Below are 70,023 nucleotides of genomic sequence, written 5' to 3'. Positions count from 1 at the left end.
TTTGTTTTTAAAATTGTTGGTACCTCAGTAGTTTTCTATTTACTAATTTTGAAATCCTTCACAAAACCCCTGAAATACATTTAGGCCAGCTGTCCTTTTTAAAGGCAACCCTATGCTATACTAGCCCACCCCAAGCATGCTGTAAATACTTGTTCTTCTAATGGAGAAACTAAAATTTAAACGCGATACAATTCTTAAATAACAATAACCAGGAATACCTGGACAGTACTACTGTAGTGTTTCAAAGTGTTCACCTAGTTTCACTTGTCGCTTTTTTATAATATACATTTTTAGGTACAGTATTGGGTTTTACAGTACAGCTGTAAAGCAGTTCACTGGATAATCAATGTAGACAGTTTACAGTAGCTGGTATGCTTGTTAGTAATGTTGAACCCTATGTGATAAATTTGATAATCTTAGAACTAAGGTGAAAAACTAAATTTATACAGTTGACCCAAACGTTCCCCAAGTCCATGCTTGGAGCAGGCCCGTATTATCCCCAGCCTCAATTTTAGCCCATCCCCCAATATAACTACTGAGGTATCAAATGGCTGTGAAATATGTCTGGTGTTGAGTGTCTCTGTACGGTGGTGTAATGGTTTGGTGCTTGACCTTTGACCTTCCCTGCAGGCTACTGACCGACCAGTAGGGATGAACGGGCTGGACGTGGCCGGACTGCGGCCATTCGACTTGGTCATTCCGTTCACCATCAAGAAGGGCGAGATCACAGGTGAGCCAGAATCTATTGCACGTTGAGGTCAACTCGCTATTCCAACCGGACGCGTTGAAAATGTGAGTGAAGGGAATGTCAATCTGGGGTTAATTGAACAAGGAGATGAGGGGGAAGGAGGTTACAACTGAAAAGCCAGCTCAGCTCCCAGCGTTCAGACAGAAGTATGCAATCGCTCAACCATGCGTGCAACACAACCAGGTAGGCGCTCCTATGAGCATGGAGAAGGCAAAATTTACTGTACCAACAAACATATCCTGACAAAGGAGAGGCAGATTTCAAAGCAAGTACGGGCAATTTTACTAGGAACATTTTTAGCTTTTAATAAAGCCATTTAATCCAATCGAGGCTGAATGACTGAGCAAACTGCACAAATGCTTTTGTTTCAAGTAATAAAAACACAATCCACATTTTGCTAGATGGTTTAAGTGTTTTAGCCAGTTACAATTAATGATTTTACATTTTTATAGCACTGTTTTTAAAGACTACAACTGTAACAAGGAGTATTGCATTACTGTGCTGTATCCCTGTATTTGTCAGATTTGAGGGTGTAGGTTGCAGACTTGAACAGCCTCCATCCAAGGTGTTCTAACTGTGAGGTTCTGCTGTTGCTGGATCGGTTTGTCTCTTCAGTCTGGGGCTAAAGGCTTGGAGTGATGAGACTTCTTTCTTTCTGCAAGGTGATGTGAGAATGCCCTCTGGAAAGGTTGCCAAGCCTGACATCACCGACAACAAGGACGGGACGGTGACAGTGAAGTTTGCCCCTACAGAGGCCGGGCTTCATGAGATGGACATCAAATACGATGGCATGCATATTCCAGGTACTGCCTGCTTCAGTAACACCCAGGCATCGCTGCAGGTCTCCCCAATCCGTCTGGAAAGAAGTTGTACTGTTTTACATTGATCGTAGCCAGCAAGTTGCTGTCATTGTAGCTATAAATGTCATAATCCTAACTTGTTGCATCCTAGTTTTTATATTGTATTGGACTTTTTGTTAACTGCTGTATTTTTAAATCTTAATCTTGCATTGTAACCCTGTACCGCCCTGTAAGTCCCCTTGGATAAAGGGGTCTGCCAAATAATATCCAACATCTGTCTACTGCCGCGTCTTAATTTCATGTGTTTTTGAAGGAGGCAAAACATCCTGTTCATTAACAAAACTAGAACCGAACAAATAAGTTATTTCACTTTAGTTTTTATGATGGTTTGTCAGTAGTTTTTTATATTTCTCCCCTCAACAGGAAGTCCTCTTCAGTTCTACGTGGACTATGTGAACAGTGGTCATGTGACTGCTTACGGACCAGGCCTGATCCACGGCACCGTGAACAAGCCGGCTGTGTTCACCGTCAACACCAAAGATGCCGTGGAAGGTAAATTACTCAACACTGCGGTGAAGCCAATGCAATTCCTGAATCTACACCCTCTGTGTAGCTGCCCAGTGTAACCATGTTCAACAAAGAAGGCAAGGGATTCATAGAATCCCCATTAAAGCTGAAGCAAGCTTTCACCGACCTCCAAAGCCAAGTGTTTTGTAAATTGCAGAATCCTTTTCAGATTCTTTTCTGTAGTGTACTTGCAGTCCCGTATCATCTTGTGTTTTTTTTAGATGCACCTGTTAATTTTATAATGCGCAGGTGTTCATGAAGCAAATGCAATGTCCTCCCTTCCTGGTTCAATATGTTTGCAGATGGACCCCAGGAAACAAATGGGATATGACCGTTCTGCTGTATTTCAAGTGCTTGTGTGTTTTTAGGTGGACTGTCCCTGGCTATTGAAGGCCCCTCCAAGGCTGATATTGGGTGCACAGACAACCAGGATGGAACCTGCACTGTTTCCTATCTACCAGTGCTGCCAGGAGACTACAACATCCTGGTCAAATACAACGACAAACACATAGCTGGCAGCCCCTTTGTATCCAAAATCACAGGTAGGGTAAAGTCACGCCTTTATAATCCTTGACTACAGCTATTGCCAAATGTTTTGCATAATCTAGAATTAAGATTGGGAACATCATTAAATATGTGAATAATTTATGTTTTAACATGTAATCCAAGAAACTGAAATATAAGTGTCATACCAGTAGCCATTATAGTATTATAATACTGTTGTTGGAAAATGTTCTTATGTTATATAAAGAAAATGTCTGTGGCAAAATGGTAGCCAGAAGCTAAATGTATTAAAGGTTTAGAAAATTGTGTGTTTTTTTTAAATGTATATATAAAATGTTAAAGGAGCTGAAATATTGCAAAGTAATTGAACTCTCTGCTAATGATTCTTGTAACTGCTCCATATTAAATTCCCTCTGTCTCCCTCCCAGGGGATGATTCCATGAGGATGTCCCAACTCAAGGTGGGCTCCACTGCAGATATCCCGCTGGACATAGGAGAGTCTGACCTCAGCCAGCTGACCGCCAGTGTGACCACACCCTCTGGCCGTGAGGAGCCCTGCCTGCTGAAGATGCTGAGGAACGGACACGTTGGTGAGAGAGACTGGTTCATTGCTCTGCAGGGAACTTCGTCACATCAACATCAAGCATATTTTAGGCGCTTCAAATGAGAGATCGAATAGCTAGTATCTTGTTTGTCCTTCGATAAACAATACGTCCAGTGATCGTCAAGGAATAGATTGATATTCTTGCCTCAATCCATTATGTCCCAGTTGTGCGTCTTGAGTTTGCCTCCACCTGCGTTTTGGCTTTGTCTAACGGGCGAGGCCAAAGACTGTCGTGTAATCTATGTATAACGAGTGTTTTAAATCTATCATGACTGGACAGTAGTGGAATAAATTTTTGGCTAACAACGATAATGATTTAAACTTCACCTGCGACTCTCTCTCTCTCTCTCTCTCTCTCTCTCTCTCTCTCTCTCTCTCTCTCTCTCTCTCCATAGTTAGTAGGCCTTTCTGTCTCGTACACTTGTCTGTTTTTTAAATTTGAAGAAAAAAAAATACTGATGCCCAGTTTATTTACATGGTACTAACCCAATTCTTTCCTCTCTAGGAATCTCGTTTGTTCCCAAGGAGACCGGGGAGCACTTGGTCAGCATCAAGAAGAATGGCCGCCACATTCCCAGCAGCCCCATCACCGTCATGATCAACCAATCAGAGATCGGAGATGCCAGCCGCGTTCGGGTCTCCGGGCCGGGCCTGACCGAAGGGCAGACCTTCGAGCCGGCAGAGTTCATCATAGACACCCGTGACGCAGGTACCACAGCGAGGGAGGGAGGGCATTGTACTGGTAGTGCCCCTTGCTGGGGTACAGACAGGGCTGACCAGCGCGTGGCTCTTGAGCCATATAGAGCTCATTGACTGCTCTTTTGCAGTCTTCAGACTCAAAGAAATTAAGTCAATCATTTGCAGTCTTGAGTAGAAGCAATTTGAGGCTGAAACCGACTCCTCTTGCATAGCAGCTGCACCCATTACATTTTTAAAATTGAAATTAGCCCCAGTGTATAGGTAACAAGCTTGGGTGTCATTTCTATCCCTGTTTCACTTATGAGTAGCAGTTTGATCCATTCCTGGTTTTACAAACTAACAATGCATTCCAATAATGGTAATATCAATAAATGAAAGAGGAAATGGATGAGAAGGTAGCGACTCTTTAATTGAGACTGACCGCATGTCCTGTTGCTAGGTTACGGTGGCCTGAGCTTGTCCATCGAGGGTCCCAGCAAAGTGGACATCAACACAGAGGACCTGGAGGACGGCACGTGTAAAGTGACCTACTGCCCAACCGAGCCAGGCAATTACATCATCAACATCAAGTTTGCTGACCAGCATGTTCCAGGTACAGCAGCCCTATCCGATCTGTGTGCTGTGCTGTCCTGCAGCTACTGCCAAAAAGTTTTACATCCCAGCCGCCTCCTCCTGTCTCGTAACTCCTCCTGTGTCTTGTCGTCTCCAGGCAGCGCTTTCACAGTCAAGGTCACTGGGGAAGGTCGAATGAAGGAAAGCATCACACGGCGTCGCAGAGCTGCTTCCGTGGCCAACGTGGGCAGCCTGTGTGACCTGAGCCTCAAAATCCCAGGTAAGAACTTCAACGCTTTAGAATTAGGAGGTGAAGTAATTGCAGTGTTTTGATAGTGGTGAAACACTATGGGCATTAAGCCAGGGCTGGCCAATCGCAGTCCTGGAGGGCAATTCCGCTCCAGGTTTTACAGGTAACATGACACAATGACCTACTGCAGGGTCTGGATGCAAGGTTAATAGTTTTAAACCATTCAGAACAGGGTTGGAACAAAGACCAGGAGTGGGACCACTTTGGCCAGCCCTTTATTATAGCACCATTTTCTCAAAGGAGGAATCCTCTACCCAGAACTACTTTTGCGATGTGTGTTTTTTTTCGGAAGCCTGACTTCTCCGTCTGTCCGTTTTAGAGATAAACATCGGCGAGATGACTGCTCAGGTAACCAGCCCCTCTGGGAAGGTGCACGATGCTCAGATCATGGAAGGAGAGAACAACACCTACTGCATCCGCTTCGTACCCTCGGAGATGGGCATCCACACTGTCAGCGTCAAGTACCAGGGCCAGCACGTGCCCGGGAGCCCCTTCCAGTTCACCGTGGGCCCGCTCGGAGAAGGGGGGGCTCACAAGGTTCGGGCAGGGGGCCCAGGACTGGAGAGAGCAGAGGCCGGACTGCCAGGTAACTCAACTAGCTGCTCTAGGGAGAGGGGATGGGTGTCAACCATTTGAATTGGCCCATGGCTTGAGTTTTTATTGTGAAGTGCTCTGGGATGCTCCGCATGAACAATGCTATATAAAAGCATATTGTGTTTTTAATCAGCCGAGTTCAGTATCTGGACCCGTGAGGCTGGGGCTGGTGGTCTGTCCATCGCGGTCGAAGGACCCAGTAAAGCTGAGATCTCCTTCGAGGATCGCAAGGATGGGTCCTCTGGGGTTTCGTACATCGTCCAGGAGCCTGGTGAGTATTGAACAAATCAGCCACAGTGGGAACCTGGCTTTTAGACTTTTAGAACAATGACAAATACAGAAACACACTATGCAGTAATAAGTATTTGCATCTATAAGCAACATCAGTAATAGACTTTTACACCCTATGATGCCCAAGCATGTTTGCAATGAGAAAAGCTACTTTTTATGTAACTAGAGTTGTTTCTTGTACAAAACATGAATAAGATTGTCTGGCAACTCAAAGTACTGCATATGAACAATTAGCCTGGGTTTGTATGACAATCATTGTAATCCACTACGTTTCAGAGCAGAGCTCGGTGTCATCTGTCAGGTTTTATTTGCTGTTCCATTGAGTAATAACAGAATGGAGTTGTACAGTTGCTTATATTGCTATAAGCACTTAATCCATAATCTGCCTTTTTATTATCACTTTCCTTTTCCATCAGATTTTTTTGAAGGCTATATTGTGTAACTTTTTTTTTTTTTTCAAAGTTTGTGTGTGAACCCCATAGACTTCACGCAAACCTGTTAAGATTTCTAAAAATGAATTGGGGGTGGGGGAGGAAAATCTGACCGACCCAGGATATAAACAGATACTCCAAACCCAGCGAGAGAACATCGTCCTTCGTCTCTGATCTCGCTGTCCTTGTCTGCCGTTTCCAGGTGACTACGAGGTGTCGATCAAGTTCAACGATGAGCACATTCCTGACAGCCCCATCGTTGTGCCAGTGGCCTCCCCCTCAGATGATGCCCGCAGGCTCACTGTTGCTAGTCTTCAGGTGAGGCATTGAGAAAGACACGCGTCCGTCACCACCCGCTCAGCAGCAGAAACTCCAGAGAGGCTGGCAGGGCTCGAACAGACCAGGGACACCATTTTATAATCAATTCACAGGGGTGGCCAATCCTGGCTCTGGAGAGATGCAGGGTTTTCTGGAGTTCTTTTAATTGAACCAATTATTTAAGTTTGTTCCACACACCCAGACAATCCTGTAGAAATGTGGTTCTCCAGGACCAGGGTTGGTTAGCGTATTGGCAGAGCAGGTGTATATTTTGACTCCAAGTTGAAATCCTTAACTTAATGGCACAGGAGCGCTTTTGAATGTTTCAAAATTAAATGAAGATTTAATGTTGGGTTAGCTGGAAGTCTAATTTATACCACGTTGCAGTAAATTGCTCTGGAATTAAATAAACCCGCTACCCTATTAAATTAAATTAGAGAGCAGTGAAATGCTTTTCTGTACAACAGATTGGGTGTATTTTGCTCTGCATCTGTTATTCTGAAATTCTAAACTTAATAAATTTAAAATACATTTTTCTATTTTAGCTTTCTAAATTTAGCATTGTTTTAATTAAGATTTTATAATTCTTGGGAGTTAACATTATTTGGCAGGTTTCATTCAACTTTATGAAGCAAAATTAGTTCATTCTATAGGGTGGGCATGGGTGTTCAGGCACTAGTGAAGAGAACCACAAGGTGAGCAGAAAGATCTAGTGTAGCAGAGGCAAGGGGTATAGGAGAAATTCTGCTACTGACTGCGTGGTTATGGCCACCCAGAGTGACGACTGATGGGCCAGTGTGTTTTTCTCGTGTCTCTTTCTAAAGGCTTTTAACAGACTCCTCTGAACTGACTGAACTCAGGTTTGAATAGACAGAGATTCCTCTAGAAGGGCTTACGGGCACATTGTCTCTGTGTGCCAATAAGTCCAGTCTCTGTTGCAGTAAAAGTAAGGGCATTGTAGTGTTAATCACTTTTTCTTCTCTTACTTGATTGATTTCTGTGACCTAACCATTGCTGTGTAATATTTAGTTCACTTAAATTCCAATTTCTGAAAGAATAGTTTTAAATATAAATTCAGTTAAATACAGCAAACGTTTGCCTGATTGATGCACTGTCTGCTACCCTGCATTCAGGAACCTGGCAGCCGGTTCAGTCTGCTTCCTTCCTGTTAATTGAACACAGAGCTGTACGATTTCTTTAAAATGCCTTCTATCTGGAATCGTGCTGTCCAGTACAAGGGGACATTTCCTGTGTGTCTACATTTTATTTACGTTTGTATTCAGTGCGATTCACTAATGGTGAAATTTTAAAATGTGGACAAACTAAACACATTTTTTCAGGTAAGCATTTATATATTTAGGAATGTTTTGTTGCATAGAGAATTAACTTTTGAATTTTACGCACTTTTTTCTGCTTTTTAAAAGTTTAATCTTACTGTGAAGTCATTTAACTAAAGTGCTATTAGTGTTTTTTTTTCTTCTGTTCAACTTTTAGCATGTATTTTGTACTTCAATTCGCAGTGCACAGACATTTCTATAGACGAGGCTTTGGATGTAAAGAGGCTACTGTTATCAGATTACTTCCTGTGCTGTTGGTCTTTAATCGGGTCATGTGACCTACAACGCAGGAAGTCACATTTTAGCAAACTTTTTTTTTGATTTGGAAAACTGCAATTTTGAATCTGGAACCTTAGTTCTTGCCAAGTTTTCTTTTGTCAACTCAATGTCTTAACATCTCCTACTTTAAACCAATAGCCGTGGTTCTCAACAGAACGTACTTCAGAAAATGCTTCTCTTTTAAAGGGACTATACATTTAAGGACTGGCCTAGTTAAGTTGAAATGCTTGTATTAATTTCTGGTGTTGTGCAACAATGTCATTTTCATGAAGGCTACAGGATAAGCAGAAGGGAAAAGCCGTATACAGAATCTGACATCGCCATGGAGAAATTACATTCATTATCTCTTAAAGGGTGTTTTTACACGAGATCATTTGTTTTAAATGACACGCAGTAAAAACAGAGGAGGCCATTCTGCCGGATTTGATCATAAAACTTTGTCAAGTTGTGTCTTAAAGGATCTCTGTGATTCAGCATCAACTTGACTAGGTAACCCATTCCATCCCCTCCACTGTGTGAAGAACTCTCTCCTTCCCTCTGTCCTAAGTCTATCTCCACTTCATTTCCAACTGTCATCTGGTCCTGGTTTCTGGGCTGCGCTTAAAGTATCAGTTTTTGGGTTTACTGCCATTCTTTCTAGATGTAAAGACTTGTCATGTCCTCCACTAATTCTTTGTTTTATTTAGCAGACACCCTTATCCAGGGCGACTTACAATTGTTACAAGATATCACATTATTTTTTACATAATTACATCATTTTTACACTTTTTTACATAGTTACCCATGTTATACAGTTGGGTTTTCACTGGAGCAATCTAGGTAAAGTACCTTGCTCAAGGGTACAGCAGCAGTGTCCCCCACCTGGGATTGAACCCACGACCCTCTGGTCAAGAGCCCTAACCCCTACTCCACACTGCTGCTTCAGGCTAAAGAGATTCAGTCCCCTATCTTCATAGCTCATTCCTTGAAGCCCTGCTGAGATTAGTCTGGTTGCTCTTTGCTGGACTCTCTCCAGGGCCACACTGTCTTTGCTGTGGTAACTTGAATTGGGCGGGGCATGGATTGAAATGACGACAATTTTGTACAATGTCATTTTGAAACTGGAAAACATGGCCAGGTCACCCTAAAATGTGTAGTCCCTTTTTAAATAGTATCGGGAGGGGAGTGTCATCGCGTACTTTCACCGGCAAATTGCTGTGCCCCGAAGTTTCAGATGTGGCGATGGCCAAGGGGGGGACCTGTAGCATTTGAGAGCTCCAATGTCTTTGTGTTCCAGGAGTCTGGCTTGAAGGTGAACCAGCCTGCCTCCTTCGCAGTCAGTCTGAACGGAGCCAAGGGAGTCATTGATGCCAAAGTGCACAGCCCATCTGGAGCTCTGGAGCAGTGCTACGTGACGGAGATTGATGAAGGTGCGTGGTTTTGGAATGGAGAGGATCCACACTGCTGACAAATTCTAAAGAATTAAGTGCCGGCAACTAGGGCCAATTTCAAAATCAATACCCAATTTTTTTTTTTTTTGTGAAGGAATTTACATTTTAGAAATGCAGCAATTGTTGCGAATTTAGAAGCTATTTTACTTGACAAACTGACTTCGGTTTAAGTAATTTTCTCTGACGCTAAACAGCAAGTCATGATAAGACAAGATCAGAGGGGGGTGTTGGCTGATGCAAAGCTTCAAGTACTGAAAACAAACCATAATCTCCTCCTCCTATTTCTTTATTCATTGTTTATTTTTCTGTGCTGGATTTCAGACAAGTACGCCGTTCGTTTCATCCCTCGTGAGAACGGACTGTACCTGATAGACGTCAAGTTCAACGGCTCTCACATCCCAGGCAGCCCCTTCAAGGTCCGGGTCGGGGAGACTGGACAGGCTGGCGACCCTGGGATGGTGTCTGCGTACGGGGCGGGGCTGGAGTCTGGAACCACCGGTGTGTATACAAGAACACGAGCAGTGTCCCGAAATGAGAGGGCACAGAACGAGCGGCAGACTATTTTCTCAGTTTGATATTTCATACGCGACGGGGTTAACAAAACAATCAGTTTTTAAAATGATCATTTTGATTGTGCATCATGCTATCGGGACCATCGCTTGCATAGTGAGGCTTATCGAATCGTCACTTGGTTCTGTGGTGTTGTTCCAACTCTTTATAACCGTGATAAATGTCAACCTGGTCCCTGATTTGCTGTGGGTGCCTTTCTTGCGCAGGATCCCCATGCGAGTTCATCGTTAACACCAGCTCTGCCGGTCCTGGCGCCCTGGCGGTCACTATCGACGGTCCCTCCAAGGTCAAGATGGACTGTCAGGAGTGTGCCGATGGCTACAAGGTGACCTACACGCCCATGGCACCGGGCAGCTACCTGATCTCCATCAAATACGGGGGACCCTACCACATCGTGGGCAGCCCTTTCAAAGCCAAGATCACTGGTAAGAGTCTACCGGAGAGGGAGGCATTTATCTGCATAGGATCAGCTCAGTGGGGAATAGTGATCTTAAGATTTTAATTTGAGGAGGGGGGGCCTTCGGTCGGCAGTGGAATAGCCTGGACTCGAACCGGCAGCCTCCAGGCTTGATTCCTATTCCAGAAATTAATTTGCAGCATTTCTAAATCCACACGAGTGCTGATAGTTCTTGATATCATTCTCTGTTCACAGGTCCACGTTTGGTGACGAGTCACAACCTCAACGAGACCTCCTCTGTCCTGGTGGACTCTGTCGCGCGCTCTCCGGCTGCTCTCCAGCAGGGGGCGCCCTCTCGAGGTGCCTCCGACGCCAGCCGCGTGGTGGCCAAGGGCCTGGGCCTCTCCAAGGCCTATGTGGGGCAGAAAAACAGCTTTAGCGTGGACTGCAGCAAAGCAGGTGAGTGTGGGGGTCAGTCCTGAGGGAGAGGTGTGTTTTGCCTCTGTTGTAAACTAGTCCAATCAACACTGACCCATGCTTGTGGATGCCTATTTGAATAATAGTAGGTTTTGTGCAGTGCTAATTGAGACTCTACCGGAACCCATGCTTGTACAGAGTTTCATGATAAATTGAACAATGTGACATTTTGAAATCTGTTTTGGGAAAACTACAGTGTTAGACCGACGCAATTTAAGATTTTTTTTATTTAGCAGACACCCTTACCTAGGGCGACTTACAATTGTTACAAGATATCACATTATTTTTACATACAATTACCCATTTATACAGTTGGGTTTTTACTGGAGCAATCTAGGTAACGTACCTTGCTCAAGGATACAGCAGCAGTGTCCCCCACCTGGGATTGAACCCACGAACCTCCGGTCAAGAGTCCAGAGCCCTAACCACTACTCCACACTGCTGCCCCAAAACACATCTCTATAGGGTGATGCAAAACTTTTGGCCATAGCTGTAGATTAAGATGTGCATGGTAATTTGATCTAGAACCATCTCACATTTCTGCACCCCTTAGTTTTGAGGAGTTCTAGTCAATGTGTCCCTGTTCCAACCTTTTGCAGTTGTGAATGACTGTCTCCTTTCTCCTTTCTCCATCGCTACAGGTAACAACATGCTGCTTGTGGGAGTTCATGGCCCCAAGGTCCCGTGCGAGGAGATCATCGTGAAGCACCAGGGGAAGCTGCTCTACAACGTCACGTACCTGCTCAAAGACAAGGGCGACTACATCCTGGTGGTGAAGTGGGGCGAGGAGCACATTCCTGGGAGCCCCTACCAAGTGTCTGTCCCCTAAAACACGCCGTCCCTTTAAAACTGCGCACCTTCACAAATCTAGACCTCCTGTTTGCTGGTACCAAACCCAGTGCCTTTCTGTTCTGAATTGCCTCTTTTACACTAAAACTAAATGCTGTTAAGTATTTTCCCTCCTAGAGTGCAGTAGAAATGCATACACATACATACAATGAGACTGATGGGGAAGGGCCTTTTACCAAATGTGCAGTATCAGTTTTTTTATATATTAAAGTGTTGTAACAATGTCTTGCAACACTTATTTAATATAAATTGAAAAGTAAAAGCTAAAAAATTGAACATACTGGCCTGTGATCAGAAAGTTTTTGGAACAGGAAGTCATTTGTTTTGTCCACTCCCAATGTGTCCAAATGTTTCAGACTTAAGTTTTAAAATGAAATAAATGTTAAGCTATTGACTGTTACACAAGTTTGAAACATAAAATGTCTTAATTTTTTACTGTTTTTGACAAACTTGAAAACTCAGTTTCCTTTGTGGTTAAAAAGAGTAGTATTCTAAACAATCTTGTTTGTGCTGTTGTCGTAGTTACAAACCAGCCTATCAGAACACTCCTTACTTTGTATAACCCCGCCCCCGGCATGGAAGCTGAGCAGAGCTTGAAAAGGGGATTCTCGGAGTGGAATAAGAATCAGTTTTTAAATTAGTGTTCAAGCTTGTACTAATACTTTTTTTTTTTTTTTTTCTTAATCGTTAATTTCATGGCTTTGAATAAGATTTCTAGCTTGCACACATACGTGTTGGTTTAATGTTAAGAAAAAATACAAGCAATTGGCCTAATTCTTTCTAACCATTTTCTCTGCCTTTTCTTTTCATGCACATTTTGTAGTTCTATCCTTTAAATATTACAAAAAAAAATGTTCTTTAATAAAGTATGCTTTACTACAAATTGTCTGTTTTTCATTTACTGTGTTCATCTGGTCACAAACGCTTCAGAAGTTGTTGGCATGTGTTTCGTCAAAATTCACGTACTTAAGCTATGATGTTGCCTTTGAAAGCTAATGCTATCATATATGTTTCAATATGAAATGCATTCAGACCCAACCTGCACCAGTTACTGTCTTGTTGCTGTTAATGTTTGGGTGTAGATTCAGAAGTGTAGAGTAGAAATCAAAGGAGGTTGTATAATGCACAGGTGAGACACTAGTTAGAATACAGTGTCCAGTTCTGGTCACCACAGCGCCAAAGAGACAGAGTGGCCCTGGAGAGTCCAGTGAAGAACAACCAGACTGATCGCAGCAGGGCTTAAAGGAATGAGCTACCAAGATAAAGGTTGTATCTTATGGTATGGCCTGGAACCTAGTATCCAAGTTTCAAGTCACACAGTGGCTTTGTTTTCAAATGTATGGTGCAAATCTAATAGTTCTAAGCAATACTTCAAGCCCTGCACAGAAACCAGGACCAGAGAATGCAGCTGGAAATAAAGTAGAGACAGACAGAGACCAGTAGCCACTTCTATCCACAAAGTATTTTATTTATTTCTTAGCAGATGCCCTTAGCCAGGGCAACTTACCATTGTTACAAGATATCGCATTATTTTTACATAGTTACATTATTTTTTTACACATTACTTTTACATACAATTACCCATTTATACAGTTGGGTTTTTACTAGAGCAATCTAGGTAAAGTACCTTGCTCAAGGGTACAGCAGCAGTGTCCCCCCACCTGGGATTGAACCCACAACCCTTCAGTCCAGAGGCCAGAGCCCTAACCACTACTCCACACTGCTGCCCTACTGCTAGAATGGGTCTAACCTTAATATCACATTGCTTACAATCACAGGTCATACCAATCCTATTTATCAGTCAACTGGTTACCAGCACATGTAATATCAACTTCCCAGTAATGTTGTTGAAGCTGACACCCTGGGATCCTTCAAGAAGCTGCTTGATGAGATTCTGGGATCAATAAGCTACTAACAATCAAATGAGCAAGATGGGCTGAATGGCCTCCACTTGCTTGTAAACATTCTTATGTTCTTATGAAAGTGAGATGGTGTGTACAGTATAGCAAACTACTGACTAAACAAACTGTTAATGACTTCTGCTTCAATAAACACACCCCTAGTCCATTTTTTTAGAAAATGGGTTACGTTTTAGGGTACTAAGCTGTGATTTACATATAATTAGACCCCACTTAGAATACTGTGGGCAGTTTTGCTCACCTCATGACAAAAAATGCATCGTTGCTCTAGAAAGGTATAGAGAAGGGCAACTAGGCTGATCCCAGGACTTCATGACATGAGCTAGGAAGACGGGTGCAAACCATTGAATCTCTTCAGTCTAGAAAAAAAAGAGTGGACTCGATTGACGTCTTTAAAATCACAGATGGAATAGATAGCGAACCCAAAACACGACTTCAAATTCAACAGAGAAAACACGAGCACAGAAATGGAAGTTGGGTAAGAGTTTAGAACAGAAGTTCGGAAGCACTTTTTTTTACACAGAGAGTTATAAATGCATGGAATAGCCTACCAGGTGACATAGCAGGAGCTAAAACACTGGGAGCATTTTAAAAAAAGACGAGATTCTGTGCTTTTAAATGAGTTTCCCCTCCCAAGTAGGGGAGAATGGTGCGCTAACAAGGGATGAGTTTGCCCTGCCAAAACTTTGACGTTGTTACAGCACTGTGGCATCTAAAATAAAAGAAAGACTTTCTTAGTCTGTTCAAGTCAAGAGCCAACGCCCTGTAGAAACTGGGAGTCAAGCTGTCCAAACCTCACCCAAACTGTAACTTGGCAGGCGCAAGTTACATTCCCATATTAGGACATATCCAATCCGCAGTTCCCATTGAGCGGGCGGCAGGGGGCGCTGTGGGATCCCTTGACAGAAGCACGGCCCTGTTCGCAAATACATTACATGAGGCCCGAAATACGCAAACTCATTGGGGCCCGTAAAGAAAAACACACACACAACAACAACGTCCGTTTGTATACGTTCATTTTAATTCGTGTTATCCTTTCAGACTTGAACTTATAGTCGAGGAGGCATCGTTTAAAGCATCGTAAAACAAGGTAAGCGTGTTTTTTTCCACCTCTCTCTGCTTCCCATAGGTTTACTGCATCGTACTTTTTCCTCTTTTACGACTGTGGACGTTATCTTTCGTTGGAAAGAGGACAGTTTTTTTTTAGACCTACATTTTACGATGTTTTGATTTATTTAATTTTTAAAATTTGTAGAAAGCTGCCAGAGCTAAAACAGGATTGTGTACACACGGCACACGGATGAAAATGCGACTCCCGAGTCCTATTGCATAGCAGTTTCGCCCATTCCAGGTTTTAATACGAGCTTGATTCGCCACAAATGCAGCTGCAAATGTTAAACTTGACCTGCACTTTACAGTATTTCGTTTTTTCATAACGTGTAGTATTCGGAATGCCGCTTTTCTATGCGTTTACAACGAGAAATGTACCCGTGCATTTATACCATTGTTTACCATATATATTTTTTTGTCATTATTAGTTTTTAAATATGTTTTACCATACCCCCTTTTATGACTATGTGTAGCCTTTTTAACTCGCACCCAATGCCATTTTTATACCTCCGGTACCTATTGACAGAATGCATTGTCCTTGTGTTCATGGAGCCTGTTATTAACGGTGTCGCCAAGTCGTCTTAAATTAAAACTTTGCAATTTTTTTACTGTGGTAAACTTTTATGAAAAGACCAACAAATAAATAGTTGTGCGAGCCCATGTAATTGCATTTACAATTTCATTTAAGCCTTGGCACACCTACGTAATTTTAATTTAAACCATGTAATCAATTCGTTATTCGGTCGTTATTCATGTATTTAAAACCACTTTTGGTGACCCCATTTGTTTAAAAAAAAAAAAAAAAAAATCAAGTGTGTTTCTGTATTTTTTTTTTCCTTTGTACCTGTGATGACTGCTTGGTAGACTTAATAAAGTAAACATGTGAATGTTTTCATTCATTGTAGTGCTAGGTTTGTTTCAGTTCTAAAAGTTATTTAAATTTGTGCTATTTTTTACTTTTGCCTCATGCTTATTACAGGCTCTTTGTAGTGGGTTACAGCTTGATGACTAAGTGCAGGAAATGGAAACTGTTAGTAGTGGAGATATGTTAACCGAAACAGAAAGCGATTGCAGTGAATTAAAATAATTCCATAGATCAGTTTTGAAAGAAACACATGTTATAGTAATTATTTTAAAATATCTGGTACTACAGTAGGTTCATGAAATCTCTGTTTGCAAGCCATGATTTCAGTTAGTGTTGCACTTGCTTGGCCACCTGGAGGGTAACATTGCCCCGCCCCTTCACTCGCTTCTTGTCTGTCCCTAACCAATCAGCTGCTTCCCCTGTTGATAGACATGCTTTTTCAATTGGTAACGTAACCCAGAAGTGAACCAACCTATGAAGTGTAAGAGGTGATCTGAGAATAAGGCTTAGAAACTGAGAACTGTCTAACCTTTGTAGCTCCAGATAGGTCTTAAATTAATTAGGTCTTAAATTAAGTGGAGCTAGACTTAGGACAGAGGGAAGGAGACACTTCTTCACACAGAGAGTGGTGGGGGGGATGGAATGGGTTACCTAGTCATGTTGTTGAAGGAGACACTTCTTCACCCAGAGAGTGGTGGGGGGGATGGAATGGGTTACCTAGTCATGTTGTTGAAGGAGACTCTTCTTCACACAGAGAGTGGTGAGGGGATGGAATGGGTTACCTAGTCATGTTGTTGAAGGAGACTCTTCTTCACACAGAGAGTGGTGAGGGGATGGAATGGGTTACCTAGTCATGTTGCTGAAGGAGACTCTTCTTCACACAGAGAGTGGTGGGGGGATGGAATGGGTTACCTAGTCATGTTGTTGAAGGAGACTCTTCTTCACACAGAGAGTGGTGAGGGGATGGAATGGGTTACCTAGTCATGTTGCTGAAGGAGACTCTTCTTCACACAGAGAGTGGTGAGGGGATGGAATGGGTTACCTAGTCATGTTGCTGAAGGAGACTCTTCTTCACACAGAGAGTGGTGGGGGGGATGGAATGGGTTACCTAGTCATGTTGTTGAAGGAGACTCTTCTTCACACAGAGAGTGGTGAGGGGATGGAATGGGTTACCTAGTCATGTTGTTGAGGCTGAATCACTGGGATCCTTCAAGACCGGACTTGACAAAGTTTTGAGATGAATCAGCTACTAGGAACCGGACGTGGCTGAACAGCCTCCTCTCGTTCGTAAACTTGATGATGTTCCAACACCCAAACAGCACAATCTCCAGCACAGAAGCAAGGCAGCTATCATTCAGTGAAACCGCCTTTATGTCCCAAGCCATCATACAGAATGATAATATAAATCCTGAAACGATGGTTGTGTGGTTATAGATGTTACTGACCAGTCTTCCTTTATTTTCAGATAGTAATCGGGCTGCACTCAACAATCCCGCTGTAACCATGTCTAACCTCAGCAGCATGTCGGACCAGGAGCTCTCCTCCCTGTTGGACCAGTATGAAATCAAACACGGTCCTGTCGTTGGTACGTTAGCAGCTTCTCTACACTACACACCTTGATCACAGGACCAGGCACTGACGCTAAGCAAGCTGAGTGTTTGGTGACCTCACCTATGCTCAAAAAATCCATTACTAAATACACAGCTCTGGCCAGATGTTTTGCATCACCCTGTAGTGTTAACTGATTTTGCTTCATAAAGTCGAATGAAACCTGCTGAATAATGTGACGTTAACATACTGAATTGCACACTGCTTTGCAGTTTTCCACATACTCAACGAAAAAACTGAGAGAAATTGAAAAATGTAGACTGATGATTGAGGGGCTGGATGGCCTCCTCCTTGTTTGTACATTTTCCTGAGGTGTGTTTCAAACCGACATGCTTTGAGGAAATGACCTAGGAGGTGCAACGCTATATTGAAAGCAAGGCACGCAAACTGAGAGCTGTCTTTCACCCCAGTGTGGTAGCAGACAAGTATTTTGGCTTGAATTTTTAAACCTGATTAACTGTCTTTTCCCTGCTGCTTTAGGAACTACCCGAAAACTTTATGAAAAGAAGATTCTTGAAGCAATGAGCAAAGAGGAGAAGCAGGGAAAGGTAAAGAAGCCATCGTCTGACAAGACCTATTACAGGGAGGAAGGTAAGCGAGACTGCCACTAACCCTTTACTCACTATCCTCTGGGCATGAAGTCCCAGCATCTGTGCCTGTTAAAAATCAAATTTTTGAGCATTCCACCGCTCTGGCCAAAAGTTTTGCACCCCCCTATAGAATTAACTAATTTCGTTTCATAAAGTCGAATGAAACCTGCTGAATAATGTCACGTTAACATGGAATTACATACTGCTTTGTAGTTTTCCACATACTTGACAAAAATTGAAAAAATTTGACATTTCAAAATCTAACATGAAATACTGTACTGCTATTATGGCTCCCGGTAGACTTTTGCGAAATCATTTTTGTATTTTTATTAAATCAGTATTTTTCAGGGATGGAAATAATTGATCCAGTCCTGGTTTGAGTTTGATAAGACACACCTGAACTTGTTACCTATAGACACTGTGGCTAATCAAGCTTGTAGTAAAACCCGGAATGGGTGAAACTGCTCTGGAATGTCATTGATGGATTATTGATAGTATTGATATATCTCGTCTCTCCTTGTTTATAGAGACAGAAACCTTCATCCCACATCCAGCTCACTACACCCCTCCAGTAAGTCTCTCCCATTCTCCCACTGTGTGTGTTCTCATAATGTCCAGTTTAACAGCTAGATTCAGAGCCGCGTGTGGATGTCCACTGTCCCTGCCTCCTGTCCTGCGTCACTGAACTGCAGTAAAATGAGACCGTCAACTATCAGTCCAAAATCACCTGCAGCTGCGTGATCATGAGATTCTGTATTAAAAAAAAAAAAAAGTGCAGCCGGATAAACGTGTGTTTTGTAAAAGGTTTTGTAGCGATTTCGGTCATAGTTTCTTTTGAGAAACCAGTGTCAGGTTCATCAAAATTTAAAAAATAAATAAAAATAAGAGATCAGTTGGATGATGCATTTTACAAAAGGTACCGGGCATTTGTGTTTTTAGTTTTGCTTTTGAACACTGAAATTAGGTGTGGTGTTTGTTGGGATGACATCTGTAGACAGGATAATACTGGATTTGAAATACTGCACTGCGATTGGTTGATTTCTGATATGGGATTTGTAATAGCAATAGGAGACAGCCTGTTAGCATACCAACTATGTCAAATTTAAACCGTTTTCTGTCTTTTCAGTTCCGCTATGAAGCTTTTTCAGATGGGTAAGTACATCTTTTTGTTTGTTGTTTTCAGCATCTGTATTTAATACCCTTTTAAAGTGATTGTAGCCATCAAAATAATTATTATAACGGTCTAAAATGTGGAGTTTTGAAACAAACACATGCTATAGTGTGCATGTATACAATTATTGTATTATGCGTTTTTTTAGATAAACGTCTTTCGCGGATTCTGTTTTCCAGGCTAGCTAACTAATGCTTGTTTCTTGGGCTTGTTTTCCAGAGCCAGTCGCTATTCTGACCCACAGACAAAGTACAGCTCTGTGACTGACACGAAAACGTCACCCCTCTCCGAATCTCTCTGGAAGAGAGGGGACTTTGGAGATGCGTAAGTTCAGGAATACTAAAAGGAATGTCATCAATTCAGTGACAAACGTTTCCACTAGAAGTCCTTCTCAATGTTTTCAATAGAAACACTGAAAGAAGCTAGATAACTAATGCTTGTTTCTTGGGCTTGTTTTCCAGAGCCAGTCGCTACTCTGACCCACAGACAAAGTACAGCTCTGTGACTGACACAAAAACGTCACCCCTCTCCGAATCTCTCTGGAAGAGAGGGGACTTTGGAGATGCGTAAGTTCAGGAATTCATATTCAGAAACACTAAATGAAATGTATTTAAATCAATGTCAAACTTTGCGACAAGAAATCTTACTCGGTGTCTTCACATCTCTAGTCTGGCACGCTCCTGTCGCTTCTTCCTCAGCAACATACGCAGAATTCGCCCCTTCCTTACCGACTACTCCACACAGCTTTGACTACTGCAACTCCCTCCTGGCCAGCCTCCCTGCTTCCACTATCCGTCCGCCCCAGCTCATCCAAAACTCTTAGCTGCTCCGCTCTCTACACTGGCTCCCTATCGCTGCTCGCATCCAATTCAAAACTCTTGTACTCGCCTATCGCTGTCTCGACCTTTTGCTCCCTCCTATCTCCAGACTATTATTCTCCCTACACCCCCTCTCGCCCCCTCTGCTCTCTCGCTTCCAGAGCCCGCTCCTTCTCCACCCTCGCCCTTCAGTGGTGGAACGACCTACCCACGGCTATCAGGACTGCTCAGTCCCTGACCACCTTCCAGCGCCTCCTCAAGACACACCTGTTCAGACAGCATCTGTAAACCTCACAACTCTTCACTATACTGGACTTTGTGGCACCCAAGTTTTATCACCACTTGCATCATCTTGTACTTGGACTGCACTACTCCACACTTTGCTGTATTCTACTACTGCTCTCAATTGTGATTATATTTTCTGTATCTCGTAGTTGATTTTACTCCTAAAGATAACCATATTTACGTTTTTTGTCATTTCTCTTACTTGAAATCGTTCTTATCAATTTATTGTACTTGCTACTTGCTCTTAGTCTAAATCGCTCTCAAACATAATTATTTACTGTATTTTCTCTTATATAATTTTGCTCCTATTTACTACTGACTTTATTGTATTTTATAACTGCTCTTATTTGTAATGTGATATTTTGTAACAACTGTAAGTCGCCCTGGATAAGGGCGTCTGCTAAGAAATTAATAATAATAACATGACAATAACAAGCATTTAGACTAGAAGTCTTTCTCAATGTTTTTTCAATAGAAACAGCAAAAGAAACTTGCTTTCTGACGCCTATTTCTTGGGCTTGTTTTCCAGAGCCAATCGCTACTCCGACCCACAGACAAAGTACAGCGCTGTGACCGACACGAAAACGTCTCCCTGGAAAAGAGAGGGCTTTGGAAACGCGTAAGTTCAGGAATTCAAATTCAGAAACACTAAAAGAAATGTCATCAATTCAGTGACAAACGTTTCCGCGAGAAGTCCTTCTCAATGTTTTCAATAGAAACACTGAAAGAAGCAAGATAACTAATACTTGTTTCTTGGGTTTGTTTTGCAGAGCCAGTCGCTATTCTGACCCACAGACAAAGTACAGCTCTGTGACCGACACGAAAACGTCACCCCTTTCTGAATCTCTCTGGAAGAGAGGGGACTTTGGAGATGCGTAAGTTCAGGAATACTAAAAGAAATGTCACCAATTCAATGACAAATGTTTCCGCGAGAAGTCCTTCTCAATGTTTTCAATAGAAACACTGAAAGAAGCTAGATAACTAATGCTTGTTTCTTGGGTTTGTTTTCCAGAGCCAGTCGCTATTCTGACCCACAGACAAAGTACAGCTCTGTGACCGACACGAAAACGTCACCCCTTTCCGAATCTCTCTGGAAGAGAGGGGACTTTGGAGATGCGTAAGTTCAGGAATTCAGATTCAGAAACACCAAAAGAAGTGTCATCAGTTCAATGGCAAGCATTGGGTTGCTGACAGCGATGTGTCCATTAAACACCAAAGTCTTTCTACTGGTTTCTTTTCCAGATCCAGGCAGATCTACAGCACAGAGGCCACGTACCGAAACGTGTCACACTCTAACCCGCCCCTGCTGACATCTTCCACCGCGTCAGCATCCAGGGCAGTTCCAGCCAGCTCCGCCCAGGAAAAGGCTCCGGAGGGAACACGCTCCGTCCCACTCTGGTTCCAGTTCCTGGTTTTCTTGATGTTTGCTTTGTTTCTGTACTATGTTTTCATTAGCATGGAAACTCCACCCAAAAACCCCTTTGAGAAGATCAATTAAGCATGACCAGACTTTCGTTCCGAGGGCACCATTCCCAGCATTCCAAGTTGCAGGTCCTCCACAGCTAAACGGCCCAAGTTTTAGGGTTCTTTTTGGGTTTGGGGGTCCTGTACGCGACTGAAACTCAAACGCATGTAAGACTGACTTCTGTCAATGTCCAACTGTGTCTTCTGGTCCTGGTCTCTGTGCTGTCTATGAAATGGTGACCAGGGTTAAGCACTATATAGCATACTAAAAGAAACTTAAATTCAACGACAAACGTTTCGACTAGAAGTCTTTTTCAGTGTCTTCTGAAGTCTTCCGTAGTGGAAACGTTTGCCGTGGAATGTTAGTTTTCCTGACTTCAGCATCTACGGAGTGTTTAATAGCTGTGGATGAGTTGTATGGATTGTATAAGCTTCCTAAATATGGAGAACTGTGATTCGGATGTTAATCTCAGTTGCCTACATTTTAAAATGATTTCTAGCATTTAATTCACTTCAGTGGCCCCTGTAGTGGTTAATTTAAGTTTTCTTAACTTTGGTACAGCACTATTAGCAGTCCTCCATGATGGTCCGCAGGTTTTAAAGTCCCCACGTATAGTGCGCTGGACAGACTACCATTTTTTTGTTCCACAGTTTCATTGGAGTTCTGGAAAGGTCTCTTGTTTAGCACGGAAAGCATGGGGGTACCTTTATTTGGTGCGGACCAATAGTTTTAATCTTGACAATTTTTATTGATCAATTAGTCGCACCTGTTTGCTAGTGATATGAAATTGTATTGAAAGGTAATTCCAAGTTTTACAAAGTATTAACATGCTGCAAATGTTTCATAATGCCAGCTAGTGTTTCATATATATATATATATAAATATAATTAAAAATAAATGAGGATGAGTCACACAGCTTGGACGGCACCAGTTTGAACTTTGCTGGGGACTCAGAGGGGTACGTCACATTGGCTCTGACGGTCCTGGTGTGGGAGATGGGGAAACCAGCAGAACCCTACTGGCCTGACACATTCAGAGTGGATAAAAAGCAGGGCTGGTCTCTGTTCTCCAGGATCGGTAGCCCGTCCACCTCTGCTCTGGATTTCTCGATGTAAAAGCGATTCTGGCTTTAGGCTTGTGAGATGGGAGGACGCTCACACACCGTCAGAACGTCTATGCTGTGCGGGGACTCGCTGCGGTGAGGAGAACAAATTGGGGAGGGTGAAATAAACCAAAATAATAATTGGTAACTATAAATTAAACAAAAAAAAAACTAGTGCGGACCAACATGGCGTAGCAGGCTTCTGAGTAGCGTACCTTTTCATATTTTCTAAAAGGATAGGCGCGTTTTCAAAATGAAAAGGCGGGCAGTGACAATGCTGCTATATCTATAAAAGGTTAAAGCAATGGATTTCATTAGCATGAAACGAGTGACAGTTCTACGTTCTGCAATCTTCGGTTTGCAAATGAGGAACCGTATTAAAAAAAAAAAAAAAAAAAAAAAAAAGAAATCTGTACATAACAAAACAAAAACGCTTTCCTGTTCCACGAATTGAATGACAAAAGTGTTCTAGAACGATATATTTTAGGAAGCGTCTTTACCAGCTGAATTGATGGATCTCCCCCCTAGCCCTGCTGGTAACAGATCTCATTATTCCCTTATAAAAGTGTACTATGGTAAATCTGCAGTTTCCCTGTGGTTATACTATACATTTAAAACCTCTCTGTGCTTTACATTGCTTCCCTATGCTTTACCATACCTCTCTGTGCTTTACAATGCTTCCCCATACCTCTCTGTGCTTTACAATGCTTCCCTATTCTTTACCAGACCTCTCTGTGCTTTACAATGCTTCCCTATTCTTTACCACTCCTCTCTGTGCTTTACAATGCTTCCCTATGCTTTACCACTCCTCTCTGTGCTTTACAATGCTTCCCTATGCTTTACCACACCTCTCTGTGCTTTACAATGCTTCCCTATGCTTTACCATACCTCTCTGTGCTTTACAATGCTTCCCTATGCTTTACCAGACCTCTCTGTGCTTTACAATGCTTCCCTATGCTTTACCACACCTCTCTGTGCTTTACAATGCTTCTCTATGCTTTACCACACCTCTCTGTGCTTTACAATGCTTCTCTATGCTTTACCACACCTCTCTGTGCTTTACAATGCTTCCCTATGCTTTACCACACCTCTCTGTGCTTTACAATGCTTCCCTATGCTTTACCATACCTCTCTGTGCTTTACAATGCTTCCCTATGCTTTACCATACCTCTCTGTGCTTTACAATGCTTCCCCATACCTCTCTGTGCTTTACAATGCTTCCCTATTCTTTACCAGACCTCTCTGTGCTTTACAATGCTTCCCTATTCTTTACCACTCCTCTCTGTGCTTTACAATGCTTCCCTATGCTTTACCACTCCTCTCTGTGCTTTACAATGCTTCCCTATGCTTTACCACACCTCTCTGTGCTTTACAATGCTTCCCTATGCTTTACCATACCTCTCTGTGCTTTACAATGCTTCCCTATGCTTTACCAGACCTCTCTGTGCTTTACAATGCTTCCCTATGCTTTACCACACCTCTCTGTGCTTTACAATGCTTCTCTATGCTTTACCACACCTCTCTGTGCTTTACAATGCTTCTCTATGCTTTACCACACCTCTCTGTGCTTTACAATGCTTCCCTATGCTTTACCACACCTCTCTGTGCTTTACAATGCTTCCCTATGCTTTACCACACCTCTCTGTGCTTTACAATGCTTCCCTATGCTTTACCAGACCTCTCTGTGCTTTACAATGCTTCCCTATGCTTTACCACACCTCTCTGTGCTTTACAATGCTTCCCTATGCTTTACCACACCTCTCTGTGCTTTACAATGCTTCCCTATGCTTTACCACACCTCTCTGTGCTTTACAATGCTTCCCTATGCTTTACCAGACCTCTCTGTGCTTTACAATGCTTCCCTATGCTCTACCATGCTTTCACTGTGCTTTATTACACATTGCTATGCTTTTATTATGGGAAACTTTTATAAGGGGTAGCCTTAAAGGGAATTTCAAAGGAATGTGTTTGTTTTTTTTTGGGTCACATCTACTCTGCAGTGGGGGGAATAATCTGCTATATCTACAAGTATAAGAAATTCTATTTTCTGAACCAAAATCAAGAGATGTAGAATATTTTTGGGAAGAGCCACCTTAGCCACCTTATGCTTGTGTGCTTTTTTATTTCTATATTTTTGTAATCGTCTGGGTGTCTTCATTTTAACCCTTTTAAAAGAATAAACAGATTGGCATTTTACCAATAATTGTATATGCTTTTTTTTTTGCTCCTAATGCATTTATCATTTTGTTCAAGCATCTGTTTAAATAAAAAACCACAGTAAAATATAATCTCGGTTCGACCCGTCGTTTTCTACCCAAATATGTCTACATTTGTGTCCTCACGTTTCTTGCAGTCAAAGAAAGACATACGCAGGTATTCTTAAACACGCACTGAAGTGCATTTGAGGGATCAGTTTACTGTTCACCTGACTGAACTGTTATCAGTTACAACGGAAGTCCTCGATAGGAAACAGATGTGATAAAGAACCAAATAAAAATAGAAACGCTTTTCAAACAACGGAGGCCTTTCAGAATAATTGCTTTATTGCAGATTGATAACCCTGTCATGCCCAAGCATATTTGCAATGAGAAAACCTTTATTTATGCAACTAGATTCCGTTTCTTGTACAAAACCACACTTTTTTTTTCTTGTCTGGCAACACTTAACTGTGTATGAAAGATTATGGCTTGTGAGGCTGGATTTAATAATAATATACAGAGTGATGGCTAAACACAGAAATGGACGTTGCAGGGCTGAATAAAATACACTTCTAAATACGCATTGTGTTTCTGATTCCAAAACCTGAACAGGATATATGAAAGCTGTTCGTAGAGCCTGTGACTCAGCCAGGACACAAAACCACTGCGGTTACAGACCTCAAAGTCATTTTTCCTTTCAAGAACCGCCCTGACAGGAGAGCTGTTTCAGATTAGTACTTGTGGATGCGCCGTTACAATATATATTTAGGGCTTTAGTTTTAGGTTTAATTAATAGTTGTTAAGCCTTAACTGCATACCAGATTGTTTAAATTAGTGACGCGCTGCTTGAAACGTAACGCAGTGGAAATTAAGAAGATGAATTCGGCGATTAGAGCCAGAACAAAATGCAGGGTCACATAGAATCAGGTGAGATATCAAGGCGCGTCGTTTGTGAACTCAATCAAGATATGAGGGTAAAAAGAAACCACTTCCTTTGGTAATTAGTGTTTCATTAAGAAAGCGAAACGGCCCAAAATGTTTTAAGGGACATCACGTTTCTTTTGGTGTGAATCAGGTGACCAGGGAGCTTCTCATCGAAAGAGAATCGGAGGACTTTTTTCAGCGGTTCAGATACATCAAACCGTACTTTTTTATTTTTCATGCTTTCTCCAATAGTATAGGCCACATAGGCATGCTATGACTACATCTCCTTGCAACAGCCGAACCTTAGAGTTACTAACACCTTGGGAAGAGAGGTGGTTCGTAAGTCTGAGATGTCTGTAACTGATGGTTTTACTAAATGGAGTGTTGGCAGAAAACCTATATACTAGGTTGGCACCCAACTGTCCTGTATAGAAAAATATGCTATTTGCATCATGTTTGGCATTATAAATATTATTGTTATTACTGTGTTATTACTGCCGACAGCCTTCATGGGCCCGTGGAATTGTTTGGTATGTGGCTCCTCTATTGTGACGTGTGTATATTGCGATCACTTGGTGATCAAACGAAATGGCAGCTTCTGTGATAAAGACAGTAAATGGAATCATACACTTAAAGCACGACAGATTGCAATATGTATTTATTTTATTACAATTACATATTGCCTTACCCAGGTAGTGTAGTGTAATGCAACCTTGAAAAAAAAAAAAAAAAAGTATAGGAGATAGAGATAGAGAGAATTATTTTTTGGCACAAACCCAAATGGTCCTGTGCAGGAGGGGCGGGCCCTGGGATAATTTCCCCTGCCTCCCCACCCTCTCGGTGGGCCTGGGCGTCAGTATCGCAGGGACAGTTAAATCTCAATCACGGAGTGGAAGGGCCGACTTTGGACAACCCTGCTCTTGACAGGTTAGCTCTGGGCCTGTCCTCTGTTCACGAAGCCTGGGGCTTTCCTAGGAGGCCATCCAGCAGTCTCTCACACATGTACAGGCAGCGGGGGACGTGGAAGAACCCTGGAAGAACAGTACACATTACATAGTTTATAGATTTACTAATAAAAATAGATTATAAATTTACAGGTGGATTAGGGGGGACTTGATTGAAGTCTATAAAATCTTAAAAGGACTTGACATAGTTTAACCCTAAACAATACTTAAGTGGAACCAGGACCAGAGGACATAATTAGAAATTAAGTGGAGATAGACAGGACAGAGGGAAGGAGACATGTCTTCACACAGAGAGTGGTGAGGGGATGGAATGGGTTACCTAGTCATGTTGCTGAAGGAGACACTTCTTCACACAGAGTGGTGAGGGGATGGAATGGGTTACCTAGTCATGTTGCTGAAGGAGACACTTCTTCACACAGAGTGGTGAGGGGATGGAATGGGTTACCTAGTCATGTTGCTGAAGGAGACACTTCTTCACACAGAGAGTGGTGAGGGGATGGAATGGGTTACCTAGTCATGTTGCTGAAGGAGACACTTCTTCACACAGAGAGTGGTGAGGGGATGGAATGGGTTACCTAGTCATGTTGTTGAAGGAGACTCTTCTTCACACAGAGTGGTGAGGGGATGGAATGGGTTACCTAGTCATGTTGCTGAAGGAGACACTTTTTCACACAGAGAGTGGTGAGGGGATGGAATGGGTTACCTAGTCATGTTGTTGAAGGAGACAGTGAGGGGATGGAATGGGTTACCTAGTCATGTTGTTGAAGGAGACTCTTCACACAGAGAGTGGTGAGGGGATGGAATGGGTTACCTAGTCATGTTTTTGAAGGAGTCTCTTCTTCACACAAAGAGTGGTGAGGGGATGGAATGGGTTACCTAGTCATGTTGCTGAAGGAGACACTTCTTCACACAGAGAGTGGTGAGGGGATGGAATGGGTTACCTAGTCATGTTGATGCTGAATCACTGGGATCCTAAAAGACCCGACTTGACAAAGTTCTGACATCAATCAGCTTCCAGGAACCGGACGATCACTGATGGGCCGAATTAAATCCTCTCACGTACTTATCAAAGATCATGAAAATATTTAGCCATTTTTCTCTTTGACACGATGTAGCCTAAATCAACCAAAGTCTCTTTCTAGAAGTACATTTTCTGAATTAGTCCTCCATCTTCCTCCATAACTGCTTTTTCAGAAAGTGACCTGGTGCGCTTTCCAGTTTCTTTACATTCCCCAACGGTAGTTCCATCTTTTGGCACACAAGGTTCCTAGAAACTGATTGAGCTCAAAAGGATCCCAGTGATTCAGCAGCAACAACATGGCTAGGTAACCCATTCCATTCAACTTGTGTTGTATTCGACTCACCTTTGAAAGGTCCTCCTTTGAAATCCAGCTCCACTTTGCCTTCCCGGTTCAAGTAGCCAAACCACTCCCCATGCTCGCTGTCGGGAAACTAGGAAACACGCAGCAGAGCTCGGTTTAGAAATACTGAAAGAAACGTTTTCATCGAACTGACACTGAGACAGACCTTCTAGTGGAAACGCTTGTCATTGAAATTATGAAGTTTCTTTCAGTGTTTCTATTGAAGACCCTGAGAAAGACTTCTAGTGGAAACGTTTGCCATTGAATTTATGAAGTTTCTTTCAGTGTTTCTATTGAAGACGCTGAGAAAGACTTCTAGTGGAAACGCTTGTCATTGAATTTATGAAGTTTCTTTCAGTGTTTCTATTGAAGACGCTGAGAAAGACTTCTAGTGGAAACGCTTGTCATTGAATTTATGAAATTTCTTTCAGTGTTTCTATTGAAGACGCTGAGAAAGACTTCCAGTGGAAACGCTTGCCGTTGAATTTATGAAGTTTCTTTCAGTGTTTCTATTGAAGACGCTGAGAAAGACTTCTAGTGGAAACGCTTGTCATTGAATTTATGAAGTTTCTTTCAGTGTTTCTATTGAAGACGCTGAGAAACACTTCCAGTGGAAACGCTTGTCATTGAATTTATGAAGTTTCTTTCAGTGTTTCTGTTGAAGACGCTGAGAAAGACTTCTAGTGGAAACGCTTGCCATTGAATTTATGAAGTTTCTTTTAGTGTTTTTATACTCTCATGTTTAGCGTTGCGCTGTGTATGCAGTGGATATTGCTAGTGTGTTTGCATTAGGCTCCGGTGCTAGCGGATTCTTGAGGTCCAGTGACGAGGTGACTCACGTGAGTGAAGGTATAGCTGTAGACCTGGGAGAATCTCTCCAGCAGCCTGGGGTCCGAGGTCTCGGTGTATCCCATCAGGAACGCAATGAGAGCCTCGCAGTGTGGCCACCACAGCTTCATGCTCCACTCCAGCTGCACACACAGACACACACATTATAGAAATTCCGATCGCTCACCCTCCCCACCTCACTGGCTTTGATTTACTTTGTGTAGTTCTTTACTCTTAGCATGTACTTTGACTAGCTTAATGCATTGAACACAAGAAAATGTATTAACATTTAATTTATTATATTCTTACAGCCATAGGTATGACCTATGTCTTTGATTATAAAATAACAATATTATGCTCATATAGTTTAGATTTTTTTATATCTCAATCCTAAAATTCGAGGTGATGCAAAACCTTTGGCCTTAGCTGTATGCTCTCCTGCTTCTTAGTAGCTGATTGATCTAAGAGGCATCGCACAACACTGCTGTCATACTGGGCAGTGTGTACCTGTGTGGGACAGTGTCCGTCCACGTCCAGGAAGTAGAACAGTCCCCCCTGCTGCTGGTCCCAGCCCGTGTGGAAGGGAAGAATCATGAACTTCTCAATGGCTGTCCTCTTGAGCCCCTCGTCCCCGTGTCTGACTGCGTACTGCAACAAGAACCAGCCTGCCTCCAGAGCGTGACCTGAGAGACAGAGAGACACGCGTTAATACACAGAGGGAGGGAGAGAGAGAGAGAGAGAGAGAGAGACACGCGTTAATACACAGAGGGGGAGAGAGAGAGAGAGAGACAGACAGGCATTAACACAGAGAGAGAGAGACACACATTCACACACAGAGACATTTTGCTCAGCTTCACTTTGCAGCCCTAAGAGACACCCAACACACGACAGATTCACTTTAATAAAAGTGACAGACAGACAGACAGACAGACCTGGGTTCTGATGTCTCCCCTGACAGCCAGACAGCTCCTTGCCGTCTTTCGATACATTTTCTAAAATTGCGGTCCCGTCTCTCTGCACACAAAAACGCCCGTTACAAAGCAAGCAGATTCAAAAAGTCACGGCCTCACTGTTTTACTACTGTTCAGCCAAAGTGTCTAATATTAATTCTTCAAGATCAAAATTCAAAGTTTATAGTCGATTTTTGTACAGTGGTCTATAATTCTTCAATAGATACGTTCTGTCGTTTGGTAGAGAGAGATGTTGATAATGTAAATAACTCAATTTTCCAGTAAAACGCCTCTCACCTGATCCAACCTTTTATAAACTGCTGGGTTTCAACAACAGCCAGGCTACACTAACCATGCTTGCCAACATTTGGAAACTTGGGTGTAAGGGGGGGGGGGTTATAAGCATCATACACTCATTATCATTTAATAGACCTATCCCCCCTGAACTCAACACAGCCATCATGACAGTAAAAATAGACAATGAAGCGTTCTTCCCTTTGTATAAGTTAGTGATCAGCAGATGTGTCGGCCGCATGAAGAGCACAGTGTGTGGTTTTCACTAACTCTACTGTGCAGAATAAATTATTTTTTTGTATGTGTAAATATCGCGACTTTCTTCCTATGCATCGGGACGTGGGACATTTGCAAGGAAATCGGGACTGTCCCAACCATATAGGGACTGTTGGCATGTATGCCCTAACCTGGTTTCACCACTGCAATCTACACCCTGTAAAGTGATCCAAAGTGGCCGATCACAAGATGCCTCAATAAAGACAGTTGGGCTGATCTAGAACCAAGGCAGGCAACTTTGTCAGTTTTTTGTTAAGTATGTTTTCGGATAAGCATCTCATTAATGTAAGCAAGGCCAGAGACAGCCTTGAATGTCATTAATACAATTTTAAAAATGACTCTGTACTTCACCAACGCAAGTGGAATTCTATATGTTAAGGTAACATTATTCAGCAGGTTTCATTCGACTTTATGAAGCAAAGTTAATTCTATAGAGTGATGCTAAACCTTTGGCTGTAGCGTTAGCTGCTGCTCAGTGTAAGGTCCTAGTCAGTACCTGCACATGCTGCAGTATCTGCTGAACACACCACTGTCCAAGCTCACTGTATTTCTCAGCCAGCTCTCCTCTGCCCTCCTCTAACTGGTCCACCAGGCACAGGAGCATCATGGGAACAGCCATGGCGTTGAGGGGCACGGCCCCGGGCATCTCTGGCCGTCCCAAACCAGAGGGGTCGACCCGAACCCAGTGTACGATCTGATCCATCACTCGAACTGCCTCACTCTGAGCGGAGGAAGAGCAGATTCATCTCAGTAACTCAAAACAGGGTGAACATAAGGGGAAGGGGTTAATGGATGTTGTTCAATTCTGGTCACCACAGACCTAAGAGACATTGTGGTCCTGGAGAGAGTCCAATGAACAGCAACCAGACTAATACCAGAGGGCTTAAAGGAATGATCCCATATGTAACAATTTACATGTATGAACATGTCATTTATTACATACCAACAACCACTACTTAAAGAAAGTTTATGAGCTGAGCCATAGGAGACCATTCAGCCCATCTATGCTCATCCGGAGCAGCTGATTGATCTCAGAACTTTGTCAAGTCGGGTCTTAAAGGATCCCAGTGATTCAGCCTCAACAACATGGCTAGGTAACCCATTCCATCCCCTCACCACTCTCTATGTGAAGAAGAGTCTCCTTCAACAACATGACTAGGTAACCCATTCCATCTCCTCACCACTCTCTGTGTGAAGAAGTGTCTCCTTCAACAACATGACTAGGTAACCCATTCCATCCCCTCACCACTCTCTGTGTGAAGAAGAGTCTCCTTCAACAACATGACTAGGTAACCCATTCCATCCCCTCACCACTCTCTGTGTGAAGAAGAGTCTCCTTCAACAACATGACTAGGTAACCCATTCCATCCCCTCACCACTCTCTGTGTGAAGAAGTGTCTCCTTCTCCCTGTCCTAAGTCTATCTCCACTTAATTTCCAACTATGTCCTCTGGTCCTGGTTTCTGTGCTGTGCTTCTTCTTTGTTCCAGGCTGAATAGCTTCAGTTGTTTCAGCCTCTCTTCGTAGCTCATTCCTTTAAGCCCTGCTGGGATCAGTCTGGTTGCTCTTTGCTGGACTCTCTCCAGGGCCACACTGTCTCTTTGGCGCTGTGGTGACCACAGCTGGACATGGTACTCTAAGTACAGTCTCATTAGTGCATTACACAACCTCATCATAACCTCCTTTGATTTGTACACTTTTGACTCTATACCCAAGCATTGCCTTTTTAAATGCTTCTCTACACTGTCTGTTTATTCTGTTGAAACTTATTTGTTCTAAATAGATTTTGTTCCCTCAGTTAGCCTGGTTGCTCTTCAACAAATCCGAAATGTCCTTTTTGTAAAGCACAGCGTTGTAAACTCCATGAAGTCTATACAGTTTTATACAGAGGAGTGCACAGTAACCTGGTATTGCGACTCTCCTGTGACTCTGGCCAGCTCGTCCATAGCCAGCACATAGAAACACTCGCTGAACACACTTCTCTGGACTTTCACAGCCTCCCCACGGCGGGTCACACAGAAGGCGCACTTCCGCGAGCCGGCCACAGGGGGCGCCCAGGCGTGAGAGAGCAGGAACTCGCCACCTAGAAGGAAAATCGCACAGTTTAATACAAAAAAAACCCCAGCATACTACTCCAGTAATGGGATACCTAATCATGTTGTTGAAGGAGACACTTCTTCACACAGAGAGTGGTGAGGGGTTGGAATGGGATACCTAGTCATGTTGTTGAAGGAGACTCTTCTTCACACAGAGAGTGGTGAGGGGATGGAATGGGTTACCTAGTCATGTTGTTGAAGGAGACACTTCTTCACACAGAGAGTGGTGAGGGGATGGAATGGGTTACCTAGTCATGTTGCTGAAGGAGACACTTCTTCACACAGAGAGTGGTGAGGGGATGGAATGGGTTACCTAGTCATGTTGCTGAAGGAGACTCTTCTTCACACAGAGAGTGGTGAGGGGATGGAATGGGTCACCTAGTCATGTTGTTGAAGGAGACTCTTCTTCACACAGAGAGTGGGGAGGGGATGGAATGGGTTACCTAATCATGTTGCTGAAGGAGACACTTCTTCACACAGTCAGTGGTGAGGGGATGGAATGGGTTACCTAGTCATGTTGCTGAAGGAGACACTTCTTCACACAGAGAGTGGGGAGGGGATGGAATGGATTACCTAGTCATGTTGTTGAAGGAGACACTTCTCACACAGAGAGTGGTGAGGGGATGGAATGGGTTACCTAGCCATGTTGTTGAAGGAGACTCTTCTTCACACAGAGAGTGGTGAGGGGATGGAATGGGTTACCTAGTCATGTTGTTGAAGGAGACTCTGCTTCACACAGAGAGTGGTGAGGGGATGGAATGGGTTACCTAGTCATGTTGTTGAGGCTGAATCACTGGGATCCTTCAAGACCCGACCTGACAAACTTTTGAGATCAATCAGCTACTAAGAACCAGATGAGCACTGATGGGCTGAATACTTCAACGAGGAACCTTGTGGGCCAAAAGATGGAACTACCTTTCGGGAATATAAATTACAATGGAATAATGGTTTGAGCTTTTTTTTTTTTACCTGCTTTGGCTGCCTGCAGTATCTCCGGTGTGCGAAATCTGTCCACGGTCCTGTACAGCCGGCAATACATCCACACCTGTAGGGGGCGCACTGTATAATTACACACCCTTAACAGGGACAGTCTGAGAGGAATGTGGTTTTAAAACTGGTACCCTCTCACCTGTCTTCCTTGCAGCCACACGTACTTCAGATCGTCGTAAGGTGTACCGTCCTTCCCCAGACAGGTGAAGAAACCCCTGGAATCGGATTCATAGGGTGAAGAACATTACCTTTTTTCGCATGCAGTTTGTTCATAACACAGCTTGTGTTTGAACTAAAACCAGGGCTGACCTGGGGTAAATTCTGATTACAATTGTGTAACTCCTTATTAATTGTAGTTGAATCTTGGCACATCTGGGTAATTATCATAAACTATATGAACATAATTATTTTATTTAGCATCATGTAATCAAAGAAACTACAAAATGACATCGCCAAAGTCTACCGGAAGCCATAATAGTAGTACAGTATTTCATGATAGCTTTCGTAATGTCACATTTTTCAATTTGTGTCTGTTTTTTGTTAAGTATGTGGAAAACTACAAAGCTCATATACATTAACGCTGTACTGTAAACCGAACAGCCCTGTCTGGCAGGATTACCCATATTCCTGGTCATGCGAGTGTTTGACCCAGAAGTCCACGGTCCGGTCCAGTTCTGCCCGGATCTTGTTCCGGAACCCTTCTAACTCCGTCTTTGACATGGTCTTGTCAGAAATCACACCTGTGTTGCACTTCTGGAATGTGCAGTTTTGAAACAAACATTTCATCTCAAACTTGAAAACGCGCTCTTCGGTACTGCTGAAGGATAAAGGAAGTTCTCAGTTTCTATGCCTTATTCTCTGGTTATCTGTTATCTGTATTATTGATTTCTATAATTTGGGGTACACCGTTTGCTGGTGATTTATTGATTTCTATAATTTGGGGTACACCGTTTGCTGGTGATTTATTGATTTCTATAATTTGGGGTACACCGTTTGCTGGTGATTTATTGATTTCTATAATTTGGGGTACACCGTTTGCTGGTGATTTATTGATTTCTATAATTTGGGGTACACCGTTTGCTGGTGATTTATTGATTTCTATAATTTGGGGTACACCGTTTGCTGGTGATTTATTGATTTCTATAATTTGGGGTACACCGTTTGCTGGTGATTTATTGATTTCTATAATTTGGGGTACACCGTTTGCTGGTGATTTACTGATTTCTATAATTTGGGGTACACCGTTTGCTGGTGATTTATTGATTTTGGGGGCCATATTGCCATAACAGGAAATTAATTTGTCTTATAAATCAAATATGTTTAAATACTAAAATAAACTTGGAATTAATAAACGTTTTCACAAGAAGCCTTTTTCGAAATTAATTTTCAATGAAGACATGGGTTTCATTAAGTTTCTTTTAGTGTTTCTATTGAATACACTGAGAAATACTTCTAGTGGAAACGTTTGTCATTGAATGTATTGAGTTTCAGTTAATATTTCTAAGTTTTACACTTGAGTGTTTAATAGTTCTGGATAAACTGAATATGCAGCAAATCTATTATTATACGTTACTCTACAGTAGAATACAGAAGCCTACATTTTGGGGTGCAGCCTCAAACACACCATTTATTGCCCTGGGACAGCCCCCCAAAAAAACCAATTTAAATAAGTAAATAAATAAATAAATAAATAAATAAAGCATAATTTGTGATACACCACTTTTCCACTTTAACGTGGCCGTGATATTGTTGAACATTATGAAAACGTCCTGTCTTGTGACTCCTCTCAAATCGACTCCTCCCTTACTGTTTTTCAACTCCGAGACCAGGTGAATGGCGACTTCAGCGAAATACATTTTAAAAAAGTGTATCATTTAACAGTGCGACCAAAACAATTTTTTTAAAAAATCTCAAAATCAGTCAACCGTGAATATTTTACAAAGTATTAACTGTGCAAAACTTAAACTGCAAGTATTTTTTTTTTATTGTTGTTTAAATCTAATACCACTTTTAATTAGTAAATTCTAAATAGTTTAAAATGTGTGCATTATTATTATTATTATTATTATTATTATTATTATTATTATTATTATTATTAATAATCTTAACGGTATGCTTATAAAATACAATGCACAGATATCTTCTATGTAAGTAATGCATGACATTCGCTTAAAGAACATTGTCATCAAAACATGACGTTGAGCTATTGTGCAGCGTTATGCAGTACACAAATATTCAGTTATTCATATGGTATAATAATTATACCTAAATATAATGTTCTGCTACCTGAAGTTCGGTTTGATGCAGTCATACGCCCAGTATTTCATTAATGTTAAACCTATTGAATAAAGCAGGTCTATTTATTTTACAGTGTAATTTACGTGTAAAATACTTACCTTACCTGCCAAGTGACGATCCGTATTTAATGTAAAATTTAAGTTTTCGTTGCTTGCAGGAATCGGTCATATGACCGGTCAGCAGCGGATCACGTGTTGAGGAAGCGTGGGGGAGGGGAGGGGAAGGGATGGCTGTGTTGATCACATGACTGTGCTTCCTGTTTTCAGTGCCTACACGTATTTTATTAATTTTTTTAAAATTAGCGTTATAATTTACGTTTTATAATAAAATGTTTTTTTTTTTTCTATACTGCACCGTTCCAACGGCTTATTCAAGACTGTACACGGTTATATATTTTGAGATATATGGAAAACATCGCCTCACTAGGTGCTAGTGCAGTTATATTAATCGAAACATGACATTTATATGAAGTTGTTGCTAGTGACTTCATTTTTAGTGAAACAACCTACGCCACCCAAGTGAGCCGCATTCAGCAATTTCCACTCTCTCTCTCTGTGTGTGACATGCCAGACCTCTAGAATTACAAGTGAACACACCTCTGTGATCTCAGACGACTTTGACGCTTGCTTAGAGTTACTGGATTCCCAGAGTGAAAACCAGGAATGCATTGAAGCAGTTAAAATAAGTATATAACACCACAATCGTATTTATTTTATTTTTTTTTAAATTATATATCGCTATTTTAAATCAGTTATAAAAATTGTTTTGTTTAATCAAAACACAAAAACTTAAAAAGCTAACTTGGCTGGTGGTCCAAATATAAAAATTAAATGGCCGTGGTTGAGGAAGCGAAACAGAATATTAATCATTAAACACACAATCAGAATTAAGCAAGTAACATTTCATATCACAGTGAAAGCATACTCCACCCCGCTTACACAAACACACATTACTGTATCATTTTCATTATTTTTTAATTCAAAATCACAAATTGCATATACATCAGATAAGCTACATGACTTAATATAACATTTACATAGACAGGCTATTTGGCTCACCTGAGCTCGTCTGGCTCCGAGCAGCATGGACATCTCAGAACTACATTTCCCATCATCCTCCTGCTCACTGGTAAATCCATCTTGGTTACAAATGTGAGTGGGAGGATGATGGGAAATGTAGTTCTGAGAGGTCCATGCGGGTACATGTGAAGCCATCTTGAGGCAGGGAATGCAATTTAAAAGTTTGAAAAAAGTGGTCAAAATGTAAAGAAAATAAAATAAACAAAACAATACACACACCTCACGCAAACAGTTGTAGCAACACATGGGAACACGTAACACAATAAAACAAACAGGTCCTTATGTACCCTTTAAGAGGGTTGATCTGGGGGAAAATGATTATTTGTTAAATAAAGGTTTGTGGGGGTTCCAGAGTGGCTCACCTGGTAAAGACACTAAAGACACGGCCGCACGGTGTGCAGGGTGAGTCATACAGTCATGGGAGCACATAGGGTTTGGGAGGCAAAACCAGGAGAGACTTTCTCCTCATCACACTGCAGCAGACTCTACTGGCCAGCCACCAAGCTCGGAGCAGAAACCTGCAGGGCTTGTCCTCCAGGGGGCGGTAGCTCGCTGACATCCGCTCTCGAGTTCCTGGGTGTGGAAGAGGAAGCTGGCTCGGCCGTGGGATCGGAGGACACTCGCTGAACCTTCAGCTCTCCTGAGCAGCTGTGTGGGGGAATGCTATGGTGAAGGGGGAACAAATAATTGGACACTCTAAATTCGTGGAGAAATTCAGGGGTAAAATAATTGGGTATTCTACATTTAAAAAAAAAACAAAAACATTGAAAATAATAAAAGTTTATGTGATTCTGGAGTTTGAACCGAGTCCTGCCTGTCGGTGATACCTCCTCCCCTGTCTGAGTGTCACAATGCTGGGGCAAAGGGACCCTGCTCTCCCCTACTGGTCTTTCTCAGGTTCTCCTTCACCACCACAAACTCGTAGTGGTTCTCCGTGCCCCCCTTAGCTTGTACGCTCTCCAGCTGTCAAGCAATGAGAAGAGGTGGGTTAGAGCTCCCCTTGTGGCCATGGGCATGTAGAACCACGGTATAGCGGGCATCTTTGGAATTCATTGACTTGAAAACATAAAGGCAGTGTTTTTGTTGGTAACTCAAACAATATTACCTGTAACAGACTATGCTGATTCAGTATAGATGAGCGCTTCTCAGTTCTAAGAGCTGTAATAGGGCAGCAGTGTGGAGTAGTGGTCAGGGCTCTGGACTCTTAAGCGGAGGGTCATGGGTTCAATTCCTGGTAGGGGACACTGCTGTTGTACCTTTGAGCAAGGTACTTTACTTAGATTGCTCCAGTAAAAACCCAACTGTATAAATGGGTAATTGTATGTAAAAATAATGTGATATCTTGTAAGTCGCCCTGGATAAGGGCGTCTGCTAAGAAATAAATAATAATAATAATAATAATAATAATAATAGTGTTGCAGGATTTATACTGAATGCAGATTACAACCAGCAGCATTGTAATCTCTATGAAACTTTAGGGTGGATCAGACTGCAGAATAGAAGGCGCTCTCATTGTTTTGTTTTTTTAATATGGACCAACGTGCCTGCTTTGCATATCAAGCATCTCATCTTTGGAACGCACTGCCTTCGGACATAAAAATGGCCTCTTTGTAATACTCAAATATTTATTTGAAATCTAACCAGGGTTTCAAATCCTATGACCAGGATCATGTAACTTGGAATTTTAATACACTAACATTTTTTCAGAAGATATTCGTTTTCTTTAGGTAAAACGGTGTCGATTTGTTTCACCAAATATTTGTTACGTTTTACGAGAGACAGTTTTTCATTACAGCATTTTATATTATCAATCATTGTCAAATTAACTAGACTGTACCACTTTAAAGTGACATGCAGTACTACAGCTATGGCCAAAAGTTTTGCATCGCCTATAATTTTAGGATTGAGACTTTATGACCATAATTTAAATATTTTATTTGACATGTAATCAAATAAACAACAAAATGATATTACAAAAGTCTACTGGAAGCCATATTAGCACATTAACAATAATATATATCTATATATATCTATCTATATAGATTGCAAACGCCAAAGCCTTCTGTGCTAAACTGTGGGCCAGTCTGTGTGGAATGAAGGGCACAGTGTAAGTGCTTTCATTTTCATTCCCCACCTGCTGGTGTCTCTGTTGCCTCTTCAGCATCTCCTTCTCCAGGGGGCTCCTGCCCAGCTCCCCCTCCTCTCTCTGGGTCTGCTCCTTCTTTCTCCTCTCCAACACCAGCTGCAGCTCCGACTTGCTCGTCACACACAGCCCTCTGAGATGAGAAGGAAACATTGGTCTCTATTCAGAAAACTTTGAGCAGGGCGAGTCATAGAGCACAGGTTCGTGTCCTGGCTGGGGGGAGGGTGAAGGGATATAATTGGACACACTAAATAATAAAAAAGAACATTTTGATTATTGGCATTGTGATTAATAATCTGTTTGCGCTGTGAGCTTGTCTCCTCTGCTCTAATGTGGTTAGATTATACCCAGCCAGCTACCTGGCTGACCTGTGCTATCAATATCTCTGTCAGCGCGACAGGTGTTGGGTTGCTGCAGGCTGGTTAATGGAGACAAAAAAGGCTCTTATCTTCACATCAATAGCAGACAGCGCTGGGCTGGTACCCGTGACTGCGATGCAGGCGGACAGCCACGGGCTCACAGAGATGAACATATACTTTTAATACCCTGGAGATGCAGTTTTCTGTGCCCGAAGGGCAGGAAACTCATTTGACTACCACAGCCAGCTGATTGAACTGAAGTGTGTCTGATTGTTACTGAAGCACATTAGACACATCTATGACAGGTGCAGTGCCCTGTAGAGTTATACAGTTACAGTCATGCCTTATATAGGATTACCACTTACATAATTTTGCAGTTTTCTCATGGTTATACTAAGCAAGTTTACCATGTTTTTAAAATTCACTTTACCATACCTGTCTGCGGTTTACAATGCTTCCCTATGCTTTACCATACCTCTCTGTGCTTTACAATGCTTCCCTATGCTTTACCAGACCTCTCTGTGCTTTACAATGCTTCCCTATGCTTTACCAGACCTCTCTGTGCTTTACAATGCTTCCCTATGCTTTACCAGACCTCTCTGTGCTTTACAATGCTTCCCTATGCTTTACCACACCTATATATGCTTTACAATGCTTCCCTATGCTTTACCAGACCTCTCTGTGCTTTACAATGCTTCCCTATTCTTTACCATACCTCTCTGTGCTTTACAATGCTTCCCTATGCTTTACCAGACCTCTCTGTGCTTTACAATGCTTACCCATGCTTTACCAGACCTCTCTGTGCTTTACAATGCTTCCCTATGTTTTACCATACCTCTCTGTGCTTTACAATGCTTCCCTATGCTTTACCATCCCTCTCTGTGCTTTACAATGCTTGCCTATGCTTTACCAGACCTCTCTGTGCTTTACAATGCTTCCCTATGCTTTACCAGACCTCTCTGTGCTTTACAATGCTTCCCTATGCTTTACCAGACCTCTCTGTGCTTTACAATGCTTGCCTATGCTTTACCATACCTCTCTGTGCTTTACAATGCTTCCCTATGCTTTACCAGACCTCTCTGTGCTTTACAATGCTTTCCTATGCTTTACCAGACCTCTCTGTGCTTTACAATGCTTCCCTATGCTTTACCAGACCTCTCTGTGCTTTACAATGCTTCCCTATGCTTTACCAGACCTCTCTGTGCTTTACAATGCTTCCCTATGCTTTACCAGACCTCTCTGTGCTTTACAATGCTTCCCTATGCTTTATCATCCCTCTCTGTGCTTTACATGGCTTCCCTATGCTTTACCATACATTTTCTAACAAGTTTCAGGTATTTTTGTGAAAATGCTACTGTGGTACCATTGCCAGTGTTAATGGCAAACAGGTGGCACGTAACGCTATGAATAATGGCCATAATTATTATAAAAACTGCACATAAAGGCATGTTCAATGTACTCCTACTGGCTTAGTCTCCTTTTGCATTGAAGCAGAACTACATTACCCACAATGCCCTTACTTCTTGTGCGCAAGGAGCAGCTCCTTGTGCAGGTCCTGGTGGGCCCGAGACACCCTGACGGGATTGGCCAGTTTGGAGGGCGGGATCGCAGCAGGCGTTTTGATTGGTGTAAAGTTTCTGGTGCCGTCTTCTTGGGTCGCTCTGGCTGAAAGAAAGCAAGAGGAATTTGATGCTAAACTAAACCAAACAGCTCCAACGTATACACTGTGTTGAGGTGCTGGTGCAATTTGCTAAGTGTTTAGTGGCCACCTCTAATCAAGTTGAGTGTATTTCTCGCTCACTCTTAGGCTGGTGAGTGACGCGAGAGATCGGGTCTGTCATACAAACAGTGCAAGAGAAAAAGCACACACTCTCAAATGGTTTGGAGGTAGTCAACTTTACAGGGATATAAATGTGTCAACCCAAACGCATTTTCAACACTGAAGACACTGAGAAAGGCTTCTAGTGAAACGCTTGTCACTGAATTTATGAAGTTTCTTTCAGTGTTTCTATTGAAGACGCTGAGAAAGACTTCTAGTGGAAACGCTTGTCATTGAATTTATTAAGTTTCTTTTTAGTGTTTCTCATGAGAGGGCTCCAGTTGCCACATGCATCCCTGCCCCTCTCCAGAGCGGACTCACTTTCTTTGGAGGCAGTCTGTTCAGAGGTACCACAGCCAGCTTTCATTGTGCGGACTAGCTTCAGTGACACCAGGATGTGAGTCTTAGTTTGCAGCCACTGCTCCTGTGGCATCCTGGGAAACAAAAAAAACACATGTAACATTTATTAACCAGGAAAGTGACACACACACGTTTGCAATCCTATATTTCTGGGGGACTTCTCATTGACTCTCACTGTATTTTAATTTACTATTTCCAATTCCAGGCAGACAAAACTCCACACAGGGTGAAAGTCGACTATTTTTTTTTTAAAGGTATATTTAGTTCTTAAAAACGTGTTTTATAAAGTGCGGTTTTTTCAGGAGTTACTATCTTTGTGAGGATATTTTCTCAACTTTTGACCGCACATTGATAGTAATACCTGCCCACAGACACACACACACACACACACACACACACACCAACATGTTGACCAAATTACAAGAGGCAATTTTTGTTTTAACTCATTTAAAAGTATCAAGGCAGAAGTTTCAGTTCTTCCTGAAGTTTATTCCAAGACCATGGGACTAGAAAACTGACATCAAAACATGGCAACGTTCTGCAGTTTTCCCATAGTTACAATATTCCATAGTTTACCATAGCTCGATTTTTTAATATGCTTTATCATACCTCTCTGTGCTTTACAGTGCTTAACTAGCAAAAAAAAAGTCGAAAATTAGCGGTACATGGCCTACAATATCATTAAAAAATAACTTATTTTGAAAATGCAGTAAAAACAAAACAAACATTTTGTATTTGTTTAGAGAATTTTTATTTAAAAAAATAACAATAAAACACAGCCCACAGTTTGTTTTAATGTACGTAATATTTGTTTTATTTTTGTTGCTGTGTAGTATTTTCCTTCAAGGTTTTTTTTCACACTAAAAACGACAGCAAAATATAATATTTGACGTTTGCTAATAAACATTGTTTCCATGAAATTCATCAGAATGGAAAAAAACTGACATGGAGTGAACGGTCTTCATAACAGATACAAGAATTATTGCAAAATAACTTTTTTTTAAATTTATTATTTTTGAAAATAACACACTGAAGGTTACAAGATAAGCCTCACGTACCTTGAACTGACTCTCGTCTTTCGTTCACGCTGACTGTGTTGTCATGTATTTTTGTACTCGAGAGGAGTCAGCCGACACCTGAGACAGGTAAAACATCCCTCGCTATTCGAAGCCAGCCTCCGGGTGATTATTTAATTATAACGTGTGTTTTTTTTTTTTTTTTTTCTCACAATGATTTTACTAACCTGCGGCACAGTGCTGCACATTCAGTCGACGTAAGTTGTATCTATACACTAGAGTATCTGCAAACCACATGTCAAATCATAGGGCTGGCTAGCTAAAAAAAAACACCACAAAACGAATGATTGATTCCCTTCCTGATTCCATGCTTTAATAACATTGGTTTAAATTGAGCTACATATTACACACATGCACGTTATTTCTTCTTTGCACGTACCCATATCACACTTTTTTGTATATCCCTGGATAACTATTTATCCAATGGTCATGGAACTTGATGTTCACATTATTTAGCAAAAGTCGCTGAGAATATCACATTCTGGGGACGTCTGTGTCCATCTCTATGCCTGGAGAATTACTTACCAAATTCACTTAGAAATTTAACACTGCAGGCCTACTCCTGTTGTTCATAAAAATCGTCTTGAATCAACTGCACCCAGATCTTTTTGCTTTGTATGCCCCTAGTTTGTAGAACCGTGGATTGCCCTGCCTACCTAAGCCTTCCCTACCCGGGCGCCGCCCCCTAGGAACCCACGGTCACGGTCACGGCCGGCTGTGACATGAATTCGAACCTGCGATCTCCAGGCTGCAGGGCGCATCCTGCACTCCACGCAGAGCGCCTTTACTGGATGCGCCACTCGGGAGCCCTCTTGTTTTGTAACTAACTTTGTACAGCGCTCTGGGGTGCCGTGGCGTGAAGGGAAGGCGCTGTATAAAATACATTTGCATTGTATAGAATTATTTTTTGTGTGTTATTTGTCAAGGTGCATTCAGTCCAGGAGCTAGACATTAAAAACAGAAGTTGGAGCATTTTTTAAAAGCACACATTTAAAAATAAAGATGCAGCAATTGTTACCCATTTTTTTTTTTTTTTTTTTATTAAAATCCCCACAGTTCACACATATACAAAAATGTAGATCACACACGAATACGGGCAGATTCCTGTAAAATGCTGACTCAGGAAGGGATGAAAATACACAGAAAATACACTAATGCACGCAGGTTGTTTTGCTTTGTGAAAAGAACTTCAACAACTTTGGAACAAAAATGAAACAAATGTACGCACAACTTTCTGGTAGTTCGATAAACAGAGTAACACTAATTTTCAAATCCAATCCCACAGTTGCTATATTGGACTCTCTCTCTCTCTCTCTGGAGGCAACAGAGATGACCAACAAGTTGATACCTACTTTCGTTATTTGAAGAGGTGAATGAAAGCATAACTGGTTTTCTGTATGCAAAAATAATTTTAGCTTCCCTTATAAAACACACATTTTTGTTTTTTAGGAGTGTATCTTAAGATCATAGCTAGCTTAATAATGGGCCTATAACAATGGAAATAAGACTCCTATTGCATAGCAGTTTCACCCATTCCAGGTTTTACAACAAGCTTGATTCGCCACAGTGTAAAACCCACCCCCTCTTGTGAATTATCCAAAGTCGTTGATCTGCAATGTCTAATTCTAACTGTGTACTTCTGTACCATCTAAAAAATGAACAAAACCATGTTTCAGATCATCTTAAACACCCCCCCCAACACACACACTAAAATCTCATTTGTACCACAGTGCCACCTACTGACTGAAAATCACTGTGACGCTGTATACTTTTTTTTAAATCAACCCCCCCACCCCAAGAGAGAGCCAAAACCCACATGCAAAACTACATTCCACCTATTTTCAATATCACCTTCCAAAAATAAGAATGAGCCCCAAAACGGTTTCTTCCTCAAATACATTTGAGAGTGACTCAAACATTACAAGGAGGAAACGGACAATGTGGATGACCAGATCCAGGAAATTTGAAACCTTGTGTTTTCGTGCGCCTCATTGCATTAATGGTAGGTATTTATAACCCTGCTACAGTTTTGCCAGCAACGCAGGCAGACATTTGATGAATGATGCTGCTGAAAAGTGAACCAGTTACAAAACACTTGGTATTTCAATAGTCTTTGCATGCATTTATATTAATTTGCAAATACATGGACAATTTTTATACTAATGGAAGATATTGTATAAAACTCCAGAACGCATTTCTAGAGGTTGCTAAACCGCTGCAAGATCTGACACCTTCTCTATAATGTCAGCCTACCTGGTCTAGTTTAACATTAAAATAAATGTAAAAGCTGCATTGTGCGTCTAGCGGTTTTTCAGGAATGATATTTCTAAAGCTACGTACATGATAGGTAGTATAATACAGAATCACCACTTACAAACCTGGGGTTCAGCGTTTCCAGGTTTCGTTCGAGTAAAACACATGCAAGATCATGTTGAAAAGTCATCATGTTTGTTTTCTCGATGTGTTTTTTCAGAGTAAAATTTAGCAAGACAACAGTCAAGAGGACCAGGGTCTATAGGGTGGCAAATCTGCCTACAAGCGACAGCCAAAAACATTTCCTATGGAAGTTGTTTCATAGTTCTAATGGAACAGCTGTATCAGATATTGTCACGCTGTTATATTTTCAATGCAAATTCTATGCAGGCCCAAGTTTGCCGATAAGGAAATGTTCCTCTTTATCTGTTGTTTTATGCCTCTAAAAATATCAGTTCATATTTATCACGTGTCATTCTGCTAAACCACATACTGAAGACAGCGTTCCTGTTAAAGCAGGGGTCTCCAATCCTGGTCCTGGAGGGCCGGTGTCCCTCCTCGTTTTCGGTCTGTCCCCTAAATTACTTAATTGGATCAACAAAGTGCTTATTAGAAACTTAATTGGTCCAAGTAATTAATTTAGGGTACAGCTGGAACAAAAAACGAGTTGAAGCGCTGTTGCAGAAGTGGGCCTGCGAAGGATTTGATACACTGGTGCAGAATGTGGCAAGAGAAACAGTCGTTTTATGTAGTTTTGACCGGCTGGTCCTCTTGATAAATACCATACAAGTTATATTGAAGATAGGCATCTTCTAGAGTTATACAAAGTGTAAATTAAGTAGCTTATTGGTACGGTTGCTTCCAGTATTGAATTCTACATTTTCCAGCGTATCAGTATGAAGCTGGTATTACCCAGGTCTATAGAATCCTAGTTGCAAGCTCTAACAAATTAAAACTGAGTTTCAGTTGAACACAGGTCAGTGAATCGTGTGAAACTAGGACTCTGCAGGCAGATTCAAATTCAATACCGGAGCAAGAGGACTCCATCAGAATATCCAGGGAAAGGAGAGAACTCACTGCAATTTTAAGCGACTTGGAAATTGAAGAAACTTGTGAGCTACATTTCTTTGGACCATGAAGACACCACTGTCCATTCACGAATGCCTTGCTAGCATTATTTTATTTTAGCACCTTTATCAAATTTTTTACCATTCAAATGTCAGACATTCCCCTACAAAAGTAAGTCACTATCCGTTTTTTCAATCCTTTGTTTTTCCTTGACATGACAGGAAGAAAGCACTGGATGCTCCGAGTTCAGAGTTCAAAGTTCGTCCCTCACCCCATTTTGTGGGCGGACAAGGAACACAGGTTTGTGAGGGGGGCGTTTATTATTATGTTTAAGCTATGCAAACCCTATACGGCACAGACAGGTCAACCCCCCGACAGGACACATTCTGCTTACTTCAACTTATAAAAGAAATTAAAATCAAACTCAAAAACTGGGAGGTTTGGGTGCTGTGGGCAAGAAACTTTTTTTTTTTTTTTTTTTTTTTTTTTATTTTTTTTTTGAATGACATTCATAAAACAAAAAAAAAAAGATTCTTAAAACTTGTTTTAAATGAAAATAAAACCAACTGTTGCCAGTACTCATTCCCACCTCAATACAAAACCCTGTGGATGAGATTAGGGTTGGTCAATTGCATTTCTTTTAAAAGTCTGGTATAAAAATTGCAATTCCCAACAGCTTGCGTTTCACCACTTTGAAACTTTTTTTTTTTTTTTCACACATCCGGTTTTGTTTCTTAGTATAAATCCTCCAAAAAAAAGTTTCGAGTTCTCTTACCCCTACCCCTCAACTGATGAAGGATTTCTCTTCTAATCTTGTAAACCTCAAATCCAGTCCTGTGTCTGCTGGTTTTCATTCCAACTGGGCTCTCAATTACTTAACTAAACCCTTAATTTAACTAAATGCTCTTAAATTAGGCCTTTAATCGTTTTTAGCTCAACAAAAGGTTAAATTAAGCTATTTCAATTCAGGGTTTAGTTAAGTAACAGAGTTCAGCTGGAAGGGAGACCAGAAGCCCTGTCCTAATGTGTTAGTTTCTTGCAGTTAGAGATGTCCCCAGCAGGGCGGCGCTGTTCCGCTGGAGCTTCAGTCTCAGTCTGTGTGCCCAGCTCCCTCTTAGCGGATGTGAGCCATCTCCTCCAGGAAGGGAGTTTTCATGCAGCCAGTGCACAGCTGGTCCATCCAGAGGGGGGCCTCGTGCTGCAGGGGGGTGCGTCGTGGGTAGAAGGTATAGCGGAGGTCGTAGTTCAGCAGGCAGCTGATGGAGGCCATGTAGAGGTCAGAGAACCTGCAGAGACGTCTGGAAAAGTAGGTGGGGTTGTGGCAGGTCCGGAAGATGCTGCCAAACTGGGGGTTGAACAGGTTCTTGGTCACAGCCCTGTGGGGAAGGAGAAAAAAGGTTTAGGTCCAAATCTGTGGGAAAATATGCATAAAAAACTCGAGGATTTTAATTAAGTATCTGAGGAGTTTTCATGCAGAGCATCGTGTGATCCATATTTGTATTAATGGCTTATGAAAATGTAAGTCAAGGAAATGATCGTATCAAACAATGCATGGGTTAGGTCAAGTATGTCAGCAAAACCTTTGCCAACTGCCAACCAAAAGACTTCACACAAGACTTTATTTTCATGTTACATAATTAACTACGTAGGAAATGACATCAAACACATTAATAGATTTAAGTAGAATTAAGTGAGTAATTACCATGGCATTAAAATCTTCCATTTGTTTTCAAACACTCCCTTGACAACGGTGTGTGTGTGTATGTATGTAAACAGACAATTAGAAGTCATTCTAATTGCTAAAACCTGTTGCCTTTAAAAAACGCTCCAGGCGTTTCGTACCTGAGCTCCTCTCTCTCCTTCAGCCAGTCCTGGAGAACCTTCTGAGACTCCACATCCCGATGCACCTGAGAGGAGAGAGGAGGGAGAAAGCGGGTCAGGGATACAGTGTCAGTGCTGACAGCGTGTCACTGGGAGGCACACACACACACACACACACCTGCATGCGCTCCAGCAGCCCTGTGAGTGCCTGCAGCCAGGTGAGGCTCTGGGCGTACTGCTCCGTATTCACCACCTTGGTCTCCACTTCCAGCTCGGGCACGATGGCGCCCGTCCTCCAGCCATGACGCAGCATAAGGTCCTGGAAGGAAGAGTCATGAAGACGGCAAAAATCACTGAACCAACAAATGTATCCAGACAGAAGGGGAGGCAGGTTTCAAAGCAAGTACGGGCAATTTTACTGGGAGCTTTTTAGAGTTTTAGGGGTTGAATGAGTGAGCAAGCAAGCTGCGTGAATCACTACATTAAGACAGGTTTTCCGGATGTTAAAAATCTGGGTTTCTGCTACAGTTACAATTTCAATGGTAACTTCAAAATGCAGCCATTTATAGAAGTCTTTAGATCCATAACAATGTGAGTATTGCATTGCTGTGCTGTATCCTTGCATTAAGACTGAGGGTGTATTTAGCAGGGGACACTTCCGAACACCCTCCATTCCCCAGGCGTTCCTAACTTAAGTTCGGCAGTAACACTTCTCTGAAAAGGGACTCACGGCTAGATCGCTGTACAGGTGATCTCCAAAGTACAGCACTTTGGATCCTCTCCATCCAGTCAGCCTTAGAAAGTCAACGAGGTTCCCCTGCAAAGCAAAAAAAACACATTAGAATCCCAAGTTCAGTCGGTCTGGAAGGCCATGGCTGCAGAGGCTTGTGTCATCAATACATAAGACAAGCGAAATGCTGAATACAGGGAGGGTGCACTAAGATGCATCTAACAGGACACTTTACTGGGGAGTTGAGGACTTGAAGTACCAAAGAAGCAAGACTTTAAAATAGAGGATATTAAATGTGCACAAAACTAAATCCCAGGGTTTAAGAGAATGAGCTACACAGGCTGAAAGAACTGAATCCATTTAGTCTGGAATAAAGAATTAGGGGGAATTGAAGTCTTTAAAATCTTAAAAGGCAGTTGATAGTTAACCTAGCCAGTATTTTAAGCACAGCACAGAAACCAGGACCAGAGGACACAGATTTAGGAGAGAGGGCAGGAGACATGTTAATAGGTTTAGAATATCTCCTTTAAGACCACAAGGGGGAGCTCTCCCTGCATTTTATGCTTCTTTTCAACCCCTGCTTGGGCCGTAGCAACAGCCAGCTGATTGGCTCCCTGTCCAAAAACTGAAGCACCAATCAGGGGTGATTATCACACACCAGCTCAGGCAGAGTGGGCCTCTCATGAACAAGGACTTGATATCCTGCCGTCGCTATGGTAACCAAGCTGATGCCCCCCACTTGGCAGTGGAAGTTCAAACAAAAATTAGGCCGTCTTTGAAACTGCCAGACTTGTTAAAGCAGTTTTTTTTTTCTTCCCTCTTTAAATAAAGCATCTCTCAGGAGAACAAAAAAAAAAAAAAAAGCTTAATATTTATCACGTGATTGATGAAAAACCTCAGCAATTAACATTTTTAGCCGAGTCACTCAAAAACAAAAGCGGAACACATTTGATTCTACAGCTGAACTAAAAACTGGACTGCTGAAAAAAAAAAACAACAAAGCCACATAGTCACATGAAACCTGCTGAATAATGTTATGCTCAACAAAAAACTGACAAATTAAAAATGTGACATTTTGAAATCCAACATGAAATACTACTGTACTACTATTATGGATTCCGGTAGACTTTCTTTGCAATATCTTATTTCTCAATCCTAAAAAAATTCTAGGTGATGCTAAACTTTTGTCCAGAATTGTACTTCGTGAAAAGATTTCAATGTACTGTGTCTTAAACAATGGTGTCCAACAACTAGTAGCAGATTAGCAATAGTTCATCAAATCAGACATGCACTAGATCTGCACGCTGAACACTTAATCAGAAATGGAGGAATATCAACTATATGCAAAACGAAACGGTAGTGGCATTGCTTTGACGGAACATTGGAGAATTGCAGAATAACTAAATTCCCAATTTAGCAGGAAAGACGAAAATATTTGTCAGTTGTTAGCAATTCTGTGGATGCTGAAAAAAGCATTTCTTCATATTCACAAATTTAACGTCAATCCATGAAAGACGGGGTTAACCAACTGAAGGTTAATAGCAAAATATATAAAAAGCACAAGAACGGAGGTGTTTTTTGTCTTTCAGGTAAACATAAGAAATTTAGGGGCTTCTATTTATTTTTTTTACATTATATTCAAAAGAACAAAACCACTAAAAAACACTATTTAGGTAGCAGTGCCAGAAAATCGAGAATTTAAAAAAAAAAAAAAAAGTTCCATTGCCGAAATACATATTTGTGCCTGTCGAGATCCACACAAAGGAAATTTATAATTTTTTTTTACAAAATGATTTGCATAAAAGTGGCAAATTAAAACCTACACATATAATTTACACTCTGAAATATTGAAAAAAAAAAAATGTCCTTTTAAAATCCTGCCATCGGTATTCACAGGGATGAGAGGGGTTATAAATGTCAGTAGCCATGTACGTTCTGTTTATTAATCTTCCGATACGTTTTCAAATGGTTACAGAAACATAATGGGACACTTTGTTTAATGATTTCTCATTACGAGGCTTTCTCTGGAAGCCATATCGACATCTTGTGTCTAAGAGAAAATTACAGGTTAAAAAACAAGTGAAAAACACAGGGCCCTATTTATGACCAATGGACAGTTTTTATCCAAATCACCAAAGCCATTCCTCAGCCTTCATGAAAAGCCTCGCTCAGCTATGACCTCACAGGAAGCAGACAGGGAGACTTCCTGAATGAAAGCGCTGAAGCGTGCCGCAGTTTTACGGCTTGACAGGAAGTGTGATGTACAACCACAGCTCTTCCTATTGCGGCTATAAACTACACCTGACATTAACATGTGTTTGATAATAAAGGACTTGTTTTAGTCACGCCACTCTGCTTCCCTCCCTCAGCTCTAACCACTATACTAGACCACACTACTCCCCTCCCTCCCAGTCCCTCAGCTCTAACCACTAGACTAGGCCACACTGCTTCCCTCTCTCCCATCCCTCAGCTCTAACCACTAGACTAGGCCACACTGCCTCCCTCCCAGTCCCTCAGCTCTAAACACTAGACCACACTGCTTCCCTCCCTCCCTCCCAGTCCCTCAGCTCTAACCACTAGACTAGACCACACTGCTCCCCTCCCTCCCAGTCCCTCAGCTCTAACCACTATACTAGACCACACTGCCTCCCTCCCAGTCCCTCAGCTCTAACCACTAGACTAGACCACACTGCTCCCCTCCCTCCCAGTCCCTCAGCTCTAACCACTAGACTAGACCACACTGCCTCCCTCCCAGTCCCTCAGCTCTAACCACTAGACTAGACCACACTGCTTCCCTCCCTCCCAGTCCCTCAGCTCTAACCACTAGACTAGGCCACACTGCTTCCCTCCCTCCCAGTCCCTCAGCTCTAACCACTAGACTAGGCCACACTGCTTCCCTCCCTCCCAGTCCCTCAGCTCTAACCACTAGACTAGGCCACACTGCTTCCCTCCCTCCCAGTCCCTCAGCTCTAACCACTAGACTAGGCCACACTGCTTCCCTCCCAGTCCCTCAGCTCTAACCACTAGACTAGGCCACACTGCTTCCCTCCCTCCCAGTCCCTCAGCTCTAACCACTAGACTAGACCACACTGCTTCCCTCCCTCCCAGTCCCTCAGCTCTAACCACTAGACTAGACCACACTGCTTCCCTCCCTCCCAGTCCCTCAGCTCTAACCACTAGACTAGACCACACTGCTTCCCTCCCTCCCAGTCCCTCAGCTCTAACCACTAGACTAGACCACACTGCTTCCCTCCCTCCCAGTCCCTCAGCTCTAACCACTAGACTAGACCACACTGCTTCCCTCCCTCCCAGTCCCTCAGCTCTAACCACTAGAGTAGGCCACACTGCTTCCCTCCCTCCCAGTCCCTCAGCTCTAACCACTAGACTAGGCCACACTGCAGGACTGGGGGAGGGAGGGAAGCAGTGTGGCTCAGCAGTTTGAGCTGTAATTCTATTTGGAAGGAATGCTGAAGGTCAATGAATTCCTTCACCCATCCACAGGGCACCTCATCTAATCTGCTCAGTCTAATCGGGTTAGCAGAGACACCAGATCCCTGTGGTTTATCAGCACCTCCCCTCCCCCCTCTCTCTCTCCAGCTTACTCTGACTATCAGTCAATACTTTGAACTCTTGTCTCCACATATTTATCAACAAGCTGACCAGATGACCAGAAAACTGTCAACAGCCAACCAGAAATGATCTTGTTTTGGGAATTCAAGGATTTTCCTTCAAATCTAGCTGAATGGCTAATTTAAGACAGTCTAATCCTTTATAAACTAAAATACTACTAAAAGCAACATAATGAATTCAAACGGCAAACATTTCCACTAGCAGACTCGGTGTCTTCAACAGAAATACTAAAAAAGAAAAGTTTAGTCTAGAAGTATTTTATCTTGAACACATCAATAACGAAATAGTCAAAACGTTGGTCACTGACCAAGTATCTTTTAGTATTGATCTTTAGCGCTTCTATGTTTCATGCAAACTAAATTATACAATCCTAAAAAAACTAAAAAGGCAAATTCTAGTTTCTTCTCCCATTTCTAGAAGGCAACAATTCCTGTTCCAAGTAGAATTTTATCAAAGTCTAGAAAGTGTGTCAAAAGACTTAAATACTCAACTAAGCTTAATGACTCTTGAATCTGAATGGTGCCTCATAAAGAAGTCAAAAGGCAAAGCACTACTAACACCACAGTAGGCTTGGTAGTTATCTTCAGTAATGCAGGGGGTCAAGAAGGGCCACTTTGATCCGGCCCTTCAGCACAAGAAGCGGATAAGAGGGGTTCCTGTTTGCAGTACAATAAAAAAGCCTCTTCAAATCTGACTTATGTGGAGTCCAGCTGCATATGTACAGGAAACCTGTGTCGCCGATAAAGGGATTGGCCCCAAACATCTGTCTGCTTGACTTATGGCTTTACGTCATCACAGCCCCTCTCGAACAGATATATTTGCAGATAAGTGTGTTGAGCAGACTGTCTGTGACTGAACTGTAGGGGTAGAATGATTCGTTGTGTATCGAACTGTGATGCTTTCTTTACATGATGAATCGTCTTGTGATCAGTGCAGTTCGAAGCCACTGTGATGATTGTGTTACGATGTTTTGAGAGAGCGATCAGTGTCAATGGAGGACATATGGTTTTGTTGCCCCTTTATGTTTAGGATGCAGAGACAGTGTGCCCAACGCCTCTGTGTGTATAGGATTGATGCTTTTACAGAAGGGAGTTGCGTAGAACTCATGAGATTCAATAAAAGTTTGACGCTGGATTCCCTGAACTTAAGTTTCCTTTAGTATTTCTAAATTCAGCACGATCGCGTGTTTAACCCTTTGCAGTCCTATGTCGGACCAGGTCCGACATTACAATTTTTCCTTTCCGGTCCGATGAGGCGGATCTGAGCAATAAACATAGTCCCTTCACCACAGACATAACATGGACATAAACAAACAAGATAGCTGCTTCCGCATCCAGCGCTCAAAGGATATCACGGACATTTGCAGAGCTTTTTGAGATGTTATAGTAATAAAATAATGACTTGGATCGCATTATTGAGGAGCTTGGTGATAAAACGAGTGATCAGGAGATGATTTATCGGTATGCACGACTATGAAGAGGTATGTGATAAATACAGCGAACAAGGAGAGGGGCTGGAGATGCAGCACTGAGTGTCCTGTTGATATGCAGAGCCTTTTAAACCTGTTTTACTATGAATAAAATTACTTTTTAAACTTTGAAAATAAAATGGACCAGACGTGCCTGAGAGGCGCTGAATAAATGGACCACGAAGGGTTAACAGTTACAGGCGCTCGCTCGCTCGCTCTTCAGGTTAGATTGTCAGTGTGTGGCGATTTCAGGTAGAAGCAGAAACACAAACGCGCCACACTGCCTTGTGAGTGACCTGACCTGTTTGTAGATCTGACCCTTTTCCAGAGAGCTGATTTTGTCCCACTGCAGGTCACCATTGTTGTCCAGACGGCGGAAAGGTCTGGAATAAAAATGAAAAAAAAATAAATAAATAAATAGTTGCAGCTTTAAGATTTAAATGTGAATGAAAATTGGAAAGAAACTGGGTTGTTACTCAATCCCAGTCCTGGAGGTCTATTCCACTCCAGGTTTAACAGGTAACATGACACCATGAACTACTGCAGGGTCTGGATGGAAGGTTAATAGTTTTAAACCATTCAGAACAGGGTTGGAACAAAGACCAGGAGTGGACTACCAACTTTGGCCATCCCTGCTTTACCTGATACATCACATTCTAAGAGGTCTTGTTTGGGACAGAAATTTGAATACTCTAAATACACTGCTTGAAATGTATTCACTGGCAAAAACGACTAAATGAACCCTTAGAAATGTTTCCCATACTAAAATAGCAAAGTGTAACAGAGCACAGTGAAAGCATGGCAAAGCACAGAGAGGTCTGGTAAAGCATAGGGAAGCATTGTAAAGCACAGAGAGGCATGGTAAAGAATAGGGAAGCATTGTAAAGCACAGAGAGGTCTGGTAAAGCATAGGGAAGCATTGTAAAGCACAGAGAGGTCTGGTAAAGCATAGGGAAGCATTGTAAAGCACAGAGAGGTCTGGTAAAGCATAGGGAAGCATTGTAAAGCACAGAGAGGTGTGGTAAAGCATAGGGAAGCATTGTAAAGCACAGAGAAGCATTGTAAAGCACAGAGAATATGCTTTTCAGCTTTAGGGCTTTAGAGCTTAAGTTTATAGCATTGAAGACTTTCCAAAACATGCCTACACAGCTTTTATCGGTTTGGGATTTCTTATTGTTGTTGGTATTAGTCATTGCTATCTGATTCATGCTTGCAGGAAATGTCGACGTTAATGTTGTTGTGAAACTGCGAAAGTGTGTGGCAAACTTCCTTCGAACTTCTTAAGCAACGCTGTGAAGTTGAGGATTGGGCTCTCGAACCCTGTGCCGAGACTCTGCAGCAGAAGCAACCCTGCGCTACTCACTTGACACAGTCGTTGAAGAAGTGGGGTTTGTCAGCCTGCACTATGACAACATCGAAGAATTCCCTCCACTCCTTCCCAACCATGTATGTCATGCCTTTGTCACTGAAATACAAGAAGAGAGTGTTGTTAGAACCTCCCTCAGTTATTTTTTTTTTGTTAAGCGTCCTGGGACGGTTGCACACGAATCGGTTCGCTATGTAATGGGCCCAGAGCTGCACTCACACGAAGCTGAAGGGACTGTTTGTGATGAGGAAGAGTTTCTTCCCCTGGCTGACCAGCCGCTGCAGCACAGCGTACGTCTCGTCTCCTCTTAGAATGTATTTCTCTGGGGGAAGAAAATAAAAAAAAAGACAGGGAGAGAGCGTGAGCTCACGTGTCACAAATCAATTTTCTTTTTGTTTTTTATTCCGAGTCAAAAAAGCCAGATGATTCGGGCAACATTCATGGACATGTGCAACTGCAAAATGAATATAGGAGGCTCTTATACTCTTTGAACAGAAAGAGAGAGCCGAATCTAATTTTCAACAGCAATATATAAAAAAAAATCATGTAAATAAACTATTTATAACAAACTTCAATTTTTCTGTAGCAAAGGACAGAAAGCTCACTGGCTGTCTGTATACCTGTATGTGAACAAAGTCCCTAAGAAAACACAGACACTTAACATTACAGCTACCGCATTAAATCAGGGCTGTGCAGAACCCCACAATTCATGGAGGAATTGGGGGCAGGGGTTAACCCCTCAGCTCTGTAAAGTAAACACTGTTTATTTAAATCTCCCGCAGATTGACAAAAACAATGTTGTTTGACTCCAGACCCAGACTCTCTCTCTCTCTCTCTCTCTGTATGTCTGTCACACCTTGCTTGGTCCAGCGAGCGAGCACACACGCTTTCACAAAGCAACCCCTTGTGCATGTGAATCACTCAGACCCCATGTGAGCAGACTTTATTTATTCAGCTGCTTAAAAAAACAACAGTCCAGGCTCCAAATGTGTGAAGCTTCAAGGGTAAAATTACTGCAATTGTGATGTATGAAAACACGGTACTGATTGGGGCAGGACAGTCACAAGATGAACTGGTCTACAGGATTACTAGGAACGTGGTTCTGACATCTAAAATTAAAAAAAAATCTCGGCCCATCAGCGCTCGCACCTGTTTCTATCTCAGAACTTTGTCATAACCCATTCCATCCCCTCACCACTCTCTGTGTGAAGAAGAGTCTCCTTCAACAACATGACTAGGAAACCCATTCCATCCCCTCACCACTCTCTGTGTGAAGAAGAGTCTCCTTCAACAACATGACTAGGTAACCCATTCCATCCCCTCACCACTCTCTGTGTGAAGAAGTGTCTCCTTCAACAACATGACTAGGTAACCCATTCCATCCCCCTCACCACTCTCTGTGTGAAGAAGAGTTTCCTTCAACAACATGACTAGGAAACCCATTCCATCCCCTCACCGCTCTCTGTGTGAAGAAGAGTCTCCTTCAGCAACATGACTAGGTAACCCATTCCATCCCCTCACCACTCTCTGTGTGAAGAAGAGTCTCCTTCAACAACATGACTAGGTAACCCACTCCATCCCCTCACCACTCTCTGTGTGAAGAAGAGTCTCCTTCAGCAACATGACTAGGTAACCCATTCCATCCCCTCACCACTCTCTGTGTGAAGAAGTGTCTCCTTCAACAACATGACTAGGAAACCCATTCCATCCCCTCCCCACTCTCTGTGTGAAGAAGAGTCTCCTTCAACAACATGACTAGGAAACCCATTCCATCCCCTCACCACTCTCTGTGTGAAGAAGAGTCTCCTTCAGCAACATGACTAGGTAACCCATTCCATCCCCTCACCACTCTCTGTGTGAAGAAGTGTCTCCTTCAACAACATGACTAGGTAACCCATTCCATCCCCTCACCACTCTCTGTGTGAAGAAGTGTCTCCTTCAACAACATGACTAGGTAACCCATTCCATCCCCTCACCACTGACTGTGTGAAGAAGTGTTTCCTTCATTTCCAACTATGTCCTCTGGTCCTGGTTTCTGAGCTGTGCTTAAAGTATCGGTTCGGGTTAAAGGCTTCAAATCAAAGTTCCCTCAAAGTGCTAGCAAGTCTTGGTTCACTTACCGAGATCCTGCATGATCCACTTGTACATGTAGCCCTTGATGTGCACGTTCCCAATGGCGTCCTTAAGAGACAGAGAGAGAATGAATCAGTAATACAGGCGATATGACCGGTTAGGTGATAGGACTAGTTTGGGTGAATAAAAAAAAATATGAACCACCTGCGATATTACAATTGAATGCCTAACGAATTTGCACTACATCAATTTTGCTGCACAGCTTGACTGAAGCGCCAACTTAACCAGCATGTGTGTTCTGATCTGTAAACTCCATTTGTAGTTAAAACCAGGATTACATTTAACAAAGATATGGGACCACACAAGTGGTTGAAAACACAAGATTGATCTTATGACAAATGCATAATTGAACTGTGACTTGATCAATTACCTGGCTTAAATACAATTACGCAAACGTGCCAAGATTCAACTACAATTCATTAAGAATTGCAAAGGTCTGCCTTTTTACAAAGTTGTCTTCTTTCTCCCTCCCCCACAAATGCTTTCCATCAAAGGGCGAGTTCAGACTCTCAGTAAACACCTTCAGCAAAGTGACAGGATGAGGAGTAAGGGTGTGAGGATGAAATATTCAAGCTTCTACCAGAGTTGAAATTCCTGCTTTTGTGTGTGTGTGTGTGTGTGTGATTACACTGCAAGCTTGCTAATGAGGTCAGTCCAAAAAAACAAAAAACAACTGGCCTTAATACTGAAGCATGCCACACTTACATTTTTCCACAGCTGTATAAAATACTTAAACTACCATTAACAGATCTCTTTGCCCTATACTGTTCTGTTATTATTATTTATTATTATTATTTATTATTTTTTATTTCTTAGCAGACGCCCTTATCCAGGGCGACTTACAATTGTTACAAGATATCACATTATACATTATTTCACATTATACAGATATCACATTATTTTTACATACAATTACCCATTTATACAGTTGGGTTTTTACTGGAGCAATCTAGGTAAAGTACCTTGCTCAAGGGTACAACAGCAGTGTCCCCCACTGGGGATTGAACCCACAACCCTCCGGTCAAGAGTCAAGAGCCCTAACCACTACTCCACACTGCTGCCCTGTTGAAACTTGATCATACCGATGGCTCTAATCAAACCTTTTAAAATGTCTAAATTTAAAAAAAAAGGGGGGACCGAAGGGGATATATTATTATTTTTTTTTAAACCTGAATATTAGTTCATTCTAAAAGACCATTTAAAACCAGACACGACAAACCAAAAATACAAATATGGCATTCGCTTTCGGTTTGTCTGCAACGCTGGAAATAAATTTCACAAACCGTGGCCCACAGCAAATCAAGCTGTTGCATTTCAGAGTCAGAAAATATCATCCATAACCATTAAAAACACTCCACAAACAGTTCTGAATTCAGAAATACTAAAAGAAACTTCATGAAGTCAATGACAAACGTTTCCACTGGAAGCCTCTCACCGTCTTTCAATAGAAACAAATTCAATGCCAAACGTTTCAGCTACAAGCCTTTAGAAACCTTGAATAAAACTTCAAGTCGAAAAGTTTTGTATTAAAAAAAAATTATCACGCTTCTTTCAGTGCAGTCAAAATGGAGCTCGTAGCTTTCGTTTGTTTTTCTGGTTGACAACACTGAGGTCATGCCACTGTATCTGGATTTGCCAGGCAGTCTGTGCTGTTTGTAAATACAAGACGACCTCACTTTCTTCCTGGGTACACCACAGATGGCGTAAGCCAAGCTCTGATAAGAACGATGACGAGGGGACGTCCCTCTGTCAGCGCAACACAGGGCTGTACTACAACAGTGCGGTATTTAGTAACACTAAAAGAAATGTAACCAAGTCAATGGCGAGCATTTCCACTAGAAGTCGCTCAAAGTCTTCAATAGAAATATTAAAAGAAACGTATTACCAAGTTGAAAGAAGTTTTTTTTTTGGTGGTTAATTCTTTTTCTGGTTATCTTGTGTTTGATTTCTGTAAAAGCACCAAATACTACAGCAGATATCTGTCTGCAAAATATCTTTCATAGCTTTTATGAAAAAAAAATAGGGGCAGCAGTGTGGAGTAGTGGTTAGGGATCTGGACTCTTGACCGGAGGGTCGTGGGTTCAATCCCAGGTGGGGGGACACTGCTGCTGTACCCTTGAGCAAGGTACTTTACCTAGATTGCTCCAGTAAAAAAACCCAACTGTATAAATGGGTAATTGTATGTAAAAATAATGTGATATCTTGTAACAATTCTAAGTCGCCCTGAATAAGGGCGTCTGCTAAGAAATAAATAATAATGAAGAAAGTCTAAACTTAACACACAGAAACTGTTTAAACTTAAAATCCTCGATGGATATCCCCTTAACTAAGCTCAATGCAAATGCATTCAAGTTAAGACAACTAAAGCAATGGGAAAATTAATTCAACCAGTGATACATTTAAAAAAAATAATAATAATAATAATAATAATAATAATAATAATAATAATAATAATAATAATAATTCAGGTTGAAACTTTACTAATTGAATTTATTTTGTTTTACACTCAAAATAGACACACCGGAATCCACTTCTTGTGTTGGTTCAGCTTCAAACAACGAGCCAGCTTCCTCATGCGACATCACACTGCTTAAGCAAAATACAGGCTGCCCTTTCACCCAGATACAAAGAAACAAGGCTGACTTGTGCTTTTCTGTCTCAGGACTGCTGGAATTCTTAAGGACAAGTTTGATTGAAAGCTACAGCCACTGTGTTGACAGGGGATTTGCAGATGCAAAACAAAGATTAAAGTTGTCTATCAGGATTGTTTCACAGCTCCTCGGTCAGGAATGGCTGTGAAAGAACAGCATTTTGTGAAGCATCTAAGCATGTCCAGTTCCGAATAACCAACTGATCTCAGAACTTTGTCAAGCCGGGTCTTAAAGGATCCTAGTGATTCAGCATCAACAACATGACTAGGTAACCCATTCCATCCCCTCACCACTCTCTGTGTGAAGCGTCTCCTTCAGCAACATATCTAGGTAACCCATTCCATCCCCTCCCCACTCTCTGTGTGAAGAAGAGTCTCCTTCAGCAACATGACTAGGTAACCCATTCCATCCCCTCACCACTCTCTGTGTGAAGAAGTGTCTCCTTCAACAACATGACTAGGTAACCCATTCCATCCCCTCACCACTCTCTGTGTGAAGAAGAGTCTCCTTCAACAACATGACTAGGTAACCCCCAAATTAGTCTTTGTCCTACAGATCACTAAACTATATTTGGGTGATGTAAATAAACAAGACAGTCAATAAGGTCTCTGATAATGGGGCAACAGTGTGGAGTAGTGGCTATGGCTCTGGACTCTTGACCGGAGGGTCGTGGGTTCAATCCCTGGTAGGGGACACTGCTGCTGTACCCTTGAGCAAGGTACTTTACCTAGATTGCTCCAGTAAAAAAACCCAACTGTATAAATGGGTAACTATGTAAAAATAATGTGATATCTTGTAACAATTGTAAGTCGCCCTGGATAAGGGCGTCTGCTAAGAAATAAATAATAATAATAATAATAATAATAAAGGACGTACAGCTGTGAACACAAACAGTTTCAAACTCATTTCCGGACACCGCAATTCTGTGTTGTACGTTACAGCTACGGCCAGAAGTGTTGCATCACCCTTTAAAATGAACTCATTTTGTTTCGTAAAGTCAAATGAAACCTACTGAATGTTACGTTAACATATTGAATTACACACCACTTTGGGGTTTTCCTCCCTATATACTTAACAGAAAAGTGACGATTGGAAAAACGTGACATTTCGAAATCCAACATGAAATACTGTACTACTATTACAGCTAGTCTCTTACAATATCATTTTGCATATGTTTTTTTTTTAATGTCTCAATCCTAAAATTCTAGGTGATGCAAAACTTGGCCACAGCTGTAGCTGCAGTGTGGCTGTCAGAATACTCACTGAAACGTCTTTGTAAAGATGCACAGGATCATAGTCTATGTTGTTGCTGATGAAGAAGTCGTTGGCGGAAGCCAGCAGAGTCATTTCGGGAATTGAGAAGATATCCATGAACTGTTTCATTTTGGGACCCTTAAAATCAGCAAAATATACAGTGGTGGGCAAATCAAATCAGTGAAACAACAGGCACTCGTGTGTGAAAATGTTAGACCACTTTGTGCTTTAATTAAGGAAACAATTTCTAAAAAGTCTCATGCATTTTACCATTTGTGGCTCTGGGTTCCTTTTCTCTTACTGTTTTAAATTAACTGCATGTGGGAGTCATCAAATCACCAATTGCACTATATTGACAATTTTCCAAAGTTCACTTCCAAGAATGGAGTGTTCCAAAAAAGCAAAATTACTCAATTTCAGGTTTATAGACAGTAGATGGATCGTTCACATGTCCATAGTGAGAGAGCTGCAAAATGAAGCTGGCGCAGATATCGCCTGTCACAGTATTTCAGCTTAATTCACTTGATCTACGATGGCAGGGACTAGTTTGAGTAACAAGAAAGGTAGGGGCCCCCAACTCAGCTGAATAATCACTGGAACGAAGCAGATCAGAATCACCCAGTCGAATTCATCACATGACTCTCAGCTACAGCTCTGAAGTTGCGCCCCAACCCCACCCCTTTGCTTACCTTGCCATAGAAGCCACTGACTTGGTGCAGAGGGATATGGTGCGTCCCACCATACAGCTCGATGACTTCATCATCTGGAACCGGCTTCAGCCCCCTGTGTGAGGAAGAGGAGAACAAGGCATCAGAACAGAGGGAAGCAGTGTGGTCTAGTCTAGTGGTTAGAGCTGAGGGACTGGGAGGGTGGGGGGCAGTGTGGCCTAGTCTAATGGTTAGAGCTGAGGGACTGGGAGGGAGGGAAGCACTGTGGTCTAGTCTAGTGGTTAGAGCTGAGGGACTGGGAGGGAGGGAAGCAGTGTGGTCTAGTCTAGTGGTTAGAGCTGAGGGACTGGGAGGGAGGGAAGCAGTGTGGTTTAGTCTAGTGGTTAGAGCTGAGGGACTGGGAGGGAGGGAAGCAGTGTGGTCTAGTCTAGTGGTTAGAGCTGAGGGACTGGGAGGGAGGGGGGCAGTGTGGCCTAGTCTAGTGGTTAGAGCTGAGGGACTGGGAGGGAGGGAAGCAGTGTGGTCTAGTCTAGTGGTTAGAGCTGAGGGACGGAGGGAGGGAAGCAGTGTGGTCCAGTCTAGTGGTTAGAGCTGAGGGACTGGGAGGAAGGGGAGCAGTGTGGTTAGAGCTGAGGCACTGGGAGAGCCTAGTCTGGTCACCTCCTTTCCAGCCTCTTGCACACCCAGAACACCACATACCTGTAAACTGTCCCCAACTGGATGTAATGAAAGGCATCAATTTTCATCAACAAACCCTAAAAGAAAAAAAAAAAAAAACAAGCTTACATTTTTCACATTCCTACCAAAACTATGAAAAAGGAACCTCTACTGAATCTAACAGCAGTCTTCTGTGTAAATAAGCATTTGTAGTGAAGTGCCCCTTCCAGATAAACCAGCTGGCTGCCGGTCAGAGTCCCATCTTTACAGCTTGGGTGTTCATTTTTCAAAAAGGCGAGAGTCCAAACAGGGTTACCTTTTGGATATCGTAGTGCAGGCCCCTGGCAGCAAAATTGGGCACGTAGTCATATTCCCGGAGGCCCTTGGGGTACTGTGAAGAAGTCAGATAAATACAATAAATACAAGAAGCACTTTCCTGACCATCATTCCATGGGCTCAAGAAAAGAGAGGCGCGATGGCGTGAAATTAAAGAGGATTGAGATCCAAGATCTGCAGGTTATTTCCTGCAAGACTGGGTAATGCAAACAGGTACAGCAGTTTGCAAATTACAACACCCCATTGCTCCTGTGGTATTGATTTGTTGTGCGTATGAATTTAATTCCTGACTTTAACAGGGTACATGTGCAATTCATTTAAAATAAGCAAGTCATGTTAGAATTCTGCTAGGTTCCGAATTGGAAGCTCCCACTGTAAGGGTCGTGACCTGGTGAAAGTCACTGGAAGGTGGTGTGAGAACCTGTGGTCTGTCATTGTGAGGTGTTTACGAAAGGGGCCCCTGCCACTAAAGAAAGTGAACTATCCAGTTTGCCTCTCCCATCAGACAACACAGCAGTGAGGTTAAGAACACCACATGTCTTCAGGCATCTTGCACTGTTAAGATAAGACAACTCCTTGACAAACACCCACAGGCCCAACCTAATGGACCTAAAGTAGGAAAATTATGCTAGCCACAAACATTTATGGCTTTTGTTGAAGTAAGAGGAGTAAGACATGCAGTTAAAATCATGGCTGAGGGCTTCTTACACGACCTTAGTCTCATCCACTGTGTTAGTCTCATCAAGGAAAATAAACGGGTGTATTATTTACCAGTTAGTCAACCTGCACAACATTCAAAATATCAAAACGTGTCTTTGAACTTGCAGAAATTGCATTCAACTGATAACGGAGAATTGAATTCTAGGGGTCCTCGAACCCTGGTCCTGGAGAGCTACTGGGGCTTCTGGTTTTCATTTCAACTGAGCTCTCCATTAATTGCACCAATCGGTAGCTTAATTAGTCAAGATTAACAGGTGTTCCAGATCTTTAGCCATTGATGATGTAAAGACACCTAAAAAACATGCAGGATTGGGGCTCTCCAGGACCAGAGTTGGAGACCCCTGGGGTACAGAGTTGATCTTACGAGCAACTTCTGTATAGTAATATGGTACAAGTTATATATTTGCACAGCTAACTCAAAATGAAGGAAGGTGGGTTAGACAGAACTTGGATTACGGATGTCAGAACTCTTTAGGATTAAATACATTCAGATATTTTAAAACTTAACTCGTTGGGGAATTTTTGAAGCCATCAATTTTTAGGGTATACTACAACAGGTAGACGAGACTACAGGTGTGCAACACATTTGTTGAAATGGGATCTATCGCCCATAACTACCCAACACTCAACAGTGCTGAATTTAGAAATACCAAAAGGTTCAATAAATCCAATGACAAATGTAACCATTAAATTGAAGACATTGAAAAAAGACTTCTAGCCGAAAATCGCTTGTCGTTGAAGTTTCCAAAACGCTCCACCCGATACTGGGACAAGCATAACAGCGGTCCAATGTTTAGGGGGAGCACACTCCGCGTTTACGCTGCCCTACCTTGAAGCTCTCTATGAGGAAGTCTCTGGCCGTGTCATAGATCATGGAGTGCAGGGCGTTGGAGTACAGAGCCAGGGTGTAGTCGTAGTCGAAGCCGTAGATGTCCACTTCATGCAGGCTGACTTCGTTGTTGGCGTAGATCGTGGAGGGATTGAGCAGGTTGCATACGCCCGGGGGAAGCAGGTCTGAAACAGAGACACACACACCTCAGTACAGCCACAGCGGCACAGCGAGGCTGCAATTGAGGATTCGCTTCGATTCGTTAGTGCTCGATCGGAAGATTGCAGTCCAACGGTAAAACAAACCCAATGACTTGCTTTTGAAACTCAATTGAAGAGCTGTTTTTTTTTTTTCTGCAACGTTTTCAGGTGGTTTTCATTCGTTCCTAGTAGCTGATTGATCTCAAAAATCAGCAAACGATCCTTGTGATTCTGTATTAATATCATGACTCGGCAATCCATTCCTCAGCTCTCTTCATTTCCAGCTGCGTCCTCTGGTCCTGGTTTCTGTGTATAACTCGGTCAAGATTTTAAACACTGGAGAGAAATACACGTGACACCCGTGCCAACACACACACACACACAGATTACACTGGATTTTCCATTTCAAGAATTAATTGAAGTGATCTGTTTCATTCTAATTTAAAAAGGGTTAGTAAGCATTGCAATGCTAGTGATCTGTAATGAGGGTAAACTGCTTTGAAAGGGGACGCTTCTTGACTCATTCTTGCAGGACAAGGTAGATGTTTTGGGGGGGGTGGGGAAATGCTTATTCATCTTCCCAGCAGGGAGCATGTTCTGGCCTTGGAGGTGGGGGTGTGCAGCCCCATGTCCTTCAGCGACTTGACTAATGCAAGGCATGTGTTCAGGAAACTTGAAAAGGACAGCCAAGAACAGGAAGCTGATCAAGTTACCCTGAGTACTTCTCTTTGGCGTTACTTTTCTGATGTTTAGAAATGTAACACTGAACATGTTCAAAACATTTTTAACCAAATCAGAAATATCAAATGGAAGTCATACCTCATCATGGCATTCGTGTGCTTTACTGCAACACTTATTTGTGCACAAGACTGTATTTCATTTAATTGTACATGCAAAAGACTTAAATGATGACCATATGAAAACTTGGTTTGCACTTAATGCTATATAATACCTAGATTTGCCCTTTCTATTTGACAAAAGTTAGCCTACATATTTAGGGGGAAAAAATGGCTAATGTTAGCTTTAAAACTAACAACCCTAACCACAACAAATATATTAAATAATAAAAAATAAAATGTATTATTTTTTTTAAATCATGATAATTAGTTCTGGCTCTCTGTAGTTACCATTCAACATTGCAATATCTGTTAATCACAACTATTTAGTTAAGAACATAAAAGTTTTGGGAATGAGAAAAGGCCATCTGGCCCATCAAGGCTCATCCCTGGTTAGCGCACCATTCTCCCCTACTGGGGGGAACTAATTTAAAAGCAGATTCTCGTCTTTTTTGATGTTCCCAGTGTTTCAGATCCTACCTCTTCACCTGGTAGGCTATTCATTGCATTTATAACTCTCTGTGTAAAGAAACTGCTTCCTGCCTTCTGTTCTAAACTCCACCCAGCTTCCATTTCTGCCCTCCTGTTCTCTCTGCTAAATTTGAATAGTGTGTTGGGTTAACCATGTACATATTAAAATTGGTTTTCCGCATTGTAGAATACATAGCAAGCAATTGAAGTTCAGTTGCTGTCTACAGTAGGCTCGGTGGTCCAGTGGTTCAAGAAAGGGGCTTGTTACCAGGAGGTTCAAATCCGGGCTCAACCACTTCACTGTGTGTGACCCTGAGCAAGTCGCTTAACCTCCTAATGCTCCGTCCTTCGGATGAGATGTAAAACAAACAAGGTCCTATTGGAAGTGACTCTGCAGCAGCAGTTGTGATGTATAGTTCACCCCTAGTGAGTCTCTAAGTCTGCTAAAACGACTTATTAATAATAATAATAATAATAATAATAATAATAATAATAATAATAATAATAATAATAATAATAATATGTACTTGCTACCAGTTTATATATAAACTGCTCTGTGCGTGTATCAGATCATTGCGTTGGTAGTGAAATTTTCCACATCTCAAAAGGCTTGAGGCATGGAGACTGAACTGCTCCCTCCCTCCCTCACCCCCTAAGAGAAATGGTGCTCTCTCCAGTCCAGGGCAGGCTGAGGCTTGTAGACTGAACTGCTCCCTCCCTCAGGCAGAGGCATGCTTGCCACAATAAGGTCACCTCTCCACATCACAAGCTGCAATCATGTTTGTGTTTTGCTCGGAGTACACGTGCCTCTGAGTTAGTTACTCAGTCACAGGCTCTAGTCTGATGTCGAGTAGCTTGATGACACAGCACTTCTCTGAAGAGATGCTATTTTGTGAGACACTCCCTGCGTACAGCGCAGAGATCCTGAGAGATGCAACACGTTTTGACAATTGTGCGCAACTTGCATTGCAAAAACTTTTAACCTCAAACGTGTTTGTATTTTGAAATGTTCGTAGCAAAAACAGGAAATCCAATACAGGAATGTGTTCAATTAGGATGTTCCCCTTTTAACTACTGTAACTTACAACTATCACTGTATCATGAAAATATTTGCACAATTTTCAACTGGTTTACTTTCATTTGCTTCTTAAGTATAATCGGTTTCTGCTTCCTCTGTTAGTACTGTCGTCTGGTGAAGACAGACTTGGGTGATTAATACACAGTATTACCTAACGCAGTTCGCCAAATTAATTATCCACAAGTGTACACTGGGAAATGTGAAATAGTATTGTTTTAATAATAATAATAATAATAATAATAATAATAATAATAATAATAATAATATTTAACACAGAAACAAGGACTAGAGGACAGTTGGAAATTAAGTGGAGACCGACTTAAGACAGAGGGAAGGAGACACTTCCTCACACAGAGTGGTGAGGGGATGGAATGGGTTACCTAGTCATGTTGCTGAAGGAGACACTTCTTCACACAGAGAGTGGCGAGGGGATGGAATGGGTTACCTAGTCATGTTGTTGAAGGAGACACTTCTTCACACAGAGAGTGGTGAGGGGATGGAATGGGTTACCTAGTCATGTTGTTGAAGGAGACACTTCTTCACACAGAGAGTGGTGAGGGGATGGAATGGGTTACCTAGTCATGTTGCTGAAGTAGACACTTCTTCACACAGAGAGTGGTGAGGGGATGGAATGGGTTACCTAGTCATGTTGCTGAAGGAGACACTTCTTCACACAGAGAGTGGTGAGGGGATGGAATGGGTTACCTAGTCATGTTGTTGAAGGAGACACTTCTTCACACAGAGAGTGGTGAGGGGATGGAATGGGTTACCTAGTCATGTTGTTGAAGGTGACACTTCTTCACACAGAGAGTGGTGAGGGGATGGAATGGGTTACCTAGTCATGTTGTTGAAGGTGACACTTCTTCACACAGAGAGTGGTGAGGGGATGGAATGGGTTACCTAGTCATGTTGTTGAAGGAGACACTTCTTCACACAGAGGGTGGTGAGGGGATGGAATGGGTTACCTAGTCATGTTGTTGAAGGAGACACTTCTTCACACAGAGTGGTGAGGGGATGGAATGGGTTACCTAGTCATGTTGTTGAAGGAGACACTTCTTCACACAGAGAGTGGTGAGGGGATGGAATGGGTTACCTAGTCATGTTGTTGAGGCAGAATCACTGGGATCCTTTGCCAACCTGACCACGTTTTGCAATTAAAGCAGCTACTAGGAACAGAACGAGCTTGGGTCAAATACAGCCTCTTCTCATTCGTAAAAGTCATTTTCTTAACTTACTTTCTTATGGTAAATTACACACTGTGCTCGAAATGTGTTACACTGGATCAAGCTATACCTGCTTATCTAGTAAAAAGATAAACACAAACTATCTGTGTTGTAGCACGGTACTGTATATGTATTGTATTTCTGTAGAGGGTACTGTCAAAGATACAACTTTTTAAACATTATAACACATGTTTACATTTCCCCGATATTTTCTTAGCTTGACAGATTTTCGCATTGCAGAACAAAAAAAAACACGGGACAACTTTCTCTCAGATATTCCAGCCTGGAAAATAAAAAAAGCATATTAAAAGTATTAAAACCTATTCCAAACTGAAGTAAACACGTTTGCGGGTAACCTTTCGCTTTGGGTACCGAGATTTTAAAAATGAATGACCCGACAGACGCTTCGCCATCGTTCCTGGCGAAAATAAATAAATAATTAAAACACAAGGACGGCATGTATTAAAATCAATGCCCAACAACCGAGTACCCGATAGCTCTGCGGTACAGAAATCAATACGCAACAGTATTAATAATCACGCGAATATTAAAGCATCTCTCGCCCACAGCAGACCTAGCTTGACGAATCTTAAAACTTGTTTGGACACAGAAAAAAAGTCAGGGCGTGTTGACACGTGAAACAACAGCCAGCGCTGTTAATTTATTTAAAAGCGAGGGGGTGGGGGGTGCATCGTGTACCACTGACAATGTTTAGTGGCATGGTGCATTTTGACCAAACAACTTGTTTTAAAAATACAAAAACAACTTAGTGAATATAATGCACGCGAAGTTTACACGTATTCCAAGCCATTGGTGTATCAAGCCAATTTTGAACGCACACGACATTTAAATCAGGATTAAACCAAACTCGAGGTAGCGCGTTCTGGAGAGAGGTCGGTGGCTGTCTATATCGTTTTATTGCAGGAAATAAAACATTAAAACCTTCTCTCAACACACTGACGCCAACGTTTCGTATGCAACATACCTCTGTCAAGGTGTATATATAAAAGCAATATTTTAGAAATTGTGTTTGCACCTGGGTGAACAAACAACGTGCGAAACGGTACATCATGCTACTGTACTAATAGAATCGTGCAAATAATACAATTAACCAAACAATAGAATTTAAAACAGATAATAATAATAATAATAATAATAATAATAATAATAATACGTTAAAGTCACGTACCGTGCACAAGCCGTTTCATTTCATTATAGCGTGCCCACAAGAACGTTTTGGAGTCCACTTTGGCAGCGGCGGATGAATATGACCTTCCCGGCACCGGGACCGAATCTTTCCCCCCTAGTTGGTGTCTGTGGGTCTGGGGAGCCGGAGGGGCCGTACCGGAGACTGCAGCTGGGTTCGGTACCGTGGTGCCAGCAGTTTTCTTGCAGCACTTTTTGCCTGTCTCGTCCAACCCGTTTGAGTTTGCAGCGACTGAACCGCATGCAAAAGCCTGCAATTTTGCAGACTTCCAAAGCGGCCGCTTCTGCCACATTAGGCTGCTCAGTTTTTTGCAAGCCATTTTTTTCTTTCTTTCTTTATTTGCAAAAAAAATGCCTTTGCACTGAGACTTAATTTTGAAAGTGCTGTGTTTATAAACTCGAGCACATGCAATCCGACCGCTCCCCAACGAGAATAACGCTTTGATGCTGCAGCTTGGAAAACAACATTTTAACACGAGATTCACAAAATAAAGGGACCGGCGCTCTCTGATCGACAGCTCCCTAGACCAATCAGATTCGCGGATCAGTTGATCGATGTACCGAACTTCCAATAATTACCACGCAACCAGACAGAAAATTTTCAGGGCGGGGTTCTAAAGGAACCGGTTTATCAGCTCCTCTGTCCAATAGCCAGTTGTTATGTAAATAGCTCTATCCTTCTTGGATTCTGATTGGGTATTTGAACTTTGGTTCATTTGC

At 42.1% G+C, this 70,023-nt stretch overlaps 5 protein-coding genes across 17 annotated transcripts in view; 2 read left to right on the top strand and 3 right to left on the bottom strand.

Annotated features, from left to right (window-relative positions):
- Positions 1-12,640, top strand: part of LOC117404347 (filamin-A) — a 68,056-nt gene extending 55,416 nt beyond the window's left edge. Inside the window, 16 exon segments of the mRNA XM_059017302.1 lie at positions 631-730; positions 1,411-1,551; positions 1,972-2,100; positions 2,484-2,657; positions 3,048-3,209; positions 3,729-3,932; positions 4,362-4,514; positions 4,632-4,754; positions 5,104-5,370; positions 5,512-5,649; positions 6,303-6,418; positions 9,311-9,443; positions 9,786-9,962; positions 10,241-10,459; positions 10,687-10,890; positions 11,550-12,640. Of these exon segments, the coding sequence (XP_058873285.1) occupies positions 631-730; positions 1,411-1,551; positions 1,972-2,100; positions 2,484-2,657; positions 3,048-3,209; positions 3,729-3,932; positions 4,362-4,514; positions 4,632-4,754; positions 5,104-5,370; positions 5,512-5,649; positions 6,303-6,418; positions 9,311-9,443; positions 9,786-9,962; positions 10,241-10,459; positions 10,687-10,890; positions 11,550-11,737 (2,628 nt within the window). The 3' untranslated portion in view covers positions 11,738-12,640.
- Positions 12,641-14,540: 1,900 nt separating this feature from the next.
- Positions 14,541-23,099, top strand: LOC117404260 (emerin-like). Of its 5 annotated transcripts, none has more exons than XM_059017298.1 (11): positions 14,544-14,766; positions 17,121-17,236; positions 17,740-17,850; positions 18,377-18,420; positions 18,976-19,001; positions 19,240-19,344; positions 19,482-19,586; positions 20,653-20,742; positions 20,894-20,998; positions 21,136-21,240; positions 21,366-23,099. In XM_059017298.1, the coding sequence occupies exons 2-11, from the start codon at positions 17,155-17,157 to the stop codon at positions 21,619-21,621; spliced, it is 1,029 nt and encodes a 342-aa protein (XP_058873281.1). In that variant the 5' UTR covers positions 14,544-14,766; positions 17,121-17,154; the 3' UTR covers positions 21,622-23,099. The 5 variants fall into 5 exon arrangements, with proteins under 5 accessions (XP_058873283.1, XP_058873284.1, XP_058873281.1 ...); XM_059017297.1 differs by having other exon boundaries at positions 14,545-14,766; positions 17,117-17,236; XM_059017300.1 differs by lacking the exon at positions 21,136-21,240 and having other exon boundaries at positions 14,541-14,766; positions 17,117-17,236.
- A 3,370-nt stretch (positions 23,100-26,469) lies between these two features.
- On the bottom strand, positions 26,470-36,062 carry renbp (renin binding protein). Of its 5 annotated transcripts, none has more exons than XM_059017296.1 (11): positions 35,973-36,062; positions 34,191-34,388; positions 33,711-33,786; positions 33,551-33,626; positions 32,390-32,568; positions 30,983-31,207; positions 29,899-29,980; positions 29,474-29,649; positions 28,978-29,109; positions 28,142-28,229; positions 26,470-26,843 (listed from the first exon to the last, which is right to left on the bottom strand). In XM_059017296.1, exons 1-11 carry the CDS (start codon positions 36,035-36,037, stop codon positions 26,764-26,766), a joined length of 1,377 nt encoding a protein of 458 aa, XP_058873279.1. In that variant the 5' UTR covers positions 36,038-36,062; the 3' UTR covers positions 26,470-26,763. The 5 variants fall into 5 exon arrangements, with proteins under 5 accessions (XP_058873279.1, XP_034770839.2, XP_034770840.2 ...); XM_034914948.2 differs by having other exon boundaries at positions 26,474-26,843; positions 34,191-34,324; positions 35,968-36,061; XM_034914949.2 differs by having other exon boundaries at positions 26,474-26,843; positions 34,191-34,324; positions 35,973-36,058.
- A 767-nt stretch (positions 36,063-36,829) lies between these two features.
- Positions 36,830-44,896, bottom strand: LOC117404163 (protein FAM107B). 5 transcript variants are annotated; one of them, XM_034006932.3, is made up of 6 exons: positions 43,085-44,896; positions 41,591-41,703; positions 40,971-41,115; positions 39,083-39,224; positions 37,776-37,911; positions 37,507-37,611 (listed from the first exon to the last, which is right to left on the bottom strand). In XM_034006932.3, the coding sequence occupies exons 2-5, from the start codon at positions 41,700-41,702 to the stop codon at positions 37,795-37,797; spliced, it is 516 nt and encodes a 171-aa protein (XP_033862823.2). In that variant the 5' UTR covers position 41,703; positions 43,085-44,896; the 3' UTR covers positions 37,507-37,611; positions 37,776-37,794. The 5 variants fall into 5 exon arrangements, with proteins under 5 accessions (XP_033862818.3, XP_033862819.3, XP_033862821.3 ...); XM_034006927.3 differs by lacking the exon at positions 37,776-37,911 and having other exon boundaries at positions 36,830-37,611; XM_034006928.3 differs by lacking the exon at positions 37,776-37,911 and having other exon boundaries at positions 36,830-37,611; positions 43,231-44,896.
- Positions 44,897-46,488: 1,592 nt separating this feature from the next.
- nt5dc2 (5'-nucleotidase domain containing 2) lies at positions 46,489-69,793 on the bottom strand. Its single transcript, XM_034007211.3, has 14 exons — positions 69,287-69,793; positions 64,290-64,474; positions 62,721-62,795; positions 62,447-62,502; positions 61,769-61,862; positions 61,089-61,217; positions 57,162-57,222; positions 55,261-55,363; positions 55,039-55,140; positions 53,977-54,058; positions 48,578-48,664; positions 48,026-48,166; positions 47,869-47,933; positions 46,489-47,402 (listed from the first exon to the last, which is right to left on the bottom strand). The coding sequence occupies exons 1-14, from the start codon at positions 69,621-69,623 to the stop codon at positions 47,141-47,143; spliced, it is 1,779 nt and encodes a 592-aa protein (XP_033863102.3). The 5' UTR covers positions 69,624-69,793; the 3' UTR covers positions 46,489-47,140.
- Positions 69,794-70,023: the final 230 nt, after the last annotated feature.

Source organism: Acipenser ruthenus, chromosome 56 (assembly GCF_902713425.1).
Source record: "Acipenser ruthenus chromosome 56, fAciRut3.2 maternal haplotype, whole genome shotgun sequence".
Classification (NCBI taxonomy): Eukaryota; Metazoa; Chordata; class Actinopteri; order Acipenseriformes; family Acipenseridae; genus Acipenser; species Acipenser ruthenus.
Note: the sequence above shows the minus strand (reverse complement) of the source record. Positions and strands in the feature narration are given on the sequence as shown.

Coding starts and splice junctions, on each gene's coding strand:
- nt5dc2 (XM_034007211.3), bottom strand. CDS start 69,623: ATGGCTTGCAAAAAACTGAGCAGCCTAATGTGGCAGAAGCGGCCGCTT. Junction 55,364..57,161: donor GTGGATCATGCAGGATCTCG/GTAAGTGAACCA, acceptor TTCTTCCCCCAG/AGAAATACATTCTAAGAGGA. Junction 55,141..55,260: donor AACAGTCCCTTCAGCTTCGT/GTGAGTGCAGCT, acceptor CTTGTATTTCAG/TGACAAAGGCATGACATACA.
- LOC117404260 (XM_059017298.1), top strand. CDS start 17,155: ATGTCTAACCTCAGCAGCATGTCGGACCAGGAGCTCTCCTCCCTGTTG. Junction 18,421..18,975: donor CAGCTCACTACACCCCTCCA/GTAAGTCTCTCC, acceptor CTGTCTTTTCAG/TTCCGCTATGAAGCTTTTTC. Junction 19,587..20,652: donor AGAGGGGACTTTGGAGATGC/GTAAGTTCAGGA, acceptor CTTGTTTTCCAG/AGCCAATCGCTACTCCGACC.
- renbp (XM_059017296.1), bottom strand. CDS start 36,037: ATGACCGATTCCTGCAAGCAACGAAAACTTAAATTTTACATTAAATAC. Junction 32,569..33,550: donor ACTGCAGGCAGCCAAAGCAG/GTAAAAAAAAAA, acceptor TTTTCCTTCTAG/GTGGCGAGTTCCTGCTCTCT. Junction 26,844..28,141: donor CAAAGGAGGACCTTTCAAAG/GTGAGTCGAATA, acceptor CTGTTCTTCCAG/GGTTCTTCCACGTCCCCCGC.
- LOC117404163 (XM_034006927.3), bottom strand. CDS start 41,702: ATGCCACAGGAGCAGTGGCTGCAAACTAAGACTCACATCCTGGTGTCA. Junction 39,225..40,970: donor CTGCTCCTTGCGCACAAGAA/GTAAGGGCATTG, acceptor TTCTCATCTCAG/AGGGCTGTGTGTGACGAGCA. Junction 37,612..39,082: donor GGCAACAGAGACACCAGCAG/GTGGGGAATGAA, acceptor CCTTCACCATAG/CATTCCCCCACACAGCTGCT.